The sequence below is a fragment of the Amphiprion ocellaris genome, chromosome 15, assembly GCF_022539595.1.
Source record: "Amphiprion ocellaris isolate individual 3 ecotype Okinawa chromosome 15, ASM2253959v1, whole genome shotgun sequence".
In the NCBI taxonomy this organism is placed as follows: Eukaryota; Metazoa; Chordata; class Actinopteri; family Pomacentridae; genus Amphiprion; species Amphiprion ocellaris.
Genome location: NC_072780.1, coordinates 15,949,901 through 16,021,989, shown reverse-complemented (window position 1 = coordinate 16,021,989; position 72,089 = coordinate 15,949,901). Strand labels below are relative to the sequence as shown.

General features: G+C 40.9%; 2 protein-coding genes and 1 long non-coding RNA gene across 4 annotated transcripts; all 3 read left to right on the top strand.

The window, feature by feature from the left end:
- Nucleotides 1-1,225: 1,225 nt before the first annotated feature.
- Nucleotides 1,226-11,150, top strand: LOC111562439 (uncharacterized). Its single transcript, XR_002745589.3, has 3 exons — nucleotides 1,226-1,362; nucleotides 4,364-4,489; nucleotides 10,531-11,150. It is a non-coding gene; the product is annotated as an uncharacterized LOC111562439 (long non-coding RNA).
- Nucleotides 11,151-13,583: 2,433 nt separating this feature from the next.
- Nucleotides 13,584-31,166, top strand: topaz1 (testis and ovary specific TOPAZ 1). The gene is made up of 20 exons (XM_023260945.3): nucleotides 13,584-14,271; nucleotides 16,549-19,201; nucleotides 19,293-19,342; nucleotides 19,581-19,681; nucleotides 20,160-20,206; nucleotides 20,301-20,374; nucleotides 20,535-20,593; nucleotides 21,056-21,142; nucleotides 21,448-21,505; nucleotides 21,775-21,926; nucleotides 23,181-23,273; nucleotides 23,370-23,485; nucleotides 23,612-23,675; nucleotides 23,765-23,936; nucleotides 24,059-24,159; nucleotides 25,525-25,690; nucleotides 26,274-26,426; nucleotides 28,441-28,644; nucleotides 30,160-30,346; nucleotides 30,431-31,166. The coding sequence occupies exons 1-20, from the start codon at nucleotides 13,584-13,586 to the stop codon at nucleotides 30,657-30,659; spliced, it is 5,454 nt and encodes a 1,817-aa protein (XP_023116713.2). The 3' UTR covers nucleotides 30,660-31,166.
- Nucleotides 31,167-36,902: 5,736 nt separating this feature from the next.
- On the top strand, nucleotides 36,903-70,775 carry trim71 (tripartite motif containing 71, E3 ubiquitin protein ligase). Of its 2 annotated transcripts, XR_008604186.1 has the most exons (8): nucleotides 36,903-38,739; nucleotides 54,242-54,409; nucleotides 58,613-58,747; nucleotides 62,841-63,083; nucleotides 63,245-63,742; nucleotides 64,470-64,610; nucleotides 64,865-69,010; nucleotides 69,072-70,775. XR_008604186.1 is itself a non-coding variant. In XM_023260966.3 (7 exons), exons 1-7 carry the CDS (start codon nucleotides 38,008-38,010, stop codon nucleotides 65,435-65,437), a joined length of 2,490 nt encoding a protein of 829 aa, XP_023116734.1. In that variant the 5' UTR covers nucleotides 36,903-38,007; the 3' UTR covers nucleotides 65,438-70,775. The 2 variants fall into 2 exon arrangements, 1 of the variants encoding a protein (XP_023116734.1); XM_023260966.3 differs by having other exon boundaries at nucleotides 64,865-70,775.
- The last annotated feature ends 1,314 nt before the right edge of the window (nucleotides 70,776-72,089 follow it).

Sequence of the window (72,089 nt, the reverse complement as noted above, 5' to 3'; positions counted from 1 at the left end):
TCACCCCTGCACTAACATTGTCAGGAACAGCTTTCTTGGTTTTGAATAGATCTTAGTGAACGTACTAGATGTTCAGGTTGAACTGTGTGTGTTTTAGGGCCTGCTATGAGCACAGTGAGTCAGCAGTATTTCAGCGGTTAGTTCTCAGGAGACTCTGCTGTATGTGAGCGCTGGTTGCCATCTGCCTCTTGTCACTTTCTCGACCTTTTTGCTGTCTTTTTGTGTTTTTAGTGTTATTCTACCTGCCCTTCTTCATGAAACATTTGCAGTTCATATAGGGAAACTGACGAATCAGGGCACTGATGCAGGAGTCAGAGGAGCGGGGTGAAAGGTTATGGGGGGGTGGATCAGCTTGTCAGAGCAGACTGGCCCCCATCTTGACATGATCTCCCTCTGGGAAAGAGTGTATGTCTGTGTTTGTGTGTGTGTCCATTCAGTGACATGTTGTGACAGAAACTGACTGACAAGCCCTTTTGCAGCTCAACACCAGCCGCTGCAGAGAGACTAATGATGACAGCTCCCAGGCCATACACACTGCTTTCTTTTTCTCTCTCTCCATCACACACATGCACACACACACACACACACACACACACACACACACACACACACACACACACACTCACCGTGTCTTCCTATCTCGCGCTCTCTTTGTCTTGTGTCTCTCCCTCGACTACCTCTTCCTCTATCACACGCCCACACAGACAATGGCATCCTGTATATTGTCTCCCTGACGCAAAGGCGCAAACACACACATTTACATGAATGCTCAGGCAAACACACTGACACAGACACACTCTTAATATTCACGCATACAGTCATACTAGTCTGCATGGCCAGTATTTCTCTAGCACACACACAAGGTACACACATTTTTTTTCTCTTGCATTGTCTGTCTTTCTCTCAGACACACACACTTGCTTCTTCTCACACACACAGACACACACAGACACACACACACACAAACGATGCACTACTCTCTCTGTCTTGGAATTTTACATTTTGATGAAGGAGGAAGCATGTCGCCCAATCAGAGCAGCGGGAGCAGGGAGAGACCATCGCAGCGCAGACAGCAGGGTGGTTTGGAGGCAGTTCGACCAAGCGTTATCAGGGCCCTCCCTACCAGTTCTGCCCCTCGGCGTCCCCTTTTCTCATTGCGGCTGGTGGTACAATCCGCCAGTCTCAATAAGAACCCCCCCTCTCTGTCTCCCCCTCTTCTGTCAGTGCTAGGGTGTAGCAACTGATCCTATACTACAGCAGAGAGAGTGAGAGTGAAAGGGAGGAGGGACATCAGGTGTCACAGCTCTGCAACCCCTGTTGAGGCTGCATTACCACGACAACCAGCTCCAGGGGTGCCGCCAGGTGAGTCTGAGGACACGCATGCACACTGACACACACACGCTTTGAAACACATGCTGTACATGCACACAATGAAGTGACTACACATTGCTTTCACACAGGGATATGTGGAATTGACAGATTTACATGCACAGGTGTGCAGCTACTTTTATGCTCCAGGATGTCTGCATTGTCACTTTTGGATGTCTATGAACACTGCACTAACTGTCTAGCCATGTAGTGTGTGCGTGTAGATCCTGTCAGCGAATGTGTGTGCATGTTTGCAGCCACCCCAGGATGTACAGTATATGTGTGTGTACGTACGCCATCCCTCCCTGTGTGGTGGTGGGAGACAAAGGGTCCCCTCTGTCTGGTGCTGTAGCACCGCTCACAGCGCCGCTGATGGGTGGGAAAGTTCTCTCTGTCAGCAATCATATCTGATCGGAAAAAGAAAAGAAGTCAAATAGGTTGCCCCCACCACCCCACCCCGTCCGTACCCCCTCACCCATCCCTGTCGAACACTCCTGACTCACGGTGATAGGAGGACACGGTCACAGCAGATGATCACCCGGTTGGTGGGGGTTGGGGTGGGGGTGGGGGTGCGTTCTGAGGACACGGAGGCTGAGAGGAGGGGTAGGGGTGGGGGTGGGGGGCAGTTGGCGCTCATGACACTACTGTAATTTGTGATAGACATGCCGTACAGAACGAGGCTAAATCACGTGTCCAAGGAGGGGTCATCTTCCATGCCCATGACTGTTGGTGTGTGTGTGTGTGTGTGTGTGTGTGTGTGTAGGTGTGTGTGTGTGTGTGTGTACGTGCGTGCGTGAGAAAGAGTTTGTGTGTGAGAGGAAAAGAATGAGAGCGAGAGCATAATGTGTCGAACTGCCGGCCATCGCTGACCGATGAACCCAGACAAAGGGGCGTTGGATCATATGTGCAGTCTACTGTCATATTGTGAGTGAGTGTGTATGCGGGTGGGGGAAGTAGGGGGAGGGTTTGTATGTTGAGTGGTATGTGCAGGCTGCCTCTGTAAGCATGTGCGTACAGTATGTCTGATCATCACGTCTGAGCGCGTCCTGTAAGGTGTCATTCGTCTCCAGAAGATCACATGTGCGCATTGCGCTGCTGTATTCTCGGTCTTTGCTCCCTCTCAGTCCCTGACGCCCTTATTCAACCTGTCCCATTTGACAGCTGGTCTTCATCCCACCCTGACTCTCTACCGCCTCGCGCCGAGCCTCATTCAGCCTCCATCTCATAAGGCTGTGGACTGGTTCAACCCCATTCATATGACACTAAATTATCACTCCCCTCTTTGTGTCAACTACTGTAAAAGATGTGCTCTTATCCTTAGATGGCCTTTGTTAAATCCTGCCCATGTGATTGCAGTTCTTTGTAGAGGGGGTGCAGCCGAGCGTAGTTTGTAGTACTGTAGATTAGCATTTTAGAACTAGTAATAGCTTTTTGTTTTAAAATACGTTGTATCAGATAGGTTAAGTTTTAAATGCCAGTATTCTATATTCAGAGACGACAATATATTTCATTCAGAAAGACAATTTTTTTTTGGACAAAAATATCTCTTATGTAAGAAGTGACGATTCCATCTTTTTCAGACTGTGTTTGTGGCGTTTACTGGTTAACACAGTGTGGGCAAGACAAAAAAGTTAGGTAGGGGAGGGTATACATGGGTGGAGAACTGGGCTTAAACTCATGACATGTAAGTGCACAAGTCGCACGCCTACAGAGACACACGGTTATTGAGTGTGCAGTACCCAGGAAAAGAAGAATTCACTGTTAAGACAAACCAGTATTGCTTGTTCATAAATGTTTTCCATTGTCAAGACATTACTGTGTGACATGTTCTGGCTTTCATTCACCTGTATTCTACGATTAATGTAAACATCACAAGAGTAATTTATATTCTTAGTCCATAGCTTTTCCGAATTAACTGTGACCAAACTGCATAGTCCCTGAGCAAAAATGGTGGCGACAAGAACAGGCTGTACATTTCTCGTTCACTGTCCTTTTCTTCTCTCCCTCTCTCTCTCTCTCTCTCTCTCTGTCTGTCTCTATCTCTCTCCCCTTACAATTTATTCCATTTCTCACCCTTCCCATTCCCCCTCTCTTTTTTCTGAGCTCGTATGCACACATTCGCCCCCTCCTCCATATGTGAGCACTGACAAGCTGTAGGGCGTGCCCCCCCACCTCCCCTCCGCATACGTTACGACGACACGGCCGTGTACATACACTCACAACATGTGGAGATCACTTCACACACGGCTGCACAATAACTGACACGCTGGCCATCATACATGTCCTGGTTTGCACTATGGGGGCCTCTGCGAAATCACATCGAAGACGCACAATTAAGGACCCCTCTTTAAATTTTTCGGACACTGTGAGGCGAGTCTCATGGCACGGTCGCTGAAATGGTACTTTGTTGCGTATATGATGACTGTAATGCTGAGAAATGATGGCGTAAGCAACAATTACCCTAATTGAACATTCCAGAGCAGTCCTGCAAAATGGCTGCCGAGCCGGCATGCTGTCTGTGATGGCCGACAAGAGTGTGTAGGTCTGAGGCGTGTATAGCTGCGCATGTCTGTGTGCATGTGTCTGTGTGTACGTCTGTTTGTATATATGTGTGTATGGGTTCTGCCTGTGTGTTAGTCTACGTTAGAGTAATCCTGTGTTTGCCTTTTTACTGACTGCTTTGTGTCAGGGGAAGTCTCCGCTCACTGGAGATCTCTGCTAATCCATAATTACCTACCTCAATATACCTAGACTGTAGGAGCCATTATGTCAAACCGCCTTACTGTAGCAGTTGATGATTATGTTTTCTGGTGCCTATAGAAAGAGTCTACGCTTGGCTTTGAGAACCGCTTCAGACAGCGACGTCCTCGCTTTAGATACTGACGTCTTTCAGCTTTGCGACCGCCATCCTCAGAACGTCGGCATTTTCACGGACCAGCATTAAGGTGCTGAATGTGTTCTGCCAAAGAGCTGACCTTGTTTTTTTTCTTTACAGCTCTCTGCCTTGCCAGCCCAGCACCCAGTCGTCCACCCAGCCAGCTATCCAGCTATCTACCCATCCATCCGCCCAGCCAGCAAGGCCAGCCCTGCCCAGAACTGGCAACCTGAAGGAGTCATCAGGGTTAGTGCTCCTTTGGCACCAAGATCATCTGCAAGCATCAGGCAGAAACTTGTAAATTTATAGATCTGCACTTAAACCAAAGGCAGACAGTCAAATAATGTTCTTACACAAGAAAAAGAGAGAAGTGGGTAAGAGAGTAAGAGCTGTCCATAAAACACTGCGACTGTTCCCTGATTTATAACACTCAATTGGACAAGTCAAGAGATGTGCTCTGGTTTTATTGCTGCAAAAAAACAATGTTTCATTGTAATCTTCAAGGAGATATTGAGTGATGGTCATTTTGTTTGTTGATTTATGCTCAAATCTCCTCATGCTTTGACACAAAGAGCGCAATGACTTCTCACATCAATTCTCTTGTGACAGTCGTTCAATATAACACATGTAAGAAAGAGCAGCTTCCAGAGGTGGTTACCTTCTTACGTACACACACACATAGCCGCACACTTTTTTACAGAGATAAGCAGCATTCTTTCATTTACATATCCATTTTTCCTTCCACTCTCATTAGCCTACACACACACAAACACACACATACACAGAGCACAGATTATAAGCATCACTGGATTAAGTTAAAGCTGTGCCGTTTTGCTAATAATCCAAATACTGCAAGTGCTTGCATTTTCTGCAGTTCATCAGGGAGACGCTGTAAAAAAGACAAAGCTGAACTAAATGACTACCAGCGCTCAGGCCTTATCAACTGTGTGGGTGTGCGGCTGGTGTGCTCATGTGTAAGAGGGGAACAGAGTGTGTGTGAATATGCGTGCACCGAGTCTTGAATGTGACAGCCGAGGGTCGGGCTTACACGTTAAAATCTCTGCCGCCGTTTCTAATGCATTTGTCGAGCGATAGTGTGGTCACAGCGCTCAGTCGAACGGTGGAGGAACGGTGGCGATGGGGGAATACGCCGCTGTACATTCACAGACAACAGACCCAGTAACAGGGTGTGTCTATGGATGTGTGCATATGGGTGCGTGTGCATGTGAGACACAGGCAGAGAGCACGCATGTGAATGTGAGATACCTCAACTATTTACTATTGATTGAGTGAATAATTGTCTGTGTGTCTCTCACACTGTTAACTATTCCTACATCAATATAATGGAGCCATTAACTTAATGCCTGTAAATACAATAGACGGGCTTGAGGGGTAGCTAAAAGCTGATTTTTTCCTTTATTTACAATTTAAAATCACATTGTAAGAAGCAATAATTACCTTTGAAAATATACGTTAAAATTTAAGAAAAGACAGCATTTTTCTTTTTTAATGGACACTTACATGGTACTCGACAGTCTTCACAAAGATCATTGTTTTCTAAATAAGAGAAATATGCAGATTTAAGAGTATTTTATCAGTCATAATATCAGATAATTTTCATACATACTATTAGACAGCAGTAAAAGTAGAGCGACCAGAGTCCCATTTATAGAGCACTGGGTCTCATTTAAAAGAGCTACTTGTATTCATTGCTATGCTAACGACAATTTTAAAAAAGACCATAAAAGAGATAAAGTCAGACAGGCCAGGGTAAAGACTTAATCTTGTTTTTTAACCCCTTTAATTGGAATGATATGGATGTTCACTTTTGAGTAAAAGGGAACATGAGGACATCAGTCCGTGCACGTGCGCGTGTGTGTAACTGTGTTTGGCAAAGGGCCTCCTAGACCTGAGTAAAAAGGAAATGGATGCTTGGCAAATGCTCAGCCAGCATCTTTATCGCTGCTGCTCTCAGGGCTGACCACCACTGCTCCTTAATAATGGACACAAAACACAGAGTCATTTCTATTTATGCACTCACTAACACCTCACAGCCTCTCAAAATAATGTACCATCGTTCATGGTACTGCTCATTTCTGAACGCAGTCATTTAAAGATAGCGGAAGAGACAAAAAAAGGTGAGGTGCAACACACAAAATGGAAAAAAGTGCATAGAAGAAAGCAGTATTGCAGGGTGCTGTGTTTTCTGACATGGGGTGATGGAGGATAAAACTGATAGTGTTTGACACGAGTGGAGGTCTGTTTAATAGTGGTTAATAGTGTGGGTCTAAAATGCAGAGAGGGAAATATTTCCTCCATAGCAAAGCTTTTCGCCTCCCTGGCTTCCATCCCAAGTGCAGACAACAGACATCGTCATTCTCCAACTCAATTTACAGACGCATTAGGAGATGCTGAGACGCGCCCAACTCTCTCAAATGCAATCAGCCTGCCTGTGTGTTTTAAAAGGGAAATTGAGGGTGCCATCTTTATCGACTTCTTTTTGACTTCTCCTCTTCTGTAGACTGTTTTTCCACAGGAATAATTTCAAAACATGAACAACTGCATATGGATTTTTTTATGGCTACCTTTTAGTGATTTGTCTCTTTTTCAGGCTACATAAAAATCTAACAGAGGACGCTTGTAAGGTCAGTTAAGAATACTCTCATAAAGGTTTAGATTCGTGTTTTTTTTTTTTTAAGGTAAGTTGAAGTTATAACTGGCTACACACACTTTAGTTCTACATAGAAAAATTATGTTCATCTATGTTCACCTGGTCAATGCTGATGCTGTATTACTGAGCATTTTCTGTTCATTTTTTATTGATTTGGATGCAAAAAAAAAACAAAAAAGTTAGACGGAATGCGCAGAAGTCTATGTGAGCAATTTTTTATTGGAGTGTTTCAATTAGATTTAAGGCCTCATATTTTCTAAAACAAAATTCATACTGTATTTTTAACCCATTTCACATTTGTTTTATATTACATCATATTTTTAAGCTGCATCTACATTTACAGATTAATTTTGTTCCACCACATTTACAAAAGCCGTCATTTGAAATGCATTAGTGTCATAGTTTAACACGAGTTAAAATGAGTCATGCGAATGTAATTATTAGTGCATTTTTACCCAAAAATGCGTTTTACTTTAAATGTTATTGAAAACAATAATTGTGATTTAAATACATATATGCATAGACTGGTACAGTATTAAACATTTTTTTTTACATTCAACATTTTTTTTATGTAGAAGTAACCCAGTGTAACAGGTTTTTGTTCTGTATTTTAGTTTTCAAATTGATCTTAAATTCAGTTTGTGGTAGCATTAAAAAGCTCTTTAAATTTGTCTTTGTGAAACCTGCTGATAACCTGAAAGTCTGCCTCTCCCTCTCTCTCCCTGTAATTGATTTCACACCTTTGAGCCTCACAGTAGTTTTCTGAGTGCACTTAGGGGAGAGATTCAGGACAAAGTCAGCCTGAGTGGTACATCCATGTAGTTCCACTCGCGCACAAAAGCTGCCTGCAATCCTGCACTGTTAATGTCCTGGTTGACCCTCAGCTAAACATATGACTAATTGAGAGCTCGGGTACAAACCGAAGAGAGAGAAGCAGGACGCCAGACAAAGGATGGGGGCTGGGAAAGGCAGAAATGAGAGGAGGAGATGGGAAAGAGCTGGTAAAAAAGAACACAGATAGAAAAAGGAGCTATTAAGAAAAGAAATAGACTTCTTTGAAAAAATGCGCATCCATTATTATGCTATAGCTATTTTTCAATTCCTTCATTGTCTCAAAAATGTCACAGATCATTCATCCTCTCTGTCACCCTTCATTTCTCACAGTATCACCACATTTCTTGTACCAGCTGTTCACTCATCTGTTTCACTTTTGATCTCCTTTCCTCCAACATCTGATTTTTCCACCCTATTCCTTCACTACCTCCTTAACATATTTTTCCCCTCCTATATCCTTCAAATGCGCAATTTTCTCAGCAGCCACTTTCCTTGCATCCCCTACTCAGAAAAGCGACAGCGGATTGATCTGACTTGGACCCATAGCTCAAATATTGATTATTTCTCACAAGGTGGACATGTGGACACACAAAACATTATTCATATGTGCCGTTAAGTGGCTGCATCTCTTCAGCAAATCTCTTTTCTCCCCGAGCAGCGGCGTGAATCTACAGTGCTCAGGTGGAGGGGGGTCTCTCCGAAGCATGTGGACGTTATCTTGAAACGAGGGGCTGGCTGCCATAGCAACCATATGATGAGGCAGGCAGGGCTATTTAAAGGAATTCAGCTGCTGCTCGCGTTCCCGTCAGCTTCACACCGGTCCAGTGAAAGACAAAGAAATAGATGTGAATGCGAGACGAATATAGATCCTTGTCGTTCCAACCCTACAATCTAATCGCTGGTATTAAGGCTCGGTCAAAAAACGGGGAAAATGCAACAAATGCTATAGTAAGGGTCTAAATGTAGGGTTACTTACTTTACACAAATGAACAATATTGTAATATTAGTTTTAACTCCTAATTTTGAATCTCCTACCTCTAAAAATCATCGTTAGTTTTTTGTCTGACTGTCATTCATATTTACTCTTAAAGTAAAACCTCTTATCCCCAATTACCAACTGAATAAATGTGATTTAATAGCCGCATTTCCAATGATTAACACAGTTAAATACATCAGTGTAATGTCTGGTTATTTTAGTGGCAACATACTGCACACATTTTAAATCTATTCACATAAAATGCACATATATGCACACACTTTCCTGCCACGCCAAAAATAAAAAAAAACCCAGAAAGAGAGATGATGCACAAAATATAACATATAGCTGGGGCTCGCTCCACAATAGTAGATTTTATTTATGGTGATATGCATTTACTTGAATCATCTGCAGAAGGGTTCACTGGACTGTGTAATTTCTCAACATATTCAGGACAACAAAAAAACCACAGTTTTTCTCCAGAGAGGTATTTCTCAGTGGAGAGCAGCACGAGGGAACAAGTGCGAGACGAAGAACAACTGCTGTGCACCTACAGTGCCTTGCATGCCAAACACAGACAGGGAAGCAGAGAGCGCAAACAAAGGACATTTCTTCAACACACACTTCATACACTGCTTTCACTGTCCTTATCGTTTATTGCGAGAAAATGTACACATGAGGGAAAGTTGACATTTATTTCTCATCTCCTACTGAGAGAATTGCTGTATTTTAGCGTAGCCTGTTGTGCGACTCAACATTTAACGGACAGGCAGTGATTTATTTCCATTCTGTAGCGTTTAATATACACTGAAACGTCTTCTGCTTGTTCATCTCAGCTTCACACCGAATAACTATCTAAAGAAAGCCGTTATGAGCAAAAGTTAGCGTTCCCCGAGTTAGCAGAAATAATGCAAAAGAATCTATGACAGGGTCAACAATTAAGTTGTTTCATACATTTTTTTAATCAAGCAAAAGGTCCAGATATCACTACATTCCAGCTTCTCAATTGTTGGGATTTTTTGTGAAGTTTTTGCCTTTTTCTGCCATTTTGATTTATAGGCTGAACTTGACAAAATAACTGGAAGATTAATTGATACTGAAGATGTCAGTTAGCAGGAGGTCCACTTTAATGCTTTTTTTAAATATTAGCTAAACATGTAAAGTGAAAAATTTAGTGATCTGTAGGAATCAACCTCACTGGTCTGGGCTCACTGGGTTGAAAGGTGATTCTTCTCTCCCATAAATGTCCTTTTATCATGCTGATATTCTACATTTTAATTTGAAGTGAAGAATAATTGGTAAAACTGCCGGTGTTCTTTTATCACTCAGTTGAGCCCAGCATGCCATTCCAGCGCCTGTGAGAGCAGTCAGGAAGATTTAAAGTGCTTCATAGAAGCAAAATTATGACTGACCTCTCTCGTAACACTCCCTCTGCTCTTCACTCTGCTCTTTATCTCATTCTAATCCCAACTCATTTCATATGCTAAGTAAAAGCTTATATCCCTCTTCACTGTACGTACACACACATACTTCATTGCTGTGCGGTGATTATAAAATTTGCATAGAGGATGTTTTTTGGAGCTGTTGGAGAGCAGAAGCACCAGCGCTGAAGCAGGGGCTTGTGGGTAGTCTAATGCCTGGCAGGTGTAGTGAGGTGGGGCAGAGACTCCCAGAATCTCTCATGTCTGGATTTATGACGAGAACTCAATGAGAGGAACCCAGAGAAAGTTCCCTGGTGTCTCAGTGTCTCTCTGCTCACCTCCAACGGTTTCTTCAGATTCTAATTTGCATGTTCTCTTTTCACAGCTGCCACAGATGTAGCGAAGATTAGGAGAGAGAGGAAGAGGCTGAGCTGACTCTGTACCCCCGGGGAGGACGCAATGAGGTGGAACCACTTCTCTGCTTCCCCGCGGAAAAAAAAAAAAAAACAACAAAACACTTCCAACCATCAGAGCGCCATCTGCTGACTCGGTGGGGCGGGACAGCTGGTGTTGTGAATCAGGCCGCCACAGTCCAGGGACCGGCTACTTCCCAACACCAGGGTCTCACCACCACTCCTCACATCTCAATGTACTTTCACCTCTATAATTCATCAGCTGAAATCTTAAACTGTTAAATGTAACTCTCACAATTACTTATAAATGCCTTTTTTTTGTAATACAAAGTCTAATTAATGGAGTGTATTTTTTCTGCCTTATGTTCCTCTTAAATATGAATCAGAAAATGCGTAACAGAAATGTACAGACTATATTTTAAACTAAACTCCATGTTCCAGTGGATGCGACAAGGAAAATAGTTCAACGGTTATCCTGTATTTTTCAGACTAAATAAAACGTGTGGATTCTAAAATGTATTAATGGTGTTATTCTGCTAAAGACTTACAAAATGTCAACAAATCACATGGGAATTAAAGTTTGCAAAATGTGTTTGAAAAGGTTTTTATTGATCCATCACAGACTGTTTTCCAACCAATAAATTATATTTTTTTAAAAAGCAATTGACCAAATACATACATATATAGTTGTACAGTTACATTATTAACAGATTTCAACTGACAGTGAGTTCCCACAAGGCTCCATTTTGGGCCTTTATTTGATTATTAATTTATTGCTGTCCTTCAATGGCATCCTAAAATACTGAAATGTACCTCCTATGGTGAAATCCAGTATTTAGGTTTATAGGAAATGTGTGTAACAAAGTTTATACTACTGGACAGTCATGGCTTCATTCACACTTATAAGCAGGGGACATATTCTATGCCCTGTCAGTACCTTCAGAAGTGATAAATTCAGCCCAAACTGGCTGAAACACACACATTAAACATATAGCAGCGTACATTTAGGACAGCAGTTGTTAAAAATGCAGCATTTTAAATGCCACTTGTAAATTATTATCCTTGATCCTTCTTTTTTTACTGCATTTCATCTCCTGAGATACTAAACGCTTGAACTTCAATTGAATTGCTTTGACGTATTGGTGATTGAGTCTGTCCCTACTTCAAAATTTGAGCAGCCGAAGAAGAAAAAGTTTTGTTTGTAGACATAAAACAGAATAAAATGAAAACTTCAGTTATGTTACATTTTGGGCATTTATTATATTTTAGTATTATTAGGGTAAAGGCAATAATCTACTTGAAAAATATGCATATAAACACACATTTGTTTTACACATCTACATGACCAGCTGTGTACAAGTGTGTACTAATGCACATGTTCAGCGTGAGAAAGGAACAACAGTTTCATGTTAATTGTTCTTTTTTTATGACAAAATGCTTGTATTTTTCAACTGTACAGCTTTCATACTTGTTTAGATTCTGCCTTTATGTCTTGTTTATCATTAATTTGTTTAATTAGTCCATCTTTAATTTGTCTTTTCTTCATTTCATTCACTTTGTTAAGGGATTAGTGGTAAACAGCCTAACAACGGATTAAAGTCATGAATGAGAATGTGTAGCGAAAGAAATGTACTGCATATATGACATATGAACATTAAAAGAAAATGTATCGCAAGATCATTTCAGATCCTTTGCTTAAGTAAAAGTACTGATACAGAGAGCGAAAGACCCGTTACAAGAAAAAGTCCTGTATGAAAAACCTTAATAAGTAAAATCACACAAGTTTTAGCTGCAAAATGTAGTAAAAGTATAGAAGTAATAGTGCTGGTTTTGAAGTGTTTGGCTAAAAAAATATTATATCTGACCTCACTGGGTTATTATTAATGAAGCATCAGTGTGTCTGCAGCATGTTACTGTTGTAGCTGATGCACGTTTATACCCATGACATCCACTTTTATACCCAGGGCCAGCAGATGAATATGGGGGGGTCGTCAGATGGCTAATGAGAGAGAAAAGAAGAAACATCTAAGTTCTGATCCACAAGCCTGTTTTAAGTTTTTGGACTTTATCTAATGTTTAATTTTTGGTGAGATATTGGATCATTTGATAATATGCTGAAATGAAACCATATGAAAAGATTAAAAAGAGGGGAAAAAAACCCTATTTGGTGGAACTGCTAGCAACTCATAGACATCTGAAATGTGATCCTGACAACACACTTTTTGTAAGAAGCCAAAAAGGTTAAAAAACAACAGTTTAATCTTTAACAATGTGTTGTAATTTTAAAAGCGTGTTGCATGTATATTGTGTCAAATCTTCATCTGTAAAGTTACTGAAACTACAAAATGAGTAGATTTTTTCCTACTGAAAGGTGGTGAAGTGGAAGAAAAAGTAGCATAAAATTGAAATACTCAGCATGTATCTTAAAACCATTCTTAAGTATGGTATTTAGGTAAATATACACTACCAGTCAAAAGCTTGGACGCACCTTCTCATTCAATGCTTTTTATTTATTTGCACTATTTTCTACATTGTAGATTAATACTGAAGATTCACACTTTTTTTGCTTACAACATAACTACATATGCATTCTTTTATAGTTTTTATGTATTCAGTATTAATCTACAATGTACAAAATAATTGAATAGAAACCATTGAATGAGAATGTGTGTTCAAACTTTTGACTGGTAGTGTATTTGGCAACTTTTCACCGCTAATAAACACACATACATGAAAGTATGGCTACGTTATCCAGCATTATTTGGCTCTAAAGATACAGAAATATTTTAATACAATGTAGCGTTTCGTCGTCGCGCATGCGCAGTGTTCGTGGCACGCCCTGGCCCTGTGTCAACGTGACAACGTCCTAGCGGTAGGGACACCGAGGACAGGCCGAGACTAACCCTGGCGACGTTGTTTGGGTTTAACCTTGTAAACTTAACGCTCAGCTCTGTTTCAGACACGCTTTTACACCGGCCTGCTCAAGTATTTAGTAGGTTTTGATATTCAGGCTTCAACTGTCAGCATGTTTCCTTCGTCTAACAGGGTCAAACTCAACCGAGTCGCGTTAAAAGACGTAAACCTGGTGCCGCGACGGAGAACACTCCCCAAAACGGTGACCAGAGTCACAGCTGACTCCAAAAAGCACGACTCCACGTCTGAGCTTGTGTCAGAGAAAGATACTGCCTCGTTTCCTAGCAGCAGCAAACCGGGCCGTGTTTTTCTAACCCCCCGAATGGGCCTGGAAAGTGCGACAGGTGCGGCCAGTGACACCTGTGAGGCAGAGCCGGAGGAGAGCTACGCAGACACGCACGTAGTACAGAGAAGAAGTTATCTCCCGCCATGCAGAGGAGATGACATGGAGGTTAAACAGGACGAACCGACCACTAGAGGCAAGTATCACCAGAGCAAACCCAACACCAGGAGCCGACCGGAGCGGCTCAGAAAGCTCCGCAGTCTCAGGATGACGTGTGTCGTTTGCGCTGATTCAAACCGCGCTTTGCTCGAAGAAGTCTACCGCGGAGTTGCACAGTCCAAGGCTAGAAGAAAACATAAGCGTACACTAGGGCTTATTAATCGTACCACTGGTTTGACCCACGTCTCCCAAAGTGTCAGGGCCAGTTGTAGAGAGGGACAGAGCTCAGCCGACCCCGCTGCGTGTGATCCTGGACTAGTACGAACCGGACCAGCGTCAGTCCCCAGCAGGCTATCAAGTAAGATGGATTTGCAAGCGTTTTTCAAGTTTCTTTAGCGTCAGTATTTATATACCGCAGGTAGAATTGGACTCCAGAAAGCATTTTCAGTCAGCTATCTGTGAAATCTTTCAGCTAGCTGTTTGCTAACTTGCTGCTTTTTTGCAGTTTCTTGTCTGTAGCTAAGCTAATGGTGCGGCTAAACGTTTAGCCTGTGGTTCACTAAACTACCCAAAATGTTTTTGTTTTAGTCGTTATGGTGCAGGTGAGGTTTAAGCTTAAGGTCAAGGAGATGTTAAGTAGCAGCGAGCATGTCCAGATGTTATGAAATGTTTTTAGTTAGGCACTAACTAGCTGGCTACTAGTTAGCAGTCAGATAACCATTCAGGTCAACTCACACCAACTGCCATGTTTTGCACAATGTTTGCAGCGACCTCTGCTTTGATTTTGGGCGGCCACTGTGCCAAACTGTTGGCTTGATGTGGCTCAATCTGGCTGAGTGGGTTTGACTAACTGAATAAGGCGGATTTGTTGCCAAAATTTGCATATTCCCATTGGGGCTTCTCCATTCATCAGCGTTCATTTAAAGCGATGTTAAAAACTCAGTGTACTTGTTTAAGGTATGCATTGGTGGAACTCAGTTGGGGGACTGTCTTTATCCACAACATGAGATAAGGTCCCAGATGTCTCCAATTGAAAAGCTTAGTGAAGCGTCTCTGTACTCCTCTTTAATGGAAGTGGGAAAGTTAACCAGATGTACACTTGCCAAATCAAACAGTGGGTCCTCTGAAACTTTATCTCTTGTAAAACCAGACGACTTTTTAAAAACACCTCTAACAAAGCATAAATTTCACCTGTATGTGACTAGTCCATGCTTGTTTTCAAGTGTGAAATGGCCTCAGTGCTGCCCTTTGTGGCTGCTTAGAGAATAAAAAAAACTGACAGCGTAGAGCCCATTTTGACTTAGAAGACACTGCTATGGAGAACCTGTCTGGACAAGGGACACAACTGTTAATTTTTCAAGGGAGATGAAAAGAATGAATGCTCACTGGTTGCTTTGGCAAATGCATGTCTGGTTAACAGTGTTTCCTCTAGGATTTTTTTCAGCAGCGGTCGCATTTTACTTTTACAGCCTATTTATTGAATGGCCTGTTGAAAATAGCTTTTTAAAGGCTGAATGTAAAAATAAAAAAATGAATAAAACACTAAAATTAAAACTATAAACAATAAACGATTTCCTGATGGGACTGTAGAATCAGTGGCAAACTTTGCACCAGGCTCAGAACAATTAATTTTTTTTTATAGAAGCGCTCTAAGGCTCTGTTGTACAGAAATTCACAGCCTGATAGCCCGAGCTTCCCTTTAGATTTTTCTCCTCTACTCTCATCACTTTGCTCTCCTGCTCCTTCACTCGGCTCTCCCCATGCTGTACTCTGCTCTCCTTCACTTTGTTCCATTGCTCCTCCCTGTCTAATGTTACTTGTCTTGTATGATTACATTAAACATTACCGTTAGATAATTTACACTTACATCTGATTACAAGTGTGAACACAATTTTTTACCTATCCATCATCATTTACGAGTGAGTAAAAGGCCAATGATGCCTGAATAGCATCATCTTCATCAGGTGTCTTTCTCAGAGAAATATTTGAACAAGCTCACCTGAAAATGCAGTCACCAGTTACATCACGGCTTGTAGATATTAGTTTAATGCTATTAATTAGTTTACTCATGTTAGCGACACTGAGTTGGCACTGGGCCCAATTAACTGAAGCTACCGATATGTTACGCGACGGTAGCTGGCCATCAATATTTTGCGAATGTCTGTTTAACTTGTAAAATATATTATGAGTTATCTTAAGCTAATAGGTCTACCTTTTCTCCGGTAAGTCGCTGCCCTGTTTTCCAAGACGACACTCCTCTGACTCTGACCTGGTGTCTGGGTGCTTTACGTGACGTCACTTACAAGGCCGTGCTCTCGCAAGTAATTAACATCGTATTAACCTGACGTATCAGAGTAGATACTGAGCAAGATAGTTTTCTGTAGTTTACCTTATTACTCGCGAGTATCCGACACAGTGCAGGACTCGCTGTGAAGGTGGAAACATGCGGCAGTGGTGTATTTGCGACAATTAAAAAAAAAATAGAAATTTGAAGGAGCGGGGGCTAGGAATTGCTAAGCTTCATGTGCAAGACAGTGGGTTAGTTTGTTCCAATAGGTACTGATACTGGTGGAAATCCAAACTGGTGAATATTTCCGTTTTGCACCATTTGACAACCTTTTGTTTCCATTTGCAGACTCCAATAGAGATTCAGACCCAGAAGTGTATTTGAAAAGATCTGTTGGAGTCTCCCATAGTGATCTCTGTGGGGACTTCAACAGCATTTTTCCTCGTTTGAAGACAGCGGATAAGCAAAGGCTGAAAAGCTCTAACTCTGGATCAGACCCATCTGCAGCTGAGTTTAGCATTAAGAAAGAAAAAACAGCCACCAAGGCCTCTAAGAACGTTATTGTATGGATAAACCAGTATCCAAAAGTGACTCTTTGTGACATAGCCAAAAAATGTGATGTTGGCTACTATGACTGTGGCTATATGTTACCAGATTTTCTCAAGACCAACGTTGTGCATTGCTTCAAACAAGACATGAGAGATGGTTTTCGGTGTGGACTGGGTTGCTTAGGAGATGGCAAATACAAAAGTGGAGAAAGTTCTCTAGTTGAAAATAGTGTGTGTTGTCCACACTGTGAAAAGAGCATCTGTCAGTGTCAAAGTCTGACTGAACACCGGAAACACTCGGACGACGGTACAGATGCACAGACATTATCCAGTCATATTGCATGTCACTTCCATGAGAGTTTGACAAGGGAAGACTGTGCAACTCGTTCTGCTTCTGTCTTAGTAGGTAAACAGACAAACGAGGGGGTGTGCAGGACTATCATGTGGGACAGAGGTGCTGAGGAGGACCGTGGGTCCAGGTGTGACCTGAGAGGAGCACAGATAGTCAGAGACAAAAGAAGAAAGCTTGGAAACAGTGTTGGCTGTAGCAGCACCTTTGGCTCCGATAACTCTATGACCAAGAAACCTTGTGGCCAGAGAGGCACTAACAGAAAAAACGATGGACCACAGGTGGCATCAGAACTGTTCTGTCATGAGAATGAGGCGGACACGGACGAACCAGAGTCATTCACTTGCCAGAGAGTGAGACCCTATGTCAAGAAAATACATTTTTCATGTGCACGCACATACATGTCGTGGCCCTTCTCAAACAGTGGCCTGACTCTTACAACACATACTGCCACCATAGCCTGTTCAACACAGTCTATTGATCCATCAGCAAGAGAGAACAGTGACTCTGTAACAGTGAATCAAAATCAGCCGGGTTCATCCAGCAACCAAGTCCAGGACATGCTCTCAAATGCACCCACAGAGAAGCAAGAGGAGGACAGAGCAAGCATTTTAGCAGAGGGAAATTTGAAAAGATACGTTAATATGTCTTCATACTCAGACAGAAAACACACCAAGATTTCACAGCATTTAGTGCAGGCTGAAGAATCACCAGCCAGTCTTCACTCAGATACAACTTCATTTTCCACCCCACGACAGCATGGAAGAAAGCCCGGCACTGTCTCAGAGCCATCTTTGCTACTTAATGGACCAGAAATCGACGGCCCCATGTCTTCCCCTTCCCCCTCCACATTTGGCCTGAGTGACTGGGAATCTGCCACTACTCTGTCTCCCATGTCATCTCCATTCACACCGGGTGGTTCAAGAAACCTCTCAGCCACACCATCCTCCCTCCACCCTTCATCCTTTCTTCTTAAGAAAGTCAAAGATGTTGATTTGGAAGCTGTAGAAAAAGCACTGTTGCACTGTGAAAAAACCCAAATGGCTTCATGTATTTCTATATCCTCTGCTCCTGCACTCAACTCTGACTCCTGTCATTCCTGTGAATCCTCCCTCCTCCTCCCTCAAGACGATGACAAGAGTGATGAAGAACTTCTCGAAGGCAGGAGCCCACCAATATTGGAGCCATATTATCATACAAGCCCCTATAAGCAGGATCTTGTACTTGGTTGTGCTAAAGAGAGTTCACAATTGCCTGACAATCTTAAGGAATATTGTGCTGAGTTTGACTCAAATGAGTTTATGCTTCCACCAGTGCTGTCTCCTATCACTTCACCACAAGGGTCCTTCTGGAGGAGAAGCTTCTCGCAACAAAGCTCAGTCTGTTCGGATGCAGAAAAGGAGGACATGCCACAAATTGTTAATGGAAATATTGAAAGCTCCAAGGATTATCTTGAACACAGTACTGAAGGATTGGAAGGAGTCACAGCAAGCTTCAAAACTCTTACTGACAGTACTCCAAGGGAATCTCAGTCTTCTCCCTGCAGTAACGACAGTGTGGATGATAGCAGTGAAAATGGGGTTGATGGCAATGAAGATGTGTTTGACAATAAAGAAGAGGAAAGCCAAGATGAAACTGATTACGAAGATAATGAGGAACTGGGTAACAGAAGTTCTGAACAAGTTGCCATAGATCCTCAAGAAAAGGCAGCCCTCCGCTTAGGTTTTCTGCCAGACCCCTGCTCTTCTCCCAGCAGCGAAGAGGTTAACAGTGCAGGTTTCAGTAATGAGGGACGGCAGCATCCAGGGAGCGAAAATGGATCAAGTTCCTCTGAAATAGCAGCCAGTGAAAGGGAAAAAACTAAAGCAGAGGCAGCTGGTGATTGTCAGCCCAGCATTTTGGATGAGTTCACAGCTTATGAACAGGATATCCTGCTTGTCGATGTGATCCAGGATGACCCAGCGCTGTTTGACAACCTGCCCAAGCAAAGTTTACTGAAACTGGGTCCTAGCAGAGTTACTGAAGCCCCTAAAAGAACACCTCCTGCAGTGGTTAAAATCCTGTCGTCAAGGATGGGTGGAGCATCACCAGAGTTAAAACAAAGGTCACGTTTCATATTTGATATCACCTCCTTACAGTCATATTTGAGCTGTGTTGCCCTTTATAAATAAAAGTACAATGTTATTGTATTTCAGATTGGCACCAGTTATTGGAGATTTTCACTGCAACAGTCCTGATATCAAAGGTATGACCCATGCACAGGGGCTTGCTTGGAACAAATTACTTCAAATTTTGCTTTCAGACTGAGGTCATCACTTTCACAGCTGATGTGCAAGTGCTTCCTTGTTTGCTTGTGTAACAATCCGATGTGTCCCACTGAGTAATGATGTACATCTACCCTGGAATTTGCCTTATTGTAGTGTATTTTCTCCTGTGATGTTATTTTTGTGTGTGTGTATGTGTTTTTTTTTTTTTTTTTACAGAGGAGCATGTCAGCAGGCCATGGAGACCCCAGTGCAGCACCAACCCTACAGAAACCCAAAATAACACATGTCCTGCCACATACAAGCAAACCAAAAATGTGGTAATGTAATGGGTCTACAGTAACTTTGCATTGTGTCATGCAGCGGACAAGGACCTTGTTTCCTAGGAAGTTTTTCAGCACTTCACTGGAAGGCACCAGACAGTGTAATTTCACTGCAGTTTCAAAGAAACAAAGCATTAACAGGGTTCCTCCTGCATAAATACTCTCTGTGCCTTTCCAACTGAAAGTCAGGTCTGAAAAGACAAGAAAAGTGTGTTGTCCACCACCAAATAACAGAAAGATAACAAAATAATCATAACATGTGGAACAAGAGATACTAACATGCACATTTCTAAATAGAAGTGTGCTTAATACATGAAGGATTCAGGGTTCATCACGTAAAGCTGCATAAAATTTAGAGTTCATGTACAAAGTAAGATAATAGTGTTTAGTGCATAATATTGGTCAAACAGCTACAGTTATAGTGTTACAAGAAGTGCAGTGTATATTATTGAATCTGCTTTGTGTTTTTCACCAGGGTCAGTCTGATGCCAACAGCAATTATGTAAATGGTGGCCTGGAAAGGTACATGTTTGCACATTTCACATGATGAAATATTTCTCATGGCCTGTCAGTCTGTCAGCGTTAAGGTAATCATACTGTTTATATTCTCTAACAGGAGCCAACCCATCCAGACAGTGAGCTCCTCTCACACTCTCCAGCTCATCCCCCCACTTATGAGCATAGGAACTGGTGAGAGGGAAATTAAGTTTTAATTGTTGTCACTTGTATCTTGTTTTCACTGATAAGTCTTCATTTTCTGATTTAATTGCCAGTGTGAATGTTCAGTCCAGTGTTCCTTCAGTAGAATAAGACCTGAACTGATTTGACTGCTCCTCTGCTCCCTGCATAGGGTCATGGATGACACCTTCAACAAACATCACAGATTTTATTCGCAAGAAATCAAATTCAGTAAGTATTCCATTCCATGCAGAACGGTCACCTTCCTCCCTCAGAACAAATGCTTCTCTTATGCTTGTTTATTGGCTTTTGCATGGATTCTAGTTCTTTCAAAGAATCTGATTGAAAAGAATCAGGGCTAGGCAGACTATATTAAAAAAAAAACGTGTTATTTAATGGTGTGGATGAATTATTATTGAAAAGACTGAGTGCCAGGTCTAATATGGACATGCATAGAACACCACAGTATGCCTAATATATTTTAATACCAGGTATCATTCTGTTCTGTTGGATATGAAATTACAACAGGACAATATCAGCTCTGGGTCAGCTCTGTCGCTGAGTATTTAGTAGTGACTATAGGTTACTTTGATTCATAAACTTTCATACCTCTTTTGTTGCCTATATCACAGACATGGTAATTTTGCCATCGGTGCATCTGTATAATGCAGCAAATCCTCTCTAAACCCTCAGTACTGCAGACACTACTTCAGTGAATCGCTGTCCTGTGGGTTCAAGTTGTGTCGCTTCCAACATCTGCCTGTGGAGGGGGATGAGAAGGTAGGCCCCCAGAGGAAATTATTCATACTTCACTTGCAAACCACCAACCAAACTATGGAGACACTGTTTTGCTGTAGAGGTCTAATAACTACCTGACAAATTTTTGATTATACCTGTAAATTTTAGTCCTTTACCATAGAATTATGAGTGTCATACAGCTTGTGCTTGAATCAGGAGACTGGATTAATGCTGAAGCTTTCAGATGGTTGTTGATCACAGAGGCAACATCACCCTCTGCTGTGCTGTAGCTGTAATTGCACACTTCCACACCACTGATCGTTGCTATTCTTTTTTGTCTCTGGTAGTTCTGTGTTGATACTGTGGCAAGGTTTGTGAAAAATCCAGTGTGTCTCCATAAAGCAGGTAAGTCTTCTTTTTTTCAGGTATGTCTTCTTCACATCTATTAAACTGTCAGCATTTTCCATCCTAAAGTTTTTGTGGGTCAGTTAATGCAGTGTAAGGTTGAGTGTTAGTGTTCCACCTCAATGCTGTAAGTCAGGTTCTAAAACAAGGTAACTCTGTATGACTGTCCTTACTTTTTAGCCCTTGAGCTGATTGTCTTTCTCTGTAATTCTACCTTTGCCACATCAGTGGTTTGCATTGCTACTCTGCCTCTCTGCGTTTGTGTACAGGAGCTGTGTTTACAGGATACTACCAGAACAACCCACCAGGAGTGTATTTCTCCATGCCGGTGTTTCTAACCCTTCTTTGGGCTCTGCTCAAAGCTTGCATGGTTTCTGATGTCTTCTCAGTCCTCAGAGTCAGCCTGGCTCACAACATAGTGGTCAGTGTGGCTATCAGCTATCTGGTAACCCTGTGAATGTCAGACAGTTCCTGGGTGTTCTTTGTTTAGTTTTTTTTGCTACTGTCCCATTTTTACTCACCATTTTACACTACAATATAAAGTCTTGCACCTCCATGGAATGAACATAGCCATAGCTGGAAAGACAGAAGTCTAACATTTATTTTGTGCAGTACAACAAAGTTTTCATCCTATATTTCCAAAAAAGAAACTAAAGTTTCTTTGATGGTTTATTTTACAGATTTTGAAAAAAAAAAAACCCCCAAAAAAACAATCAAGCTGTACTGCGTTTTTCCAAGTGCCCATATTTGTTACCAGAATTTTTTAGAAAGTGCTTATACATTACTGTCAATGTTTTACTATTTAGAATTTTATTTGGTTTATATACTGGTATCTAGGGCTGGACCTGAATATCTGAATATTCGGTCGTTAAGGTGGTATCCAAATATGAATTTTGAGATCCAAATATTCGGATTCCCCATTGAACGATGTTGCGCAGTCCGAATATGACAATGTCGGACGAACCGAATATTCGGATATTCGTCAGTAATTGGGGCCGAATTTGGCTGCAAGACTGAAATATGCATCAGTCTCATATAATGTTGACACCCCTTTTGTGGAGTTAAACAATGAGAAAAAATGCAGACAAACGACAAAAGGAAAAAATAAAATTGGGGCTGAATATCCGGAGCACAGAAATTACTATTCGGGCCAGCCCTGCTGGTGTCCTATCTGTTATTTGTAAATACAGCCTGCATTTTAGCTGTCAAGTACTTGATTTTTTTTATCTTGTGACTGGTGATTCTGCCTGAGTCACTAATGACTACATGGTTGTACCAAGAACCCCAGAGTCTTTTTTTTTTTTTGTAAATTCCTAAACCTGTTTAGTCCAAACAGTTTCTTTTTGGTGAATATTTAAATGCGTAATTTAAGTTCAGCACTTGACTAGTCAGAGTACTGCCGGAAAGTTGAAAATACAGTTCTTTCTGTTTTCACAGTTTCTGTCTCTGATAAATGGTGTAATTTGGGCTTTTGCGATTGAAAACGTGCCTTTCAAGCCTGACAGCAGGTTTTGTTTCAGATGGTTAGTAATAATAGAATGCTGCAGCACACTTTGTACTCACGTGGACGATGGAGCATGTTCTATGGGACGTGATGACTGCAGTGGTAAATTTCATTTCACTGGTCACCTTTTGTGGATTTATAAAAAGTTGTTGAACTTGTTATTCTTTCTAGCCCGACTATGAGTTCCTGCTGGCCCTTTTTAACTTAGTAAGAGAACGGGGTCTCATGGGTTCTGTACCTGAGCTCATGCAGCTCACATTCAAGGTATCTCAGTTCCTACACATTTAACTTACTATAATTCAATGAGATCTGCTTTATTTAGGTGTTTGTAGAAAATATATTGCGCGTGTGTGTTGACAGATGGCCAGCACTGGTCTCGAGCTGAGTCTAGATTGTCTGGACTGTATAAAAAACGCCCCTGTGCTCCAGCAGTCACTTCATCCAGACTCACCTGTTTCAGCTTCTGGCAACCACAAGTAAGTGGTACCCTGGTTGTATCACAAACAGTCTTTGTTGTGTCACTCTTATTTATTCGTCTAATTTCTAAATTGTTTATTTAATGTAATACAAGCAACTGATTAACTCCATCTTTATTCTAAAAGGTTATCCAACAGTGCCCCCCTTCTGGAGTCCCTGAATTTAGCCCACGCCATTGTGGAAATAGAAGTTAGTTCTTTCTTTCTTTGTCCAGTTTATCCATATTAGTGGAATGGTTTTGTATTCACATGTGTATTTATATATATTCTGTCTGTCAGCTTTGTGCCAAGCAAGAAGACTGGAAGCGGATGGGCGAGGCTTTCAGGTACATCTGCCAGTCCAGCCAACACTCAAGCCAACTGGAGCGGATCAGTGGTCGCATTGCCATCGCACTCCTGTCTGAGAGCAAAGACAAGCTGTCACTGCCCTTTGCTACCTTTGCTGAGACCGGTAAAACCTTTGACTAGAGATAAAATGTTATTTGTGTTGTAAAAGTGGTTCTGTGTACTACTGCTGATTTCACATTAAAGAGTACAATAATTAGTGAAAATGTGATTATTCTGTTCTTATAGTGTGTCAGAATGAAACTGAGGGCGTCCTGCTAAAGACGTTTGTAGGCAGAATTGGAGTCTCTCTGATGTTAAGATATCACAAAACACAGCAGTGGGCCAAGGTACTTGCACTCATTTGCTTATCTCCTGCTTATATAGAGAAGTGAGTACAGTCCTGTGTATTATTGCTTCAATGTCAGATGATTCAAAACCATATCATCTCTCTATAATTTAGATACAGATGGAACAGTGCAGATGCACCACAGTAGGAACTCAATGCAACAGAAGTCAGTACACCTATCATTCATGAGATTGAAGTCTTTTGTTTTTTCAGTACTTTATAGTGTATTTTTATTCAGACTCAATCCTGGGAGGATACCAAATTTCTAAAGAGATGTTTTGCCACTCTTCAGACTTATTTTTCTGGGTACAAGTCAGACGACAGGTCATATTTTTCACTTTTTTAAAAAATCTTTCAGAAACTCGGATTTCAGCATTTCAGTTGACTGAGTGTTCTTGTCAACCAGTATTTTGGTACATCTACAGGCATTCATGGTTTCATCTATAAATGGCATCTCCCCAGCTCCTTTTACGTTTGTGCAGCCTCATATCATTGCACTCCCACCTTTGTTCTTCACTGTCAGTATGATTCATTCACTGTCAGTTATGACCAGGTTCATGCCAAACATGCTGGACCCCTTCTGAGAGGAATACAGGATTTTTCTTTTACTGTTCTTTCCCACAATTTAATCTTGCAGTTTTGTGCAAGTGAACAAGCAAGGTTTTCTTCTTAGACAGCGTCCATAGAGTTGTGGAGTATCACCCACTGTCTTCACTGTCAGAAACTGATTTCCATTTCACAACTAGATTCTGCTGTGTCACTTTAGGAATATAACCACTGCGGCTCTGATTAGTGGTGCTATGGCTCATTCTAAACCTCCTGATTACTGCTGTGACTTTGTCCACTGACATTTAATTGATCACAGATCTAGATTTATACTCTTCCACCTTTGGAAAGTCTCACAATCAGATTTTTTCAAATCCTCTGGGAATCTTTTTTTTTTTTTTTTCCAGGTAGCGCAATCATGTAAACATGCAGATAGACAAAACCCATAGGTCCAAATCTGAGAATGCTTTGGTGTACACAGATAATTTCATAACCATAACCAGAATTTCCTAATCGTGATGTTGGGTTTTCTAACTTGTGTGTCAATGATTACAGGTGTATTCACTTTAGATGCATTTTCTACTATGGAGCCTGTATTTTTAATGTAGTCTTTGTAAAGTATTTGATATTGATTGTTCATGAGAGAAAATACTCAACTTAGGAACAAAATTATGCAAATATTGAGAGACAGTTTAATTTTGAATCATCTGATATTTAGGTGTCATTGTACAGTGTTGTACTTACTTGTATATTGTACATCTCATCAAAGTAATCTTAGCAACCAGATATTGCTCTGTATTGTGTGCATCTACAAATGTAGGGTCGTAAGGTGGTGGAAATGCTGTCCATGTCAAAAGTCGACTATGCTACGCTGAAGGGTTTGTTTGGGAATGAGGATGGAACATCACGCTGCTGCCTGCTCACTGTGGCTACAGAGCTCTTCCTCCTGACTGGCAGTGTGGAGGGAGCTCTACACACACTTCGAGGTGACAACTCTGACACTCATGTCTTTATGCATCAAAATGCAAGTCTGTTTTGATATGATTATTTTGACAATGCACTAGACTACCAAAAAATGAAAAGCTATTACATCAGCTTAACATTGTACAGAAAATGTTTTGTTTTTACATGCATTGTTGGCCACAAGCCTAAAATGACTGTCAATGTAAACCACAGAAACTAAACTGGATGCAGTATTTAATGTAAGCAAACACCAGGTTCTCTACGCTTTCTCCTGTGATGCATAACAATTTTTATTTTTCCCTCAGTGGGATACTTGATAGAGGCAGAAGGCTTTTTTTGAAAAAATCCTGTTGGCAGTAAAGCTCTAATCTGTTCCAGACAAAATAAAAACTGACCAAAATTTGAACATTGATATGGAGATTGATGCTGTTGTAGATTCATCTGTTAGTAACATTGCAATATAAAAGTCTGACGAGACTAAACACTGTTCAACAACCTGGAACAATATGCATTTGACAGCCTTTTGTAGCCTTTGTTTCTGAACTTCTTGTGGATACTGCTGTAGAACTGGGACTGCCACGTTTGATTTTGCATCTGTTACTTCAGAAAACAACTGGTTCCTGAGTTCATGCTCTTGGCCGTGCGTGCCTGCTGACCTGGAAGGTAGGACTCGTGTGTTGATACGTTTGGCTGAGAAAACCTCTCACAGAGACACACTGGAGGTGCTCTGCAATCTCCCTGGAATTAAAGAGTCAAATGGTGAGCGAAAACAAAAAAAAAATTTCATTCCCAGTAATTTTTTTTTTTTTTTGCCTTTCGGCCTTATTGACAGGATAGGAGAGAGAGGAAGCCAGGAAAGTGGGGAAAAGAATTGGGGAATCTGATAACTTTCAACACATGATATTCAGTGATATGTGTATTAGCAGTGTCAAGACCCTAATTAACTAGATTTTTTTTTGTTAGTGCTTTTAGCTCATAGGTAATATGAAAACAAGGCATTTTTCATATACCTACAGTTGTGAACAAAAATTTAGACTTGTAAAGACCACGTATATCATAGTAGTCTTGAGTTGCCAATGACTCCTACAATTTTTCATTTTCTGTGATGGAAGTGATTGAAACACATTCATCTTTGTCACAAAAATAATCATGCATTTAATGTAGGTCTTCTGGAAATATGACAAACTACATACAGCAGCTTGAATTAGCAGTTACAGTGATGTAGAAAGTTGAGGGTGATCAAATTTTTTAGTGGCATGTTTTCTTGCTTTCTTGTAAGTGATTAGATTGACTAAAGCTGCTGGCCCATTTTATACACACAAACTAAGCCACAAATATGACAATGGAAAAGTCTAGGGAGCTCAGTAAAAAGCAAATCAGTGACTTGAACAAGCCAGGAAAGTCGCTGGGAGCCATTTCAAAGATGCTTTGGATTTCAAAATCAACTGTGCAAACAATTGTTTGTAATTAAAAGTGAATGGTACAGTTGTATCACTACCCCAATCAGAAAGAAAACACAAGGTATCGCCTGCTGGTGAGAAACAGATGATCAGGATGGTCAACCAAGAATCACCAAAAAGTAGGACTGCAATGAAATAGAAGCTGCTGGAATACAGATGCCAGTGTCCACCTTCAAGTGTGTTTTGCATCACCATGAGCTGAGAGGCTGCTGTGCAAGAAAAAAAGCCTTTTCTGTAGAAACGGCGCCTTAAGGCTCAACTGAAGTTTGCTGCTAATCATATGGACCAAGAAAAAAGGCCTTCTGAAGGAAAGTTCTGAAGTCAAATTAAATAAAAATTTAGCAATTTGGCCAAAATGACCAAAAATGTATTTGGAGGAAAGAAGGTCAGGCCTTGAACTCAAAGAACACCAAACCTAGTGTCAAGCATGGTGGTGGTAGTATTATGCTCTGCAGCTATTTTGGTGACAGTAGAACTGGTGTTTTACACCAAGTAAATAGAGTAATGAAGGAGCAACAGCCAGAAGGTTGGGTCTTGGAATTTGCTGTTTCAACAAGACAAAATCACACATCAAATGTGGTAAAGAAATGGCTAAATCAGGCTAGAATTAAGGTTTCAGACTGGCCTCCCCAAAGTCCTGACTTAAACCCCATCAAGAACCTGTAGCCTGTGATGAAGAAACAAGTTGGTGTCTGAAATCCAACTGATTAAGTTCAACTGCACCAGTTCTGTCAAGAGTGGTCAAAGATACAACCAGAAGCTTGTGGATGGCTACAAAAACCACCTAATTAAGGTGAAATTTTTTGGACTTCCAGCCAAATATTAGAATTGCTGTATGTATATTTTGACCTAGCAGATTTGGTCGTATTTCCAGAAGATCTGTAGTATGATTTATACTTTCTGTGTTTCTCACAGTGTTTCAATCATTAATCCTAGAAAGTGAAGAGTCGTAGGACTCATTGGAAGCTGAAGACTGCTATGAGATACACGGTCTTTACAAGTTTATGTAAACTTTTATTCATGACCGTATAGCTTACTGGTGTACGATCTCTCTTTATGCTCTAAATGTTTCACTATAATGTTTTTATTGGCTCACATTTAATCAAAATCAACTGCCACATCAGGCAGCTGACTGGAATGAGATGTTCTCTGAATTGGACAAAAATGAGTATTTGATTAGAATTGCTGACTTTAGCTTGCATGTATATATTATAAGTATGTGGTGATGGCTTGAAAGTAGTTGAGGTGCTAGCAGTGTGTGTTATAGTGAGGAACTTCAGTACAATTAATGTAATGTTCTTTTTCCCCTCCAGACTTGATAGATATCTCCAGGTACAGTCCTTTGTTTAACTCTCACCTGCAAGTGTGTGTGGACAGACAGATACTTCCTGTAGCTTCAGACACGGTGGACTTCATGCTCTCTAAAAACCTGGCTGTCAACCACACCGTGCTGCAGACACTTTTACACAAACTGGGCAAACAAAACCTCTGGCTCCGAGCACGAGAAGTCTTCAGACGTAAGTGTCACCATCTGATTATTTAATGCTCTGCTTATGAAAGCGTCTGCACATTAGTTTGCAGTGCGGACTCTGAAGCAACTGATCAGTCTCAACCAAAGTTTATAGAGGAATGTGATCGTTTGATTTTAACCCTCTGAACCTCATGCAATTTTAGGGTGTTTTGTTTTTTCCTCTTTTTATTAGGGTCCGATTTTTTTTGAGGCCCATGACGAGTGTGATATTTGGCAGAAAAAAATACAGACTACCGATTAATCACCAGATTAATTTAAAAAAATATATATATATAATAAACAAAATAACTTCTTTTTTGGTCGCTTAACGCTTACAACAAAGATATGAATTACAGGCAGAACATTTTACTGTTTTACAATACTGTGTCCTTTAGTATTTGTTTAACTTTACAACAGAGACGAATTTTCAAATACAAAAACGTGCCACAAAGCATTAAACCTCTGGGAGATTATATAACCTTAAAAAAAGCCAATCTAGAAATGAGTTAAGAAATACATCTTGTCTTGTACTTGTTGCTGCAAATCATAGGTAGGTTATATATACATGCTGTATATAAGCAATATAATGTGTGACGTTACTGGTAAAGCATTATTTATGCAGCCCTCTGATGCCCTTTAACATGAAATAGAATAGAATAGAATATGCTTTGTTGTCATTATACAATGTGTAACGAGATTGCAGACATAGAGTGCACAAACAAAGGAGAATAAAAAGCAAAAAGGAGCTCTGAAAGGGGGGCTGTGAGCCGCTGCATCCGAGCGTGCCGTCATCTTGGACTAAGGGACTAAATCATGGCAAAGAAATTATTTTCGTCAGGACGCATGGCAAAGAGAGTTCAACTGAAACAGGAGACATGCGCGACTCTGACACTTAACAGCATTTACTGTTTATGAGAAATTAAGAATATATCGGTGTTTAATTGGCAAAACTCCGACCGATGACTGTTGCTTTGAGAAGGGCTATACTCAACCGATTTAATCGGCCGGCTGATAAATCGGTTGGGCCCTACTTTTTATTTTTCACTGCAATGTAAAGCCCTGCACCTCTGTGGAAACAGCATGACCATGGCTAAAAGTAGCGAGGACTCAAATATGTGTTGTGCAATTTAACTGATATAATATCATGAAATATACAAATGAAAGTTGAATTTATTTGATATTTGATTTTACAAGAATTGAAAAAACTTGGCATCAGTATGTACTCACAGGTGTTAGCAACAATAGCAAAAACAATAGTGACTCTGCATATTGCTGATTGTATACCACTTTTAAATTTGCTTCCGTATTTTGCCTCCCATTTACTCTGTGTAAACACAGCCTGCAGTTCAGCCTCAACATCCCTCTGTTCTTCAGTCTGTCATGGTTTCTCAGTTTAAATTTTCAGATAAAAAAAAAAATCTAAAGTCACAGACAGTTCAGAGGGTTAAAAGAGTCAAAGTAGAACAGACAAATCAAACTTTTATTTGAACATTATAATGTGTATGATTTGTGTAATCACTAGACTCTTTGAGCGTGGGGTACTACCCTGGGGTATCTGCTCCCCCTGGTTTGCTGTCACTTATCGTCCCCTCTGGGCTGGGAGAGGTGGAGCTGGCTCTCACCTTTGAGATGTTCATCACTGTAAATGCAAACGTCATTCTCAAACTTCCAGAAAACACTGCTTCTTCTCTCAGCATCACTCTCAAGAGGTAAATATTGTGTTTGTGTGTGAAAACCTGGGCTGCATTATGTGGTCTGTATGTACATGATGGTCTTGCTTCCTTCTTTTCCAGGACTCAAAGCTGTGAGAGCGAGTACCTCTCTGCTGGCAGCTGCCTCCTCTCTGCAGCTTGTATCCCTCAGCCCAAACTAATTGTCCATTACATAGCAGTTAATTCCTCACAAGAGCAAGTGTTCACAATTGACATTTCCTCTGCTCGGCGCTGGCTCCGCCACAATCATCTGTGGGCCAACGAAGTATGGACGAACGTTTGTGTCCCTGATGCCCCTTCTACTACTTAACTTTTTGCTTTGCTTATGTTCAGCGTCAGCTCAGTATCACTTGACTTAGATAAAACAACCAATGAAATATTGAACGCAAATGCATTTCTGTTGGCTCGTGTGAATTTAGCCTTTGACTAAGAAGCAGAAAATACGAACCGAAGACTGACACCATAACTTTACACTTTGTTTTATGTTCAAATATGTTTTAAGATATGTCAAGAGGTTATTTCTTCAATCTAGTTTGTCATTGTTTGTGTGATTTCTCTATTTGAAACCAGAAGTCTTTTTGGATAAAAATCCTGCATCATTTTGTGGGGTTGTTTACAAGATCGTGTTTACATAATTGTAAATAAAATGAGTGTAAATAGGTATATATTTAGTGTTTGGTCAGCTAAGTGTTGGTCTTTGACAGTAATATGTTACTGTATCATATTAATTATTTTCAAAATCTTAATTGTTGCCAGTTAAAGAGCTGTGATTTCCATTTTCTTTGTATAAAGTTTTTATATATATAAAGAAAAAACTGTTCTGCACCAAAAATCTAAAACTCTGGCTCTGTTGTTGTTTTCCCACAGGAGGAAAACAGTCTGTTAACATGAATGAAAAAGTCATACCTATCTGTCTAGCACCCTAAAATGATTATTTCTCTAATGGAAATGTATTTTACTTACTTTCTTTGCGAGGTATGCTCCTTCATCTTACTTCATCCCAAGCAGGTTTCAGAACAAAACATTCACTAGATTGGCAACAATGAATCGATTAGTTGTCAACTTTTAAAGAAGTCACTGGCTGTATTACAAATCAGTTAATTAGTAATTTAAGTAAAAATAATCTGAATTCTAAGTTTGCAGCCTTACAAGTATGAATAGTAACACCTGTGTGTTTGAAAAGCAAGTTATCCTTAAAACAATCACCAAAATGACACAATTTATACCAGCCAAAAACTCTAACAACAATCAAATGTTCAACTTTTCAGAAGTCCTAGAACTAGTCATCTGTGACAAGTCATTTAATTAAAAAAAAATTAACCAAATCTTGAGTTTAAAATTATGATTTTTAATCAAAATCACTTTATTCCGTATCATGTTTTCATCCAAAAATAAACCATATAGACAGGTTTGTATATACCTCCATTCACAGCACCTACCCTCTTGTGTGTGTGTGTGGTGTTTAAAAATAGAAATCATTGCATGAACCCTGTTGTAGCAATCAGTTTCATAATTGTTCTCGAGAAGAAATCAATTATCTGTGACTGGAACAGGTCTCAGAGGCTTAATTAGAAGGGGTGAGGCATTTAGCTCAATGTCTCAAGAAAAAGCATGACAATGACTGACCAGCGGCTTCTGTAATGAACTAATGATGCTTGCTAGTTAAATACCAACAATTTGTTTTGAAGCACATGTGGCACAAAAGTAGCATCTTGAAAGTTGCTGCATTTTGTGCGGAGAGCATTTTTTTCTACTCCTAGAAGCAACAGTTGCACTGAAATAGTTCAATATACACTACCAGTCAAAAATTTGGACACACCTTCTCGTTTTTTTCTTTATTTTCATGACTATTTACATTGTAGATTCTCACCGAAGGCATCAAAACTATAAATGAACACATGGAATTATGTAGTAAACAAAAAAGTGCCAAATAAGTCAAAACATGTTTTATATTTTAGATTATTCAAAATAGTCACCCTTTGATTACTGCTTTTCATACTCTTGGCATTCTCTCCATGAGCTTCATGAGGTCATCACCTGAAATGGTTTTCCAACAGTCTTGAAGGAGTTCCCAGAGATGCTGAGCACTTGTTGGCCCTTTTGCCTTCAGTTTGTGGTCCATCTCATCCCAAACCATCTGGATTGGGTTTAGATCAGGGGACTGTGGAGGCCAGGTCATCTGACCTTAGCAGCACTCCTCACTCTCCTTCTTGGTCAAATATCCCTTACCCAGCCTGGAGGTGTGTTTGGGTCATTGTCCTGTTAAAAAATAAATGATGGTCCAACTAAACGCAAACCGGATGGGATGGCATGTCACTGCAGGATGCTGTGGTAGAAATGCTGGTTCAGTGTGCCTTCAATTTTGAATAAATCCCCATCACCAGCAAAGCACTCCTACACCATCACACCTCTTCCATGCTTCACTGTGGAAATCATGCATGTAGAGACCATCCATTCACCTTTTCTGCGTCGCACAAAGACACAAAAAGATGTTTTGACTTAATTCACACTTTTTGTTTACTACATAATTCCATATGTGTTCATTTATAGTTTTGATGCCTTCAGTGAGAATCTACAATGTAAATAGTCATGAAAATACAGAAAAGCCATTAAATGAGAAGGTGTGTCCAAACTTTTGACTGGTGGTGTATATTTAAATAACTTCTTCAGCCAGATATTAAGGTTTCTGACAAACACACACATCTTTCAAGGTCTTTCAGTGAGGCTGTTGCTGCTGTAACCCTGTAATCCTCTGGTTTAAGACGTACATTTTTCAAGTTGAGAAGCATTTTCTTAATTTGTCGGCTGCATCTCTTCTTCTGTTGTTGGGTGCATGATAACCAGGTGTAAAGGTGCTATAGAGCTGCTTAACCACCAGGGGGAGGTACTTGACTGCAGTGAGAAGACTGATGTAAAGCATGGTCAGTTGCTAATGTGGATGTTTGGCAAATCAGCCAACTGTAAATAAAGTGAAAATGTTGCAGGAGGAGTACAATACAAACTTCCTTGATGACTAGTTTCACATCTGACTTCTTTACAGCGTGTGGTGGCGAAATCAGTTTTCAGCTCACAACCTTCTGCACCTTTCTAGAGAAGTTCTTTGGGCTTATTTTCTGGAACAGCAATTGGAAAATTTGTGGTGACCAGAAAGAAATGAGACAGACACTAATAAGGTCTGAGTCCATGGGTGTCTGTAGAGATGTTATTTATGGTAATATTGTCAAAGGGCCGTGCAGTCAGATGATACGCTTGTAGGCAAACAGGCGCTGATGTATGCGTCATTCTGTGATAGAAATAATCCAAACACAGGCTTGTTTGTGTGGAGCAGTGCTGTCTTAATCATGACACAATCAGACTGAAAGAACTGATTCTGCAGCCAGAGCCACAGGGAAACTGCAGCAACATGCACGGTTGTCTGCAGTAGCTTTTTCAAGTGTGTCTTTGTGTAAATGCTTTATGGACTGTCGGGAGGAACTGCTCTCTTGCTCTGACAAATCATCATAACCTCTGGCATGTTTTTAAGCCATTCATCCTTTTATGCGCCCTTGCTTACTTTGATCACTTTGCGAGGTCACTATAAATCAACCGCCATCTTCCCTCTCTGCCCGAGTCGCTGTTGTTCTTTCCTTTAACCCCCTGAGATAAATGGAGTAACATTTGTGACCTGTGTCAAATTAAGTGTCTCATATGATCCCGCTTAGAAAATAAGCCACACTTTTGACTCCTTTGAATTTTCTGCTCCACATACTGCTTTATGCTTATCTAACCGGCTTCATTTCTGCCTGCAGCAAAGATCATAAACTGTATTAGTGGCCTGCAATGAACAACACTTGAGTGAAACAAAAAGGAGCGAAACAGTCTATTAGAAACTGAATAAGCAACCAGTCTGCTTGTCATAATGGCATTGCTGCTCTGTTTGGTCAGAAAATGAGAGTTAATTGAAAATCTTTGTGCTTTGGACTGTTGGTCAGACCGTAAGCAATTGTGAACTTTGCGAAAATAATTGTTAGATTCATTGATACGTGAAGCCACTTGTTAGTTGAAGACATCATAGTTTGCTAATCAGTAACACTTAATGTTGATTCATATGACAGCAATTCTTTTGTTCTGTATCTTTAATGTTTTATTCCCATGAGGAACAAATTTACTACAGCAGACAAAAATGTGCTAAAACAGGAAAGAAGTGGAGGACATGAATCAGAAAAGAGAGAAAGCACATATTGTTAATTGAATTACATTTTTCTGCGATATACAGGCTGTAACACAGTGAATGAATGTATGATTAATCCTTCCTGAATATCGGCTACACAAAACCTTTCCTCTCTAGGATGTAAATAACATGAAGTGTGTGTCTTCGTAGTGTAGATCAGTCAGATGATTAATTGTGCACATTTCAAACAGATGACTTGTTACCTTTTTTGTATTTTTCTGTATTAGACCCCTAAATCAGCTGTGTGCTCTTCCAAAGCTCAGAGACAGAAACAAATGTGAACATAAGAAAAGGATTTAGTCTATTCAGTATACCTACAAAATCTGTTCAAATGTGTAAAAATTGTTTATCAGTAATTCAAACTATGTTTTTTAATGTTTACACTTCTACAAATGTTCCTATGTTGCGTATTTATTCATATATTATTATATTATTCACAAGAAAACAAAAAAACACAGATAAATGTGTGGCCAACCCACACAAACCACAGTTAATTCTGTTATTCTGTATGGTTCTGTATAATCCTATCTGGCTACACACATACTCATAGAACAGGAGTTACATCCAGTTACTACTATTCTTTTGGCAGAACTAATTTTGGGACCATTTTGCTGTGGTTGTTGTCCCCATGCAGATGCATTTTAACCGAACAAACAACCGAACCGATTCAACCACTTATGGCCAAGCAGTTCTGACCAAGCTCAAAATGTGACGTTGTAGCAACTCAAAAATTGACTAGTATTGTCATTATACCAATTAATGCCAACCAATACACAATTGTAAACAATTAAGGATGATATTAAGAAAAAATATTCTGTAGTAAATGAGTCCTCACGGTGTACTTCTATGTTGCAGAATTGCCAGCTGATTTTTTTTATACAGTAAGTTTAGTATATTTAATAAAGCCATGGAAAATATTACTTACACACTGCGAATACTTTCTGAGGCAGTTTAAGTACATATAGCTGGGTCAAAATTTGGTGATTCTTTAAATTTGCAGCTTTTTTTTTGAATATGCCTATATAAGAAATCGGTTTTGACAGGAAAGGAATTATGGCTAGAAGATGAGCTGACTATCAAAATGTAGGTAAAAATGAAGCTTTTCATTGGCAATAACTTGTTTTGACCACCTACATGGTGATATGACCTTTAAAGGTTTACTCAAAATACTCTTTTCCTTTCTTTCTGATGAATTATCAGAAGACACATCCAGGGTACCAATGCTTGTTTCTGTTACTGTATGTCATAAACTAGTACAGCTTTGCTAGTGAAGAACGTTATCTTCCATGATATTGATGACCTGGAATGAATACGAAACTGATTTGGTTGCCATTTTAAGAGAGCTAGTATGCGTTTTTCATCTCTGAAAATTTATTGTGGCTATCTTCTTTACTTCGTCTGTGCTGGAAATGGTAAAAAGTGTGAAAAATCACACCCATACCTCAATGGCTTGTATCTTGAAAATATTAATAGCATGAAGGCACAAGCCTTCATTAAATATATTTAAGTTAGGGTGCGAGAAAATTTGGCTGATTCTGAGGGGACAAACTGGGAACTGCTTTCAGATTTATCCATCCATCCATTATCTATACACCGCTTAATCCTCACTAGGGTCGCGGGGGGGCTGGAGCCTATCCCAGCTGACTCGGGTGAAGGCAGGGGACACCCTAGACAGGTCACCAGTCTGTCGCAGGGCTACATACAAAGACAAACAAGCACTCACACATTCACACCTATGGGCAATTTAGAATAATCAATTAACCTCAGCATATTTTTGGACTGTGGGAGGAAGCCGGAGTACCCGGAGAAAACCCACGCATGCACAGGGAGAACATGCAAACTCCATGCAGAAAGATCCCGGGAAAGCCGGGACGCGAACCAGGGATCTTCTCGCTGCAAGGCGAAAGTGCTAACCACTACGCCACTGTGCAGCCCTTCAGATTTATCTTTATACTAAATATCACAGCTGCTAAGGCAGTCAGGGTAACTTCAGTGGCCATTAGCTAGTTTAAACTCCTCCAGTCCAGCAGGTATGGAGCCCAGGTTAAACACTATACCTCCTGAACATCCATCATAATTACTTTTGTGTGCTGCATATCCCGGGAGAAGACCAAATTTAATAAAAATAAATGACTCCTGTCTTTTCCCCTTCATTTCATTTCCTTTAACTTTTCCATGCTAATGTTACAGCCAGTGGTTTTCAAAATGGCGCGCACGCCCTGTCACTCATAGCTGACTTGTGAGCGTCGCGCTTGCGCACGCACGCACGCGACCGCACTCCCGGAGCCTCGGGAGCGAGCGCCCGGTGCACGCCCCCCTCTCCTCCCCGGGCGGAAGCGGGTCCATTTTTTCTCAGTCGGATAAGAGCGGCTCGAGGAGCTGCAGCCCGAGCAACACGCGCCCACCGGAGCGCACAGTCTGCGTTTACGTGACTGAAATTCACCCGAGAGCGAACAACGGCAACAACAACAACCGAGTAAGGGACGCGGTTAGGATACATACGTCCGTTGGACCGAGTTTTCTCCGGTTGTAGGGCGCCGTGTTTCCCACCCTACAGGGAGAAAACCCTGCGCATTCCTCCACGCAGAGAGCCCGAGAGGGGAGCCGCCGACGGACGGACCGGGGGGCTGGAAGCGGCCTCTTCAGCGGTGAATTCAGCCACACGGGCTGGGAATAGACGTCCTGTCTGATGCGTTGGCTTTACCGGAGCGTCGTGTGTGATACCTCAGTGACCCAGGCCACACTATGAGATCGGTGCTTTGATGAATAATTTACAGTCTCTCGGTCCGAGGCTGCGACTACCAAACGACCGTTGGCTGAGCCCGACGCCGCCTGACCGGAGCCCGATGGTGGACTAGAGGAGAGACCACAACACACACGGGCCTGAATTGGAGAGCAGAAAATACCACAAAAGTATAAACTGTTTGGTTCTCGACTGTGTCCTGCTTCTTAGCGTTAAGCTGTGTAGTCATGTTGCCGAGTCGGTGGGGGAGGAGAGACGGAGCCCCCAGTACTTCGACGCCGATCCAGTGTCGCTTCAGTTTCGGGTTTATTTTATGAGCTACAACGAAACACCATCGGACACTTTCTGTCCACAGAAGAACCAGCGTCTGCCATTTGTTACCTTGATGATCTCATCTGAAAGAAGGACGATCCACCCTAAAACGCCTTACTGAGCTGATCTTAACAAGTATTTTTTTCATAAATGAGAAACTGAATAACTGTTTTGAAGAACTATCTACCTCCTTGTATTGCATTCAGATAGAACTATAAAGTACAGAGAAAAATTGAAGTCGATTAGCACTGTTGAACTGAATTCAAACACCTCATGAATCTACCTCAGCCACGACATTATCTTCTGTACAATACAACGGGCCGATGTATCACCAAATGAATACCTCAACCTCGCTGCTGCTCGTCTTGTAAACTCAGCCTTGTTTCGCTGCAGATGGCTTCGTTTCCAGACTCGGACCTGCAGACGTGTCCGCTCTGTAAGGAGTTGTGCGGCTCCTCTGCTCCCATCTCCTCCAGCTCTTCTACCTCATCATCTTCCTCGCACACCTCGTCCTCCTCCAGCCAGACCACTAAGAGGCTCCACGTCCTGCCCTGCCTGCATGCCTTCTGCAGGCAGTGTCTGGAGGGACAGCGGAGTCCCGGAGACCCGCTGAAGCTGCGGTGTCCCACCTGCGACCAGAAGGTGTCCATCTCTGAGGCTGGAGTGGACTCCCTGCCTTCTTCCAACTTCCTCTTCAGCAACCTGCTGGATGTGGTGGTGAGCTCAGAGGAGCAGATCCAGAACAAGAATGGCCACCACCACCGTGGAGGCCTAGGCGGAGGCTCTGCCTTCCATCACCCCCATGGAGGCCTGTTGCACCCACACCACCTGGGAGAGCCTCAGTGCAGCTCCTGTGATGAGGAGAACCCAGCTACGTCCCACTGCCTTGACTGCCAGGAGTACCTCTGTGATAACTGTGTGCGGGCACACCAGCGGGTGCGCCTGACCAAGGACCACTTCATTGAGCGCCTGGGAGAGAACCTCCACCTCAGCCGGGTCAACGCTAACAGCAACTCAGGCCAGCCTGGGGTGTCCGTGTCCCTCGCCCAGTCCCTGCAGAACAACTTTGCCCTGCTGTCCCTGTTCCAGGATCGCATGAGCTTCTGCCAACATCATGACAGTGAGGTGAGTAGAGTACAAGTGCAAAACTGCATCTGGAAATGTTCATTCATATGAATAAGAAATGAATCGTAAATATATGCATGTCACTCACACTTATTTTGACATGTTTTTGGTGTCTTGGCATCTAAACCCCCTGTATTTTTCTTTTCTTTCACTCACAATCACAAATCTATAGTGTAATAGCATTATGTGTGTAATATAGAACCATATTGGGGGCCATATGGCCCTAGGTTCAAAGGGAGCTGAGTGGCTCTTCACCTAGTTCCCTGGAGACGAACAGGCACGTGTGTTGAGCTGGATTTTCACACACACAGACCCTGCGTGCACACACACACATATAGGCATAGACACATGCAGAGTCTGGTTAATCTGTACCACACCATCCATTCAGGGCAGAGAGAGGCCCCTGTAGTAACTACACACATGTTTCTATGACTGTTAGAAGTCCTGTCCATGGACATATAGTGGAAATCTAACTTTTTCTATGATAATGGGAAAGACAAGTTGGAATTCCACAGTTCTTTATGTGTGTGCGCCATGTGATCTGGGCAGAGTAAACTACAAAGGCCCGTAAAACAGGAAACCAGCTTTTCTTGGTTTAGTCATATGGTCAGGAAGAATAACAAATAGCATTAGTATGAGGGCCTGGAATGTCTTTTCTGCACCACTTCTGGTTTCTGTTGAGAAGCTCAAAGAAGTTCTCCCTACTGCCAGAAATTACACTTTTTCATTACAAGAGCAAGAATAAACAATCATTTTGTCTAAGTAGTTAATCAAAAAGGTCAGGCAAGTGTGGTCAGCAAATGTGCATTCTAGTAAGTAAGTCTGTCAATCAAACACTGTAACCTACTGCAAAACTTGAAGCAGTGTTGACTTTTTCACATAACTAAGAACAGACATGGGTTACACATCAATCTTTTAAGTTACAGTAGCATGTGCATACATTACTGCCTGTCCCAGCAGTTAAACACTGCAGACGCTGCAGGATGCCATTCATTGTTCACAGAACCTCGCAAAACATACTGGTGTTGCCCACCAAGATTTAAAGACTTGCAGTGTGCCCTGAAGAACAACCTGGGGGAGTTGAGAGGCATTAAAAATTTGTCAGATATCCTCAATACAGAATGCATAACAAAAGCTGATACTATATGGAATAATTTAATAAACCTTAATGGTGGAAAAACCTGTGCTTGTATATGAGAAGCTGTCATAACGTTTTTTCAAATGCCATCAGTCAAATTCTTCTTTAACTTTGTTTATTGTGCATAATGCACACTTTTTGGTAAATGAACTGCACTCAAAATACAAGTGTATGGAAGTGGAGAGTCTGTAACCATAACTGTCATGTGTATCATTAACATGCAATACTTAGTTTTTTAATTGTCACAAATATTGCAAATACCAGATCTTGGCACCAGTGAACAAGCTTTCGGGTAAAAACACAAATAAGAGATCTTATATTGAAGTGTCCTCTGTAAAGTTTCCAGTCTAAAAACATGCACCAATGAAGTCCCACTGTTTTGTGGTGTTGTTATATAGCTTGTATTTCTTTTACGTATCAGACAGATGATTTTTGTTGCTTTAAGTCTAGTTGACAGTTATTGAGTATTCTTTAAAATGTGCTGAATGTCCGTACAATGCAGCAAATCAATAAATGAGTAACTGTGCAGTTTTCAACACAATAATGAAGCACCTAGTCACAAAAGCCCAGTTCAGATATCCAATTTAGTTTTTTTTTTTGCCCTCCACATAAACACCCCCATCCACTGCCAGTAAATAGGTGGGTTTGGTTTTCCAGTAAGGGCTTCATTTCCCACTCATTCACTCACTGTGTTTCAGCCCTGGGGGAGGGAACGACATAGGAGAAGGCTACTCTTTCTTTACCTATGCGCACTGAGAAAACAGAGCTATTGTCCATCATCCAGCTCTGTGTCCATCATATGTTAGGATTCTTCATTTGCCTAGTCGTTCTTTTGGAAGGAGCAGTTTGGCCTGTTTTTCATGCTTTCAAATTGTCATTTATGGCAATTACATGTCAAGTTGAAATCCATCTAATTACATTTTTTTTTTGGTTCTTTTAATCCGGGTTGTCTTTTCTTAGTCTTTGTACGAGTCTCTCTTAGAATGGTTCATTCAGAAACCAATAGTTATCCTCAAATTTGACTATACTCTGAGATTTGACACTGTTAGTTGTTATTTTCTCAAACATAGAATGTTTATATTGATGGACGACATGACAGCTCCACAGAAGTGAAACCAAAGCATCCCAGAAATGTGTACTGAGGTCCGGTGCTGTTAACATTATTTGCAACAAACACAGTCGTGCATGGGGGTGGGGATGTGGTATTGAGGTGCTGTTTCCTACCCAGCCTTGAATACCAAGCTTAGAGCACGATCGGTGTATCAGGAAAAGCTGTGATATTTTGCTAGCTGGCTAACTATCAGTTTATATCAGTTTTCCAGAAAAAGATGAGCGCCCAGCGAGTGTCCAAGACAGTCCACAATAGTCTAGTTTGCAGTGGCTGGGTAACATGACATTCAGTGGGTGTTTTACAAGGAGGTGCGGCCTCGACACCATGTCTCCACCCTCCAGTCACTACTGGATTCTGGTTGTAAATTATGTCACCAGTACAATATTTTGCTGTCACTTTTGTGCAGCAGGAGGATGTGGAGATCCAAACAGTTATGTGTGCAGAAATGCAGGACCTTGTCACTATTGTGATGCTAGTAGAACTCCAACAACATATTTATGTCATCTGATTTTATGGGTTGTGGGAGCTGGTTGCTGTGGTAACAGTGTTTGTACTGTGGAATTCAAATTTTGATTGTCATTTTGACAATCCGGACTGCACAGTGACTTGGTGGTTAGGACTTTCGCCTTGCAGCTAGAAGATCCCCAGTGCATGTCCCCGCCTTCCCAGGATCTTTCTGCATGGAGTTTGCATGTTCTTCCTGTGCATGCATGGGTTTTCTACAGGTATTCTGGCTTCCGCCCACAGTCCAAAAATATGCTCTAAATTGTCCATAGGTGTAAAAGGGAGTATGCTTGTTTGTCTGTATATGTGGCCCTCTGATAGACTGGTGACCCGTCCAAGGTGTCCCCTGCCTTCACCCTAAGTCAGCTGGGATAGACTCCAGCCCACCCGCGACCTTAATGAGGATTAAGTGGTGTATAGATAATGGATGATTGGATTTTTACAATCCTGTCAGCCTATCTAATTTGCAGTACTGCAAAACAGTTTACTGGTTTGTTTCGTTATTCCTTCTGTAATGTTGTCTGTCTTTGGAATGTAGCCTACTGACTAGTTATTTCCTCTCACGCAAGCCCAGAGTTTACTTGCAGGTCTGGCAGTCAGCTGTCCATCAGCTGTAGCCTTCTCTGTTTTCAGCTGTTGACTGAAGACATGAGATTCCGTGTCTGCTTTTATCTGGACTTGAAATTGGTATGGTATGTCTGGGCACTCATAGCATTATGAGAAGACTATGGTGTGATTGGGAACAAAATTTATTCCAGAAGCTGGGGTCTGTCCCCTCTGTAATGCTATGTAAGCCTGCCAAAGAATTTCTCTGCTCCCTGGGAATCAGTAAGGACGATGGTTACTGCTCAAACACTTATACAAAAGACAGATTTTGTCAATGCTACTTTGTAAGGGTAGATGCTCTGTCTGTTTTGTCTGCTTGATAATACCAAAAGAAATTCAGCGAAGGGTCACTGAAAAGGCAAATCCTTACAAAAAAATGGTCAGAGAGGTTGACCCAGATTTGGAAAAGGTGCAACAGGAAAAAAATAGGACAGGTATAAATAAGTACGTTAACAATGGCTATATTCCATTTAGAGGCTCCAGTTTCTGATCCCTGCTATTGTGCATGTTTGTTTAATGCATAGTGGACCCCTAATTAATGTTATTAGCAAAACCTGCATTTGTCCAGCTTTGTAGATAATGTAAAGTCATGCCCGACAGTGTAAAACAGCATTTAATGATATCTGACTAACTGCTGACAAACTTCTTCGATATTGTGTCATTGAGCTCTGTACTGCACTGTAACAGCATGAGCAAACATTCAAAATTTAACTGATATGATAGGTTGCATCACAGCACCCATTCAGTGTAAAGTATTTATTCATTAGTTGGTGGCCATTTGAACCATACTGTGGCCATGATCAGTTTAAATACAGCTAAGGCAATGACCGTGCTCTTTTATGTGACAGAAATCTATCAATTTTCCTTTTATTTCTGATGCTTTGCCCAGCATAGATTGACATTCAGATATATTGTATATGCAGGACAGACAGAAATGGAAATCCAAAAAACACAATATGAACATCTGCAGCCGGTGTGAAGCATCAGTGTTTATTGACTACCACTGATCAAATATAAGTAGCAGATATTTCAGTTATTTATATTGACAACTGCTGACTAACAATAGAAAGCCTGTCCACACATACATAGTACTTAATACAGTTCTTTGAAAGAGCGTGGCATGCAGAATCCCTCACTTCATTTTAACTACATCAACTGTAACTGAAAGAGAGAGGTTATGCTTTTTTTTTTCCTTTCTGGAGGCTATAGAATGACCATCGCATTTATTTACTTTGGCTTGAGTTTTCCCACATAGCCGTGCACACACATGCATCAGTAATTTTGAACTTAACCTACCATTAATTCAATTGAAGGTCATTTGGGCATAGAAAATAAAGAAATTGTAGAACCTGATCGATTCCCAAGCGATTGAAACAAAAAAAAAAAAACTGCCAGAGGAGCAAAGATTTTCAGGCGGAAAACGAGGCTCCTTAGGCTGCACAGGGAGTCGGCTACACACTGATAAAAATATGTAGGGTATGTGCACACATGAGTGAATATGTTGGCCCACTTAAGCAGCATAAATGTCAGTTGTTACTCATCTGTGGTGCAAGCAGTAAGAGAGTGTCCCACGCTGTGTGTGAAGTGGAAATGGAAAATTGGATTACATCAAAGTAGCGCCCTGTGCTTGCTGTGATGTCACCCTCCAACATACAAATACATACGGAGCCCCATCTGAGAGACAGCTAATGATATGATAATCCTACAAAATGTCACTCTATTCTTTAGATTGAATTGTTGTCTCCATGACTACGTGCCTGACTTTTCAGCAACACACACACACACACACACACACACACACACGCACACACAGTCTTTATATAGTAGGGGTGGGGGTTGCTGGAGCAGCCCGAGAGTGGGCGGAAAGTGGTTGCTGGGCAATGACTGCCTAAAATGTGTTGTTCTATAAGGATGAGGTGAAGTTGAACTAATCAGTTTGACGGCCTAATAATGCTCTTGTATCTCCTCGGGGACCGGTTTTGTCTAGCGTTAAAGTAAGGAAGACAGTGGGATGTTCAATTGTACTGGGAGGTCTCGAAATGTTATTGTAGTTTGTCACACATTTCCATGATTCCACTTTTATTTGTAAAATTTTACTGCTCTATTATCTAGTTCCACAGAGAAAGATTATCACTTAAAACACAGCCTGCTTGGCTCCATGATCCCCAGTTTTAGTCTTCTCTGGAGCTCCCGAGCAGAGAATGTTTGTAAGGAAACCTAACCCAACACTGACGCTGATACAAGGCCAGAGGAATTCCTGTAACTTGAGTTTATACCTCCTGGGTTCTCTTTTCCCTTCTCTCTCTCTCACATACACACTGGGTATTTCCTCTGGTGACTCCTGCCTTTCTCATCAGTTCTCTGTCTGTTCTGTGTCAGAGACGATGGACATTATAGATGCAGAATGTCTCCTCAACATGATTTAGCAGCTGTTGTTGTTGAGGGGCGAGTGATTACATTTCATCACTCCTGGCAGTATCCGTGTGAGTGTGTGGCAGCAGCGTTTTCTTTTCCAAGAGCATCTCCCATCTGTAGGTAGTTATCCTCTGAAGAGGATTTTAGTGTGTGTGTTTCCACACAGCCAGCAGAGTTGGATTATATGAAGTTGGACTTCCAGGGTTTTAATGCACAACATGTGCCCAGTAATTAGAAAGCATTCCCTGTTTCCTGTGTGTTGTGAATGTGTTTCATGTAGGCTAAAGGGAAGTGTACGTGTGTGTGTCCCTGCTTTGATGTCCATTTGAGGACTTTGGGTCATATAAATTTAATGGATAGAAAGGAAGGCATTTATCACATTCTCTTTGACAACAGGATTTAAAACCCATTCAAAAGCTGGAACCTGCCACTTCCTACTCAGGGGTTGAGCCCAAATGGGGTTTTAATTGGCCATTATTTGACCTCACTCAGCGGGATTGTACTGTTAACACATTTAACTTTAAAGCTCTCGGCTCTATTTGGGGGACACTGCACAACTTCCAGTCATGATTTGTTCATCTCATGTTTTTTAAACGTCTGACGGCTACTGTGCTAGTTTGTTTGCAGCCATGATCAATTTTTACTACAGTTTGCATGTGCTGTACTCATTCATACAAATCAAATCGCTATGGTCATGATGGAGCTCTATGTTGTTGCTGAGTATTTTTGAATGTTGCAGTACAGTTTTGGATTTATGATGTATACAGATCGATAAGCATGCTCCTACAAGCTAGACTGCTTTGTGTAAGTAAATGAGTGAAGCTATGCTTTGACAGGCAACAGGGCTGGGTGAGGAAACACCGCTGCTTTATATTTTTGAACAAAAATGTTGCAATAACACACTGAGGGTGCTAATGTCAAAAAGCAATACAGACCCTGTGGGTGTCTGTATTTGCAATCCCAGTGACTAGCCAAGCCCAAGTTGACCCCTGCTGAGCATAAGCATAGAGGAAGAAGATTTTTAAACTACAGTTACAGTGGGACAGAACTGTTCGAAACAGATACATGGATCGAGAAGCTCCCTAGTGACAATCACAGTGTCTCCAAGTAAACAGTATTAGCCTAGCCTCAGGTCGACTGAGCACACCTGGTGAGCACCAAGTTATCACAGAGACTATTGGAGCCAACCTTTATGGTGCCATTAGTCAGTCACTGGCCTGCAGCAGCTTCCCATCAAAATGGCGCTTGGCTGCAGTGGTGGCCACTTCATTGGTGAACTAGTGCACCATCAATAAATTCAGAAAGTTGTTTTTTTTTTTTGTTTTGTTTTTTTTTTCTTTTCAATCTGTCTCTTAACCGATCCTGTCTGTGTGCCTGTCATTTGGGCTGTGCGTTACGGTTTCCTGGTCCCCACTTCTGCATTATACATTTCAACAAAATATTTAAAAGCTGGCTATTGGAAATTACAGATAAACACACATATATGTATATTACTAAAGTGCACAATTCACATCTTGAATATAGTTAGTCTTCTTCTCTAACAAAATAAAAAGCTGATATGTTACAACTACTTTTGGGCAATTTTGCAATTCATAATCCAAATAGTCGATGATTTGCGTGATAGATTATTCGACTACCAATAAACTGTTGGTAGTTGCTCTCCTATGTGAAAGCCATCTGTACCAAAATCAGAAGGGAACTACTGATGGGGCTATGGTTTTAACATAACCCAAATTTTTCAGCGTTTTCAGTGCTAAATAGTCTGACGATGCAAGCGAATATGTCCGAGATGGGAGGCTAGAGGAGTGTATCCAGAAACGTCAGACAGAAGTCATACAAAAAAAATAAATGAAATGTATCAAGTCTGCTCCTTGTTTGAACATCCAAAACAAAAAGGTACTCAGATGCAAAACATGAATGTGAATTCTTTTTCAATGAAGGAGTTGATGAGGTACCCGGTACAGATCAATCATAACTAACTGGAAGCGTCCTGAATTGCAGCATCATCCAGCAAAGAAGTTAAACCTGACTCAATTTTTGTCACATTACAATGTGGTGTCATCAGATAAAAGTACTGCATTGACCTGTCAAATATGATATAATCTAATAAATAGAACATCAAATCTATACATTTCTAGTAGATTTCTTTGTAGCCTGAACGTATTATTGCTGTTGTTCACCTCGTGATGGCAGATACAGATAAAACTAGTGTTCTTGTGATAACCTTCCATCAGATATTCTTTAACGACGACAGTATAAACTTTATGTCAGAGTGTGACAGAAAGAGAGTAAGGACAAGCTTTGTTGTTATGTTTTGATGATAAATTTGATGATGATTAAACATGTAGGTTGTTCCTTAAGCTCTCTAATGTCACAGTAGCCAACTGTGTTTTTGTTTGGACACAGATGGGCACATTTGTTCCATCTCTGCTGCTCCACATTCCACTCTCAGTCTCATCTCCATTTGACTGATTCATTCATATTTTCTCTAAGCTGCGACTCCCTCTGGTGTTTCTATTTCCTTCATTCCTTTCTCATTGTTTTTAAACTCTTTTCTTTATTTCTGCCACCCTTCACTTACTTTGCTCCTTTTTTTTGTTTTACTGATGTAGCATTAAGCACAGGACAGTCACATGCTTGCTGGGTAAAGAGGCCAGCTGACTGTGGTTTGTTTTCCTTCTCTGCTGTGGTGCGTCCAATCAGATCGTCAGCTTACAGCCACCGCCCCCCCATGTTGTATCTGGCAGAGTTTCAAAACATCGGCATGCATTTCCATGCATGTGTCCGTGGCAACAAGCCAAGTGGGGTTACCACAAGAGGGCGGAGCAGCAGCCCAGGACGAGAAAGAAAAAAAAAAAAAAGCAATGAGAGAGAAGAAAGAGAGTGATAGGGGTAACTAAGAGGGAGGAGAAAAACTATGCGAACAAGATATGAGGTGTGTCTGAAAAAGATAAGTAGTCTGCGATTTCTGTAGAAGGAGCTTTGTCTGGCAGATGGTTTTCCTGGGATTGCTGGGAATGTTGGGATCCACAGATTATCCAGCTTGAACATACCAGCCTGGCTTAGGACTGTCTGTTTAGCCTTCATAAGTCGAGTAACTTGACAGATCTTCCCCCAATTCCCCAGTTTAACAGTAACACATGCAGCAGCGTGTTTCCTCAGACAGATAATTTATAGAGGAAAGTTGGTTGGTTTAACAATCTCCTTTTGCCTGAGTAATTTTTTAAGCTAAGCTGAAAAAGCTTTCCTGCAGCTGGTGTAGTGTTTTGTTGTTTTTTTCCCTCCTCAAGGATCTGGAAACTGAATAGGAAAATTTTTGTGCATATGTGCTTAACTTAAGCCTCATGACACCTGCTTCTGCCAGAAGTGTTGAAATGGGGTGTGTTTGAGTTAGGCATTCGTCATCAAATGCTTGGCAGTTCTACCTCTTGGCTCTTACTTGCCATGTAATAAATATTCAATCCTCAAACAAGAAAAACGAAATTTAATGTTTTTAATACTGATGTTCATTTTTGTTTACCTAAGTATTACGTAAAACATGAATTCTGTAGAATAAGCCTCAGTATTTGGCTTCTTATATGACAAAAAATAATTTTATTTGCAAAGATGTCATGAAAGTCATCTTATTCTCTTATGTTAATCATTAAAATTTGCACAGTATGAAAATACAAAAATTCTGCAGCCACTGCGTCGTTTCTGATCTGGAATATTTCCAAGCAATTTCAAGTTAAGCACAGTGTTGTAAAAGTGCATTCAGGCTCAGTGAACATACTCTGATGCATATATAGCAAAGGTTATTATGAGGAGACAAAAAGTCTCTAATAATAGTAAACTTGCTAGTGGCTCCTTCAAGCATGATTTTCCCATTGTCATTACCACCTTTTGATGAACCTATTTTACTAAAACAGTCAAACACACTGACATGTGACATTAGCCTCTGACATTGTCACTTTTGTACATGTTTATTTACATCCTTTCCTTTCTGATCTCTCTAGTTTCTGTGTGTTAATTAGTTAAACAAAGAGCACAGAGACACTGACACATAGTGAAAAACAGTCCAAACATTTAATACCTATACTTTATAAAAACATAGTCTTAAATAGTGAAGGGGCCTTCACAGATCCAAGAAGAGATCGAGCGATAGTTGATTGGCTGCATAGCCATCGGCGAAGTTCTGTCAATGTAAATAATTTGTGAGATCTCTCTCGACACCGATTGATCGGCCAAACCAATTGACTGGTTGGCCTCTAGGTTCAAGCAAATAATTAAAAATGTTATTGTTTTACTTTTTAAATTTTACAACACAGCTCCCTTTCAAAAGATGTTTTAAATTCATTTACTGGGAGACATTTTTTCCATCAGTCTCACTTGCACTGTTGTTGGAAACACCATTTCAGAGTAGGTGCCTTTTCTTGGCCTGTTTCTTTGAGTTTTGACAGCTAAACAACTGACTCTTGACCAAGAAAACTGGCTCGACAGAGACACTTTGCTTGTCTAGAATCAAAGGTCTGAAACAGGTTTATTGTGACCAATAAGATTAACTAAAACTTTATGACCACCATTTTTAAAGAAGTGTTGCATCGACAGCAACCCTGTCAAACACCATAAATGTGTTGAGCAACTATATTTACACGTCAGTGTAGGTTCACAAAATCACGAGGGACAGTTGTGCAGAAATGCTGTATCCTACCTTTATTGTTGCTGTTGTTGTTGTCCTTGGCACTAGTGTTGCTGGGAAAGCAGGGGTGTGTACAGATGTATACAGTGATGTGATGACGTTTTTTTACGGAGGGTTTATAGCCAGTGAAAAAACAAACCGGTTATTAGAAGGTTTGCAAGTCAAACCAACTCTGAACCAGCACCAGCCTCGGTTCATAGGTATGGTCAGAGGCTTCCAGAGTCAGATCTCATCTCAAAAAATACGCTCACATTTCCCATTTCAGAATGAATAATAAAATGTATTGTCTGTCTAAAGTGACACATTCAGTTCTTGGTGCAGATGAAATTATGATTAGTGTGAGATTCATTATGAAGAGAATTCCACTTGCTATCAGTCAGAATAATCTGGTAGAGTGGCTAAATGATGCTTAACAGATGAATGACTGGAAATAGCTTTCAAGAATACTTCTGTCTGGATTGAAAATAGTCTGGTTATAATTTCAAAGTAACGTTGAGAAGAATGTGTACATGCTAACTGGGAACTGTTGAGAAATGGAATTTGGATATCACCATTGCAGATGTCCGAGCGCCTCCCTGTCAGTGAATACTGTTCTAGTCTTTTGAGAGAACGTGCTTTCACAGTTCCCAGAGCAGCACTGGTTTTTCTGGCACCACAGTGTGACATTACATGGCCCAGTCCCTTCCCCCCACTCGGCTGTGCATGCAGCCAGCGAATGCTGCATGGAGTGATTTTACTGGCTAGTTGAGTTGGTGCCCTCTCCCCCAGTTCCCAGTCCCTCTGAGTGGAGGGAGGGAGGAAAATGGGCTGATCCTGCTGCAGCTTGCTGCTGTGTGAACACAAAGCCAGGCAGCTCACAGCCATCATGCATTAACGTTATTTCCCTCAGGATTTCAGTATCACTGTCATGTCATTTATATACTAACTAGTAAATTAAAATGTGAATCTTTATCAACATGCTCCCATTAGAAATCACTAGAATATTTTTAGAATCCTGCATTTTGTTGTTATTGATAAAATAATTGTACTTAGAGCGTTTTTCATCATATATTGCCTGTTTGTATATATGACAGCAACTAGTTTTAATTATTTTTATTAAATTTATTTTCTATTTTTTAGATCATTGGTTACATGTTTATTCTTTCAAATGATTGAAGATTGTTGGAAGCCAATGTCAAAAAATGGTGAAAATCCCCATCATTATTTCTTAGTGCCTAAGGTAATGTCTTTGAGGTCCCACACAATAAAACCTAAAGGCATTCTGTTTTTGATGATATTAAACAGAGATCATCAGTGTAGAAGTGGATTATCAACGTTGTGTTGCTGATTGTGCTCCAATGAATACAACATGGCAGGAAAAACAAACAACATGCTAGCAAAAATAGTTCTTAAATGATTTCAGAGGTATCCCTTTGGTTTCTGGTTGTGCTCGTGTGGGTGTGTCCAAGTGTGATCATAATGGAGTAGTGTAATGGGAAGAGAAGGTAACGGAGAAACATCCGGTGCACTAATGAAATACAATAACTCACTTCCCCCAACGTACCCGAGCCCTGCTGTTCAGAGCTTTATAGCTGGTGATGGCGTGTTGTTCCAGCCTCTCCAACATCAAAAACACTCAGCACACATCAAGCTCGCATTTCACTTTGTGTGCCTTTATATGTGTTTAGTTGTGAAAGACCAGCATGTACTTCTGCTTGTAGATTTTGAGTGTGCTGCATGTTAAAGTTTGATAGAAATATATTCTGTAGGTGAGTCACCTTTGCCTGAAGTCCTCACCTTCAGGGTGTTCTCTGTGGAATTTACAACTCTGTTAGCATGACACCACACCTATTTCACATCTTGTTAAGCTTTTTTTTCACATTTCTGCATCATGTGCATGCTGTGACCGTGTGGTGTGTCTTTGCAGTGACCTGCTTTGTCTGTGTTAGTAGCACATGTGTAAAAGAGCAGCTGTATTTTTCATCCTTTACTGCTAAAAAATATTTTGTGATTTTTTTTTTTTATGTTTTTTTTTTCTCTGCATAGGTAGAGTAAAATATGTTGCCAAATTCTTAAAGCTGTTTAATTATGAGTTTGAGAGGGAGGAGGGAGATGTTGTGGAAGTGAATTGACAAAGAGTGAGTGTCCATCAGAGGTATTGATTGCAATTAACCATATGCATGCATATGGAACTCATGCCTTCCAAAGAGAACGAGAACCAAAGGCATGAAGGCGCACTCCTTCTTATAGGGAGGTTTGTCACGCATAGCCATCACAGCGAAGGATGTAGACCATCATCCACTAATGAGGTAGTCCAAGGCCTCCACAGAATTTTTTTGTGTAGGCCTATCTCCCTCTCATGAAACTGGACACTGATTTAAACCTGCAAGAGACGAGAAAAGGCCTACTGTTCACTTCAAGGCCTCATCAAGCTGTCCAACTGGCGCAAACAAGAAGATGAGAGACAAACACTCACATGTAGGACCACACAGTTCATATGTGAAACATGCAAAAGATTTACATACCAAGTGTCAGGAGTAAAATATAGTATTAATATAGTAAACCAGTAAAATATAGAATTTAAGATTTCCATCACAAAAGACTGACAAACACAGAGGCAGGCAGAGAGGGAACAGGACACTTCCATGAAGACCTCTGGGAAGAGCCTGTATCCTGTGCCAGTCAATAATATTGACTAAAGTTCCAAGAGGCCAGTGTGTTATGTAATCTACAACCTTCTGTGTATGAGTGAGCGTGTTTCACCTCGAGGACTGTTGAGCTGTTGATGACACATAAGCAGCAGATAGCATTAAAGATATCTTAAATGTCTTGCAGCTATTTGTCATAGGATCCAGTTCCATGATACAGAACTCTGCTGTTTTCTTGAGCAGGCATCTGGTCATCCTGTTGTTTTTTAAATTTGACCATATTTCCAGATAATGAAAAGGTGAGGCTAAATGTGAGATAATACAATCATAAGATATTATTGATTTCAGAATGGTCCATATCAAAATTCATAAGTAGTATGGATGTTAAAATAAATTGAGATTTTTTTTTACTGTCAGTTGTTCTACTCAGTTTTTTGTTTGCTGCATATATGGTTTTAATATTTTATATTGCTTTACTGTCTTACTTGCAATAATAAGTTAATATGTAGTCAGGACCTCAGGAATAGTAGGTGTTTCTAAGGTAAAGGGGTTTAAAAAATTCCCAACTCTACATTGATAGTTCACCATGTGATTCATCTTTACTGAAACAATAATGACACACACAGTTAATGTAATTACAGTTTTTATGTGAGCTGCTGTTTTCCTGCGAACCTGAAAGGGATTAGTTGAATAGGTCACTCGTCATATAATCGCCACTGGAAAGGCTTCATTTGATAAAGTGTGTGCCGCTGATCTCAGTCTTGGAACTATTGAGTCAATCCTTCATCAGAATCCATCCTGTTCTTGCACCATCAATCTGCATGTCCCTCAGCCTTGTGTCCATCATCTTCCTCCTCCACTCCGACCCAGCTGCATTCCTCGCTTTTGTGTGTCCCGTCCCCCTGGAATTTCGGAGATGTCAGCGGGGGAGGGATGGGACAGGAAGGCAGAGAAGAGGAAGGCATTGAGTGACAGAGTGGTGCAGAGACTGTAATGGAAGACAAAGCTCAGCAGAAGGAGAGACAGTAAGAAAAGGACAAGAATAAAAGGACCCAGAAGGACGTTGAGCCCAAGGCAGAAAGGAGGAGGAAATCAGTTAAAGGGGGAAGGGGGTGTGTGTCTCATTAGATTATGCTGCTCCCCAGGGGAACAGCCAATATTGATGGATTGATTGGGGGCCCCTCCCCATCCACTCAGGTCTCCTGCTATTGGAAGCCATTGATCTGGTGTCTCTTTGGGATATGACGCCCAGTGCATATTTAATTTACCTTCCATTACAACCAATCAGCATTTAGACGAGGGGTTTCAAGCAAAGCTCCGTTTTTTGCACCAGAGGTTAAATGACATTTTCCCTTCTTATCCCGAGAGACAGAGTTGTTTTTTACAACCACGGTGAAAGCTGATTTACTTTACCTGCCATGTATGTACCAGATATCATTGCATATATAGGAGTAAAATTACATTTTTTTAAAAAACCTGTACTGACATTTCAGTTAGAAGTAAAACCACTGAAATCTCAACAAGCGTGAAACTATTGCCAGCCTGGTTCCTGTAATAAGAGATTTGGAAAAATGTAAAGTGGGAGTACAAACCCTTTATGACCCTCAACCTCAAATGTTAGAGGAATTCTCCTGAATGGGTATTGATCTAGTTTTGGTGGCCTTTATAGTCGTTTTTGCTTCTTGTGGCACTTTGTTTTAGAAGAGAAATGCTCTCTGGGGTGCTGAGCTCTGTGTGAGCCTCCCTGGTAACACATACATATGGATGAGTTGTTTATCATTCATGGCCTTTTCTCTTTAATTAGCTTTGTGTGACTCGCAACAATAAAACACATCAGCTTTCGAAGAGCCGAGTTGTTCTGCTTAGTCACAAGAAGAAGCGGAAATGTGGCAGATTTCTCATTTGCTTTGACACATTGCTACAGGTCAATATGCTAACAGTAACTGTTGTCTCTAGGAGTGTGAAAAACAGGGTCCTGTTTACTGCTGTTTTGCATTTGGTATTTCTTTTTTAAATTTGGATCTATATGAGCCTCACCACAACAGATGCTAATCTTCTTGAAGTCAAATGTTTTTGGCACCATGCTAAATTTTAAATGCTGCAGTTTGTCACCTAAGACAGTGGCTCTTGAACTGTCCATGTGCGTAAATTTAAGGCTTCAAACATTTATATATGATTCGACCACTTTCAGTCGGTGCGATGAAGAAATCTAAATTATTAGTCAGTTGTAGATGCATCAGACATCTTAATTATTAATTTCTTTGTCATTATTTGAGGAAAGTGTTATTATATTTGAAGTCCAGTTGGTTCGATCTAGTGCGTACCCTGATTTTTTGTTTTTCTCTCCATAACAGCAGGTGCTATTTCAGTTTGCACTATTCTGAACACAAAGCTAATGAGTCCATATGTGTCTGTTTTCTCAGGTGTTTCTGTTCTTCTGTGAAACCTGCTCAGTGCCTATCTGCAGGGAGTGCAGCGTGGGACGTCACATGGGCCACACTTTCGTTTACCTGCAAGATGCTGTACAGGACTGCAGGGCCATCACCATCCAACTACTGTCAGATGCACAGCAAGGACGACACTCGGTGCAGGTGAGACAGGAACCTGAACGGGCACATTTACAAGGAATAAAGGGGAAAAAGGCTTATTCATTTTTAAATTGTGTTTGTGTCCCTTCACCCAGGGAGCAGTATTGTGACAAATATCAAACCTGCATTGGACTCAGTATTGTGTTTTGGCATAATACTGAGTGTTACACAGTGTTTGTAATTAGGAGATAATCAATTCTAGGGAACAAGGCCAGATGTTCTTTATGACTGCATCAAAAGAAGATGCCCTTGTTTTACTCCACAGGACTCAAATAGGCCAAATGATTTGAGTCTGAACTCAACAAAGCCAAGGATTCCCATTCAAGATTCCCCTACTTATGACAAAAAGACAGTCCTTGTGAAGATTAAAGTATGCAAATCCACCCTCATCCATCTCCTAGAAAGGCTGACTATGAAACTAAGGAGAGCAGCTGTGGCTCTCCATTGCCCCTCAGCACAGAGCGAACAGCTATTTAAATATATTTGAGAGTGACCAGTCCTTGGCTGCTGGGAAGCCAGAGGTTAGAGGTGTCCAGCTGGCCCTAAAAGGGGGTGGGTCGCATGGGATGAGCTCTGGTGAGGGCAGGGCTGAAGGTCAAAGGGGAGGAGGACTGGAGAGGAGGATGGGGGAAGGTAGATGAGGTATTTAAAGGATTTCAGAGAAAGGAAAACTCCCCTCCTCTTTTTAAGAAGTGGAACACTTTGCCCTCCCCCTATTCACTCCCCCATTCATTCACTCACTTCCCCCACTTCTTACTCTCACTCCCACAGACACAAACACGTACGCACATACACTCTGCCTCTCTTCATTTACACAATTATAGATTGGGTGGCAGCTTCCTACACCCCTTTAGATTCATTTTTATCCTGTGACACATTTATGAATGAAAGAAGGATTAGTGGCTTCTCTCTGTGTGATAACTGCATGAACAGTCTCGTTCAGGACCATTTGGCTAATGGTGTCCATTTGGTGTCACTAGGGTTGGGTGATAGAACTGAAAAGTTTAGCACAATAAAATGTTTTACTGATGAATAATGACCATTTTTAATCACCTATTTTTTGTGAAAACCCAGGGAGCAGACCACCAAGAGTGCATAGCTTGAGTTGAAGTGGTGGGGACACAGAGTTGTGGGCAACTCTGGTGTGCAGGTTTGGAGGGAGGATACCATAGAGGCTCAGAAGGCCTGCACGGAAGCCATGGGGAGAGTGATGGAGGGCATAAGGGCTTCATTGTCAAAGAATATGATAGGCGGTTTATGACCTAGGAAAGATCACACTTTGGGTTTGGTAATGCAACTGAATCTAGTGTCTGATCTAAAAAAAAATGCTTTTAATAGTTAATGCTGACAAAAGCAATAGCAATAAGCAGTTACATTTATTAATGTTGTTGTTCATAAAGTGAAATTGGCAAACAGCAGAATAAAGCTTCTTCAATGGTAAGAATTCCTGCATTTCTCTCAGTTGTATCACTTTCAGGACTGTCACTTTTAAGTCAAAAGAAAAAGTACCTGTATATTAAGCCGTTTGTAAGAAATGCTTCTGATCAACCAATGGTTACTATTTTTTCCAAAAAATTAAAAGCAAAATTAATAAAACTAGTGAAAGCATGAGTTCTACCACATAATTTTGGATCAAACCACATGGGCAGTGTTTGAATTAATTTAAACCTAAGCAATTTCAAGCAATCGATGTGTTAAGTTCAATTTGTTCATACATGATTTTTTTTGACAGACCGTTCTAATCATTATATAGTCTTGAGTGCTGGTAAATTGCAATGAGTATATCCCTCTTCTGATATTTTAGAAACCAAACAATTCAGCCAATAATAAAACTCACATCTTCTTATTTTGCAAAAAGACGAATGTATCGATTAGCTGTAGGTTTTAAATCAACTACAGATAGCAGTAATCGGTCAGACACACCAGTGTTATCTAATTTGCCTTGAAGGTGGGGCAGTGTTGTGACCTTGGTAAATACTCGCCCAAAACATGAAACACTAGCTGTTTTGCTGGGGTCATATGACATGCTGGCCTGTACTATCTCCTCAGCGGAGCATGTGCCTCACCTATCCATTTCTCAGCTTAACCTTTGTTTGACTGGGTCATACTTTGTACCTTAATGAATAGCTGCTTATATCACTCTGGGTGTTCTTAAAATTCCAAGATATCCCCACGCAAATCTGCTCAACTCCCAGCCACATTTAGCAAGGGCTGAATTTTGGTTCAACAGGACACATTGGGAATCATATAAATGGGTACATATTTTATTTAATGAAAAGCACCAGGAAGCATGCAGCTGAGTCATAAGATACACCGCCTACCAGCTGGCAGTATCTTTTGCTGTTTGGTGTGTGTTCGTGCACTTTGGTGTAGGTCACCATGGGAGTAAATGCTGACGCCAGATAATATGTAAACACACACACACACCACACACACCACACACACGCTCCTGTCCCCTGAGGTAGGAAATTTCCGCCCACTCTACGCCCATTATCTTCCCTGACCCCCGACCCTGGACTTGTGACCTCCTGGTTGGCCAGAGCTCCCTGCCTCTACAGTTTGATTGGACAGTTTGACTCTCTTTGTGTTGCAAGCTGTGCTCCTCTGGGAATGTGGAGAGAAATGCGGAAAATGATGGAGACGCAGTGACTGGATGGGAGGGACAAATTGTGAGACCCGGAAGAAGAAGACAGAAAATTAGAAGTATGAACAGTCGACATAAATAAATTACATAAAGTAACTGTCAAGTAATAAAAATATCCATTTTATAGAAATACACAGAGATAGCTGTAAGATGTTTAAAATTCTCAATGGCTCCCTCCTAGCTATGTTTGATAAAGGTCCTGCCCTGATTCCTCTAGAATTCCCTGCCTGCTGTTCCCTCTCAGGGGGCTTGATTTAGTTGACCCTTTAGCTGGCCAACTAAAATGGCCAGGCCTAAGAGAAAAGGATCCTGCTTCAAGGCTTTGTTCCTGCAGGGGTGAGTTGGGGTGGGCGGTATGTATCTTAAGACAGGGGCAGCAGAATACGACCTGTAGAGGTTTAGGTGACCTTTAATCTTTGCAGCCATAATCACAAAGGAAGCCTTATCCCACCTCCCCTTTGTCCCTGTGAGGTCCGGTTTACCCTGTGACCTCCTCCCAGAAAACGCCAGAGGAAAAGCCAGATAAAACTCGTGGGAGGGCGGGGACTGACAAAAAAAATGTGCATTCAGGCCAAATTCAGTTGTAAATGCTAAAATGGCAAGACCTTTTTTTTGACACATTTGCATTTCAGTGTCAGATTCTTTAAAAAAAAAAAAAAAAATCGGTGTCTTTATTTAATTTAACAGTTAATACCATCCTGTTCAGTACATAAATGTATTTTTACATTTAGTGGTATAATGCTGTGTTTTATTTGTTAAAAAAAACATTGATAATGCAATACTGGAGATTTGGTACTGGTGCAGAATTTTTTCATTAATGTAAAAAAATTTTCAAATGTAAATAGAAACTTTTTCCACGCCATAACATATGCTCAGCACTTGGTGTTTAAAAATTAAATCTGCCTTAATAAAATGCAGTGTGAAGGTTAGAATAGTTTACTGGTTGAAATAATGGCATTGAAAGATAAATTAACACGACTAAGGTTTTAACTGACAACTTGACACGTTCTTGTACTCAGTTTTATGGACACTTGTATGGAGGTGTAGTACTGCACAACAAAATAAAAAACAATTCACATGTTTCTATTCAGATACACACATGGAATAAGAGAAGTGAAACATAGTCCACTCCAACAGGACGTTGCATCATTTTGTTCAGTGTGAAGTGGCTTCCTATTCCTGACCCATGTTTCCTTCTTCCCTCTAAATGAGCCACCAAATGTGACAAAGGAATCGTTCACAAAAACCAAACAGGTGTTTCTGCAATGACTTGCCAGGAAGATGTTGCATACACTGTCCTTTGTTTTAATGTTTCCTGATCCTCTGCATCCTGTTTCTGGGGGTCATCAGAATCCCATCTGAGCAATAAAACAGACCAGAAGATGGTGTTTTTTAGCATCTAGACATTCATGGCTGGTCTTTTGTCACACAGCAGAGTGACAGTTGTGTAAAGTGTAATTTTTCCTTGTCTACACATGAGCTTTCATTGCTAGTGTTTTTTTGTGTTGGTTTTTTAAATGTATTCTCGAATAAGATCACATCATTTTGTTTTGTGTCCCCAGCTAAGCATGGAGAAGGTCCAGGCCATGGCAGAGCAGGTGGAGATCAAGGCTAAGGTGGTGCAGACTGAAGTGAAGGCTCTTGTCCTGAGACACAAGAAAGCATTGGAGGAGAGGGAATGTGAACTACTGTGGAAGGTGAGCTGCTGCCTTCATATTCATCAATGTCCAGTCAGTTTGTACACAGGGGCGTGTTAGTTTTACCAACCAATTTCAGGTTTGTTTGTGTCTGAAGCTGCTAGCATTCCAGTCAGTTTGGCACAATTGGCCAACCAGAGCCATGTTTCCATATAACTTTCCAGCGATTTTGAAGCAAACATTTGAAAATGCAAGTCAGGCATATTTTCGTTAACTGTCACTGAATAAACTAGGCTGTGTAGTATCAGAAGGTAATGGTATAGGTTGCATTATACACGGCTGTAATATAGTTTCATGGTATTGGTCATGTTTCAGACAATAAAAGAAACTGCAACAGCTGCCCGGCAATGTGAGTTAAATGTTTGCTACATTAGAACTTATTAGAAAAAGACATTTCTATCACCCATAAAGTGCATTAACTCATTCTTTAAGTCAGAAACTACTGACAATAGATGTAAAAATATCTTTGTGAAATTGCTGATGTTTTTTAATTAATTTTGCCATTTTCATTAGCCATTTCAAATGTGATACTTCAAAATGCATGTAAAACCATTATTATAGAAAGGGGGCTTATCAGGCACAGTGGTTTCTTTCTTTTCATGCAAGTTCTAGCACAAAATCCTCTTGACAAGGATACCAGAGTACTGTTGGTGTCCTCATCGTGGACACATTTTATGAATATACAAATGATAGTGTTTATGTCAATTGCATTACTGACAGTGACAGAATGAAAACTTAAAATTATTAACCTTCATGACGTAGGCATTGGTGGCTTGTTGATTAGATTTAATTTAAGGTATAAATCAAGATGAATGGTTTTATAGCAGAGTGAATAGTGTACATGTCATGATTGGTTATGAAACTTGTTTAAATTAAACAAAATCAAGTAGGCAGCTGCTAACCTAGCAGTCTGGCCTATGGTCTGGACTTCAGGAAAGGCTTCCCAGATATAAGGTTACCTACTGAAGGAGAGGGTTTCTGGGCAAAAGAAAGAACCCTCATCCCAGAAGCCCCTCAGCCCTGGATAACTGTACTTTCCATTTACCATTAATGCTTAAGGGAAACAATTTCACAACAACATAAAATGGCATAAAATGAAGACTATATTACGTGCATGGAATTGTTCCAGCCACACACATGAAAACACACAAACTCCATATGTAGCAAGTAAAGCAAATATGACTGCAACCTGATACTTAGCATATTTAATGTTTTGGCCAGATAGAGCATTACTGTTAATTTAGTCTAACACACCAAGTACTAAACTCTTATATCGACCTTCACAACAGGCTCAGTGATGCTGTAAAAACTAACCTGTGCCTTAAGATCTTATAGTTAGTTTGTGTGTGCAGGTCAAAATGTCACAAAAAAAGGTTTCGCTTACTAGTGTTCCCTCTTTAATCCTACTTTCACCACAGCATGACGAACCCTTTGTTCCTGACCGTTGCTGTCAACAATACAACAATAGTCGCACAGAGTTTCAATCTGCATGTGCTATTTAATTTCTTGTGAACCCTTCACCATCACACCTATTTCATGAATACAAATGCTGGAAGTATATGAAAGTATGTTAATATTTTGTGAGGGAGGCAGTATGAGGTTGTCTACTATTGTCTTTTTGTTGATTACTATAGCGACTACTGCTTTTATGATCTGATTTATATTGTGGAGAAAATGAATTCATGAAATAAACCATTAACTATTGATTAGTCATTATTATATTACTATAGCTATGTGATCCGCTGAAATCTAGATATTTGCTGCTCTTGTTTATTTTACATTCTAAACAAGATGGCATCCTGGACTTTTATCTATATTTGTTACCCTTTTTCAGGCCTGCAATAATTATGAATTGGATAATGACAGTAACTGTTAATCAGATGGTGTAGCCCTCAACTTAGTAATTCCCAAAGGTGACAATCTTGAGAAACCATTGTAATGTATGAAGTCCCTTCACCACTATGTTGATATGATCATTTCAGTGTCATAGAAGTGCTGCATTGGTGATTCGCTTTATTAATCCACTGACTTTCTTTACCTGCCACCTTCTCCATTTCCATCTGCTCCTCTGCTGTCTTCAGCTCAGGTGTAGAAAGCTTGAAAATTGAGCTCAGCAACTTCTGAGTCATACAAGATATTGAAAATGACTCCGCTAGCGTTTCCTGTACTGCTAGCCAATGTGATGGTCACCTTTGGTGACAGCAGTGTTAGGAAAACAGAAACTGACTCCAGGAAGGTGTTCCACAGTGACTCAGCATTGCATCATGAAATGAGATACAGATTCATGACTCTGAGATGACAGAAAAAGGTGCTTTCATCTGATTCATAGGTGTTTTTGTGTGTGCTATTGTGTGAAAATGTAGGGCAGGAGTTGTGCTGGCATATGAAGTTGTAACTTTTAAGTAGTGGTTATATTGCAGAAAACCAAGGTCTCACTCTCTTTCTATCTTTACTTGGTAACCCTGTGAAACACAACCAACTCAGCCCTTTTTCTCTTCAGTCTGTTCTTTAGCTGAGAATCTAAAGTAGGTTGTTAGCTTCCTTCAGAAAGCCCAACTTGAGTCTTTGTCCTCAGTGACTATAAAGTGTAATTCTAGTCTCACAGATGCAAATGCCAAGGATCAACAAAAGATCCTTCTCTTTTGGATTCTTTGTTTCGTTCTGGGTCCCTCCCTACTATCAGAAGTTCCTCTAAGCATAGAGGCAGTCAGGCTATTGTGTTATACTCTTTTGTTAGGTGACGGTAAATAAGAGCCCAATCTCTGCTTCTCAGGTTCTACCATCCTCTTTAATCCTTACACTCTGACTGTACTGTAACTTGATCTGCCTTCTCACAGTGACAGAAATGTGTTATGGCCAAGTGATTTTTTTTACGATTAGGTGAATAATTAAACTAATTAACATAGAAGCACACCCTTTTTTTTTTAGCACTAGCCCGGGTGTCTTTTTGAGTGTATTTTGTATATATTGTTTACTTGTCGTCCCCTGTGTAGTGTTAAGTCAAGGAAAGAAACTACTTACATGGTTGCTTACATTAGAATTATAGATGTTAACAGCAACCTGCCTTTCCAAAACATATAAAATATACATAAATGAGACTCTTGTTTTTTCATGAACATTGCACTAAAGAAATCATCCATATTTACAGTTAAAACTATAAATATGGACAATTTCTTTAACTAGAGTTATAATTATATTTCTGCTCAAAGTAACCTACATAAATAATCTGGAACAAGAGCAAACCTTATTTGTGTCTTTCACTTGTAAAGTAAACTCCCCCCAAAGTTTAATAAACACGTGATGCTTATGATATTGAATTGGTACCTGGTGGTTCACATTTTGCTAGGTGCCTACCATTCAAAGCCAACACCTCAGTGAGGAGGTGCATATCGTGTATAATATAGTAATGTTAGGGAATGTTTCCTGTTACCACCATCTCTTCATTTAACCTACTTCGTGTGAGACTGGCAATGTTGACATAGACCAGTGGTTCTCAAATTTTTTCTGTCAGGCCACCCTTTGGGGGAGAAACAGCCAGCACAGTTTGAGTATTGCCGTGCGCGGTGAAAAACAGGCCAACGTTAAGACAATAGTTCAGCTAATTAATTCCGCATAGATGGACCTTTTCCTCCCATTCTCTTGCGCCCCCTCTGTCATGCCTCTGCGCCTCCCCAGGGGGGTGCGCCCCACACTTTGGGAAACACTGACATGGACTTTCATAGACTTTTTGATACCTGAGGTTTCAAGAGACTTGGTGTCAGTCTTAGTCAACATTTATATTTGTGTATAGTTGTCTAAACCAGGGCAAGCATTACAATTGTGCTACAGCCACGTTTTAAGGTAGTCATTAATTTTATTTCATGAAGAGCTTTACATTAGATTTTGAACATGCAGTGGTAGCATCACAAAATGTATGTTTTGGCTGCCAACTTTGCCTTTAGTGTTGGAATATCCTCATTTGCAGTTGTGGATCAATGAGTTGCCATTGTCATGTGTTGTATCTGCATTTATTAAACAAAACCTCTCCCTAAATGATGGTCAACATGTGCTCTGCTTTTTGTCCTACTCAGCCATATTCTTTCTCTCCTTTCAGGTGGAGAAGATCCGTCAGGTAAAAGCCAAGTCTCTGTACCTGCAAGTGGAGAAGCTCCATCAGAGTCTGACCAAGCTGGACAGCACCATCGCTGCGGTCAGCCAGGTGCTGGATGAGGGCCACCACCTTGACGTGCTGCTGGCCAGGGAGCGAATGTTGACTCAGATCCATGAGCTGAAGGCCCTCAGGGGCCTGCTGCAGCCGCAAGAGGACGACCGCTTCATGTTCACTCCTCCGGACCAGGTTGGTACTGGAACTATGGAGACAGTTCATAAACTAGTGGCCTTAGTAATAGTCTTTGTGTGGTGTCCAATGCCCATAAGACTTTTGAAAATATTTTGTCTGTACACAAATATACTTAATAGGTCAAAGAAACTTAACTTATTTCATAATTGTTCCAACAGGCTCTGTATATAGCTATCCAGTCCATGGGCCTGATCAGCAGTGGAGCCTTTGCCCCAGTCACCAAAGCCCACGGGGAAGGCCTGAAAACTGCATTACGTGGCAAGCCTGCCTCCTTTTCTGTGGTTGGATATGATCACGATGGCGAGCCGCGTCTTTCTGGCGGGGACACAGTGTCAGCAATAGTCATGGCAGTCACAGACGGTAACCTGTCTGCAGCGGAGGTAACGGATCACCAAAACGGCTCATACACCGTCAGCTACCTGCCCAAATGTGAGGGAGAGCATCTTGTGTCTGTGTTGGTGTGCAACCAGCACATCCAGGGCAGTCCCTTCAAGGTGATCGTCAAGTCAGGGCGAAGCTATGGGTCCCTTGGCTCCCACGTGTCATCGTTTGGATGTGAAGGGGAGGGAGATGGTCAGCTGTGTCGTCCATGGGGCATCAGTGTGGATAAGGAGGGGTACGTGGTGGTGGCTGATCGTAGCAACAACCGCATACAGGTAGAGCACAACCTTCAATCTTTATCTCTTTACAGTCACTTTGTAGAAAAAGTATGGTCACTGAGTTTGGTGTCACAAACTTTTCTTCTGTATAATGGAGAAGTGGCAAGTTAAGGGTTTTTTTTAATCTTATATATTTATGGATAATTTAAGTCGGTAAGTGTGAAGAAAACTACTCTATTTTAAGAGTTTAAGGCTAAGTAAATGTCTCCCTACCTCAACTCAATGTGACTAGTGAACATCATAGAAATATATGTTTTGTTTGAATTTACAGTGGACACATTAATCTTAATGCAGTAGAGTCTGATTAGCAAACTTTGTGCTAGAATGTTGAAAAGTGTGAGAAACTTATTTTCTCCTTCCATACACTTGTAAATACCATAATCGGTGTGATATAATGTCAGTAAAAGGTTTTTTTAAAGATGAAATGAAAAAAATAGAAAAACTTGAAGTAGCACTTCTTTTAATGGAACAGTCAGCATAAATTTTTGGTTTACAATATAAAGACGGCCCTAACAGCTTGCCAAATACACTCATGTATTTGAGTAGTGCTCAACATATGTAATACTTTCCTTGGTGAAAACATTAGCTATGTTTACATTAGAGTGTGTGCAGCAAGCAAGACAGAAGTCTGCAGTGTGGAGTATTCTGTAGAAACGACACCAAAATACAGCTTAGTTTGACCCTTGACCCAAGTGGAATCAATAAGCAGTGTTTCTTTCCTCAGATATTCAAGCCTTGCGGTGCCTTCCACCATAAGTTTGGCTCTCTGGGCTCTCGGCCTGGTCAGTTTGATCGTCCTGCTGGGGTTGCATGTGACAGTCAGAGACGAATTGTTGTGGCTGATAAGGACAATCACCGTGTGCAGGTATGAAAACCCACCTAGACATGATCAACACAGCCCTGCTTAATAATTTTGTAACTGCTGTACTTCTGTTATGTACATTAGAAAGTCACAGGAAAATTGCATGGGAAAAAAATGTCTAAATTCCAAAAGCTTGAGAAAAGTTGGCTTCTGAAAACCCATATATACATTTGGAAATGCATGTCTCCTCATGCTTACTCTACTTCTACTCCACATGTAAACATGTCGGACACTAAGACATTTGCTTTGTCTGACAGGTGTTTACTTTTGAGGGCCAGTTCCTGCTGAAGTTTGGGGAAAAGGGTACCAAGAATGGGCAGTTCAACTATCCCTGGGATGTGGCTGTCAACTCTGAGGGTAAGATCCTTGTCTCAGACACCAGGAACCACCGAGTTCAGCTTTTCGCCCCTGACGGCTCTTTTCTCAATAAGTACGGCTTTGAAGGGGCCCTATGGAAACACTTTGACTCTCCCAGAGGAGTAGCCTTTAACCACGAAGACCACCTGGTGGTGACCGACTTCAACAACCATCGGCTTCTGGTTATCCGGCCAGACTGTCAGTCAGCTCGCTTTCTGGGCTCGGAGGGCACGGGGAATGGGCAGTTTCTGCGGCCCCAGGGCGTCGCTGTGGACCAAGAGAACCGCATCATCGTGGCCGACTCCCGCAACCATCGAGTCCAAGTATTTGAGCCCAATGGAAACTTCTTATGCAAATTTGGCACACAGGGGAGTGGCTTTGGACAGATGGATCGCCCCTCCGGTGTGGCTGTGACACCTGACGGAGTCATTGTGGTCGTTGACTTTGGAAATAATCGCATTCTCAAGTTCTAAAAAGTTTATTTTTGCATTCTCTCCCTCCGTTTGTCCTTTTTGCAGTTTTTCAGTGAAGGAAATGGAGGCTAGAGAATGAATCAGCAGAAAGGAGGAGAGCTCAGAGATGATTGAGAGCATGTTGAAATGAAGGGAAATTAAAACTAGATTTTTTTTCCTCATTTTCATTATTCTCTGAGTCAGATATGAGTGGTATATACAACAAAGGGGACCTCTACAAATTGATAATCAGTAGAAAAAGAGCCATATTTCCCTTCCTTAGTGCTCTTAATTGTCTCTGTCAGCCCTCCTTAAGTATACATCTCAGGGAATTTCTCACTTCTTGAAATCTTGTACCCTCTGCTCCATACCTACCTCATTTAGCTCTTTATGAATGTACTCATAGTGACTGAGCAGAGGTTTTAGTCCGTGAAGTTCTACAAAGAAGAAAAGTCTACCTCTATACTTTGTTATTTAAGAGAGACAAAAAAGAATAGACGCTTCAGTTAATATTTGCACAGGATTAATGGAATTCTTTCTGTGCATTTTGATATATAAGTGAACCTCCTGAATGTTGTTGCTGAGACAATACTCAGATCGCTGTAGAGGCTGCATGATTTATTCCCATTAGAAGGCTTCGCTCAGAGAGGAAACTACGATACAGTAGTGTCCTTTTATGTCTTTAGGCTAGTTAGTTTTTTCGCTTATGCATCAATCCTCGTCTCTTTGTGGTTCTGTGGAGTTTGTAGTGTCATGATAGCCTAAGAAGACTGTGTGAAACGATGCCAAACTTGATAGAATCAAAAGTAGCTCAGGTCACTGTAGAACTGATTAGAATTAGCAGTACTTTGCAGGTTCTCCCTCTAGCTTTACTGGCTAATGCTGGTGTAATGAATTCTTTGAGAAGTACAGATATAAACTTCACAAAATCAGCTCTAAAATGATCCCTGAAATGATTCCCAAGATAAGTTCTGTAATAGAATTGTCCTAAGTAATTGATTGACCATACACCCCAGTCCCCAAATTCATCTCTGAAGACTGGATAAACTAATTTTATTTCTTTGCTATCCAGTCAGTTATGCAAAGAGAGCAGCGTCTTCTCCAAACGAGAGGACTCGCCAAAGGATTTTGGAGCTGAATATTCTGAAATCTTGACCTATTAGTCATCATAACGTAGAGACTTAATCATATAATTGAATGACACCTTTTTGATGAGGCATGCTGTGTGACAAAAGCCTCAGAAGTAGACACCTGATTTGGCCGTCCAGAGGACATTAATGACATCAAATTAAAGGCCTATCATTACAATCCTTTGGATTTAGATTGTGGTTGAAAGCCACTCCCTTTAGGCTCCTGGGGCCTAGAATTTAGTCCAGTACATTGAGAGGGTAATATCACAAAGCCCTGCCCTATTTATTGATCCTTGGAGTTGAGGAGACACCTCCAGATTGAGCGCTAGTAGACCTCTGAAGATGGACATCTACAGAGCAGTTACTAGAGTCAACCAAAGTTAGAATTTCTGCACAATGGCCAACTATAGATTTGGCAATTAAAGAAACTAGAAATCCCCTTTAAAACATTTTCTTTAATAATCATTGTCATCGAGAATTCTAAGTTCCTTAAACCCATGGACTTGAGTTCATACCTCTGTCTATGTTAGGGTTTGAAGAGGAACGTGTGCTTAGGTCACAGGTTTTTGACCGAAGGCTGAGGCCCTGGCTGTGTGAGTGAATTCTGAAAATGGATCCTTTTCGTAGAGATGTTTGTGTAGAGAACAGAGGATACCTGCACCAAAGAGAAACCCTTTCTCCCCCTCACATTAATTGCCTCAACTTATCAAACAATGCCACAGTTTTATCAATATTAGGTGGCCCATAGGCTCAAAGTAGCATCTCAGATTAGCCTTGTATCCAAAACTAATTTCCATAGAAAGTGATAGATACTAATTCTTTGTGGTGAAAGCATAATGGGGTTTTGAATCCCCTTGCCCTTTGTTCAATCTGTGTCCCACTGGAAGCACTAAGACAATTAAGGTTCTGTTCGCCTCTTCCTTAGCCTGGCACAGGTTCTGGAGACCTATGAAAATATTCACCAACAGGCTCTCAACTCTGAAGCGAGGGCTGTCTGCACATGATCAGGATTTACATCCTCATATCTCAGATATCCTTTTACCTCAATGGTCGCTTTACCTCTTTTCTTATATACCTCAACTCCTGAATACCTCAAATATTTCATTCATAGCTACTGCACATTTAAACATTCAAATACCTCAACATGTTTTTCATTCTGAGTACCTTATTTTTACTGTTTTTATTTAAGCATACCTCATAGGATATTTATACCTTACACATATACCTCCTCTTGTGTCACAGTACAGTGCATGTCCTATAGCTCAAGGACCAAAGATCATGGTACTATTTTGAGTTGAAATGAAATTTGTATTATGGTCATTGCTCCATTTTTCAACCCTGAACTGCTTTTGGCTTGTTTTATCTACTGTAAGCTGCCTGGTAAGTTATGCCTTTTATCACCAAAACCAAATATTTCAGATGAAAGCATTGTGCCAAAATGATCTGTGAGAGTTCTGTGCCAAACAGAGTTGGCATTTGGACCATGCTGTTGTAGACAACAAATGTCACTGGACCATTATATCATAGAAATGTTAAATCAGAGCAGCTGAGGATAAATCCTCGTCCTCTGATTGGATGCACTTAAGAGGGCTGGGCCCTGTTTATCTATACCTCATGATGATGATGAACATGCAGATTCCACTTTGTTACTGTGCGCCAGGGGTGATGGGGAAGAGGAGGCAGCCTCTTTTAAAGAGTTAAGGACTTCACATGTCCACCTTTTGAGTGCACATAAATTACCTCTAACTTCAGCACGATTTACCAATATTTCAGTGTGGATTTTGGGATTGTTGATGCTGGTTGTGAAGGACTTTGAGAGAAGTCTAAACTCAAACATTCTGAGTGTGGTTTAAACAAACACATTGGAGGATCACGTCTGATGCGTGACAACAGGCTTGTATGTTATTTAAGTGGAGCTGTTAGCACAAGGACGGTGAGCCAGTTTGAGTCCACAGACCCTGCTGCTTTGACCGCAACTCCTAGTTTCAACCAATAAGATTGTTTTTGCTTTTCAGTATTACTCTATGATATGTTCATTCATGTTGCATCAGGTTTTTATTAATTAAAATTGCAGAATTCTATCTTTAAGATCGTTAGGTCTTCACTCTTCAAGAGGAAAAACGTATTTTAAACCTTTTATTTTTAATTTTGTTGCATGCTTTAAAAAGTCCGTGTATTATACTGATGTCTCCCAGATAGGTGTTGAAAAATTCAAAAGGGGTGGGTAGCTGATTATTGGGATGGTTTTACCAAAATATATACCCAAAGATATGTATGTGTGTTTTAGGATTGCTTTGGATGGAATTAACCTTTGACCTTTGCGATTGTATTTCCTGTTCTGTAGAGGCTCTGCAGACCACAACCTGTTCAGTCGGCTGCATTTCGGTTCTTGAGGCACAAGAACCGAAATGGGGGTGGCCCTTGACCATTAGTGCTTAATTTTCTTTAACTCCCTCTAAAATTCGTAAAATGTTAGGCATATAAACAGATTTTTCTTTCACACTGAAGCCCTGTATCTTTAGGAGGTAACAGCTTACTCCTAAACACTGATTTCAAACGATGATGAATCCATAAGGCGGCCATTTTGCGTTGGGCCTTGTAATGGAAAACCAAGGCTGCATTCCAGATCACATACTTTGTCTTTTTACTTTAAGTATGTACAATAGCAGCCTTAACAGAGTACGTACGGTTTACTTCAGTATGCATACAATAGAACTGGACATACTACTTTGCTGTAGTATTGCGCCTTATGGCCATCACAGTCTGTAATGCAAAGTCAGGACAGCCGGTATTTTTGGCATACTACATTTGACAATACTACCTGTTGGGGCGAACTAAATCATTTTCTGGCACACTATATAGTTTGAAAGTATGGATATTGGAATGCTCCCTAGGTTTCTTCAGCACAAACTAGCAATCATCTCCCCTCGTTGAATCCAGGAAGTGTGGCAATGGCTGCTTAATACGTGATCAGTTGACTGCACTCCTGCTCGGCGGGCTTTTTTCTTGTTTTTTTTTTTTTTTTTTTTTTTAATCTTTTATTGGGCCCCTGTGGTTGTGTCCACCATTTTATTTCTGGCCTCTCATGACTTTAAGAGAGAGAAAAAAGCAAAGCTGCACCAGGCGACATGTGCAAGGTCATAGACCTCCTTTTAAATGATTGTATACTCGAAAGAAAGAAGAAAAAAAGGTGGGAAAATTTAGAAAGGAAAAAAAACAAAACTCAGGTAGTTCTCAGCAGCGTTGTGCTGCAGGTGTCTCATTGAAACTTGTCTCGTAGTGATGATGTAGTGACTTTTTCCCCTGTTATGACCTCTCAGTACTAGTCTGATTCTTTTGTGTGTCCAATTACATATTATAAAACAAATTATTTCTCAATCTGAAAAATTCAATTAGATTAGTTTCCCCTGATTTATCTTTTAGTTGTTTTTTTTTTTTTGCCAAGTTTTGTTTTTTCTTTTACAAAAAAGTACAAATACTTAACACCACTTGATACTCATTGGCCCTTTTAGAATGTATTTTGTGAAGAAAAGGGTTAAATGGGATCTTGTTGATGCTCACTCGCTACCGACAGCTGCTGCAAACATTACAAAACAGAACAGAGACCACGAACGTTTGATGCTCCACAACAGTGATACTTAAGAGTTTTAGGTGGAAACACACAGCTGTGGTGGAGCATATCGTGTTTGTTTATGAACCAGTTTTAACATCAGCCAAGATGGAAGGTGTTTGGCCTGAGCTAGCTCATCTAGTCTTTGTGTCCTGTTCTCCTGGCAGCAGGTTGCGTAGAGAGTGGGCGTTGTGTTTGTGCGCTGCATCTGTGTTGTCTAAGCAGAAATCCACTGAATGTATCCTCCTCACAGTCCAAGAGGCAGAGCAAAGCGGTGTGGCCAGCTGAGTTTAGATGGCTGCTGCTGGTACTTCCTCATCCAAGCCGCTGTGTGTGTGTGTGTGTGTGTGTGTGTTTATCACTCAAACCTTCTGTGTGTGTGTTTGTGTGTGTGTGTGTGTCTGCGTTTGCCAGCACACCTTCCCGCCCTCTTTACACACACTCACACATTGTGCTGAATGGAAGTACAGATGTCAGGTCTTCAGTCTAAATAAGGCAGAGGAGACTATAATATATTAGCCACCTGCTGCTCTCTCTGTACTCTGTGGACTTTAAACATTTCCTATGCAGTTTTTTGGTTGTTTTTTGTTTACACTTAAATAAAGTTGTATTTCTTTGACTTCAAATCCTGCGACTCTTTCTTTTCTCTTAAACAAATACTGGAACCCTAACCCGAAGCCTTTTCAGGAGTGTTGGGTGACAGGTGACAAGGTACATGGAAAAACATGAATAAATGCAGAGAGAAACACAATGAATGCAGATGCTTCGACCCAGGTGCACTGCATGGTACAATTATCCAATAAATAACTAGTCATGCTGTGCCGAATGTACAGTATAAAAGTGATGAGTAGGCCCAGCTGATTCTGATTTATACCATGTTGATATGAGGAAAAGATCAAAGTGGCTTTGAAGCAGGGTTGATTGTTGGGGGAAAGATGGCAGGAGCTTCAGTCACAGAGATCGCTCAGCTGGCTTATGTCTTAGTCGATACAAGAGAGCATACAATCAACAGATACATACATGGAACATGGATATGGAAGCATTTTTCACCATGTTCTGAACAAGTGGGCGTGTGCATGTGTAGTGTACACCAAGAGACCGAACCCTTGACCCCTACAGTGAGGAGCTCTGGGGGAATCTCAATCCAGCTTTTTGAAAAGATGGTGTTCATCCTTCCAGTTGAGTTTCAGAGTTTTAGAGAATCAATGCCCAGGAGCACTGAAGCCTTTCTGACTGGTAATCCATCACCTTTTGTATGCATACACAAACACATAACCCATGCTCATCCAAATATAAAGAGTGATTTCTCTCATTTTATTCCACGGGTTTTCATTGAGCAGTTATGTGCTTCTTATTCTGGTTGGTTGTTTCCTTATGTAGAGGGTACATAAGGCCCTCAGCACCTTTTTTTTTTCTCTTTGACACAGTTAGAGCTCCCAGAGTTGACACAGTGAACAGCCAAACCTGCCCCCAGGCAGAAAAACACACCTGGTGTTGCCTCATAACTGGTTTGGACAGTCACTGGTTTCACTGGGGGATGAATGTGAGCACTTCTGTCCTGTTCTTAAGAAATAGCACTTATGCTTTGGCTCCACTGCAACAACAAATACCTTCTGTTAACTCACAACGCTGCCGCAGAGCTTCATGGAGCAGTTTAGAGGCAATTTTTGCAGTCTTCAGGAAATGTGAGGAGACTGTTTCTTGAAACGTCAGTGCAACAACAGAAATGAAAAGTCCAGCAATTAGTGCAAAAACCCTCTTTCACATCATTTTACAAAACTAAACAGAGGACTTAATGAACACATAGACCAATGCATCATGAGCTGCTATCTCCCTCTAGTGGAAATGACAAGAAAAACACTTTTGTGTTCTCCTGTGGCTGCCATCAGCAAAGTCAAAGGTCAGCTTGGAGCCTGAGGACGTTCAGCTTGTT

What these genes read in the sequence shown, in the direction of transcription:
- topaz1 (XM_023260945.3), top strand. Translation starts at nt 13,584, where the DNA reads ATGTTTCCTTCGTCTAACAGGGTCAAACTCAACCGAGTCGCGTTAAAA. An exon ending in CTGTGGAGGGGGATGAGAAG is followed by an intron (nt 21,143 to 21,447) that starts GTAGGCCCCCAG and finishes TGTCTCTGGTAG; the next exon opens with TTCTGTGTTGATACTGTGGC. An exon ending in AGCACGAGAAGTCTTCAGAC is followed by an intron (nt 28,645 to 30,159) that starts GTAAGTGTCACC and finishes TGTAATCACTAG; the next exon opens with ACTCTTTGAGCGTGGGGTAC.
- trim71 (XM_023260966.3), top strand. Translation starts at nt 38,008, where the DNA reads ATGGCTTCGTTTCCAGACTCGGACCTGCAGACGTGTCCGCTCTGTAAG. An exon ending in GCCAACATCATGACAGTGAG is followed by an intron (nt 38,740 to 54,241) that starts GTGAGTAGAGTA and finishes CTGTTTTCTCAG; the next exon opens with GTGTTTCTGTTCTTCTGTGA. An exon ending in AGGACAATCACCGTGTGCAG is followed by an intron (nt 64,611 to 64,864) that starts GTATGAAAACCC and finishes TTTGTCTGACAG; the next exon opens with GTGTTTACTTTTGAGGGCCA.